General features: G+C 36.4%; 5 protein-coding genes across 6 annotated transcripts in view; 3 read left to right on the top strand and 2 right to left on the bottom strand.

The window, feature by feature from the left end:
* The first annotated feature begins 4,209 nt into the window (after positions 1 to 4,209).
* On the top strand, positions 4,210 to 10,772 carry LOC107819486 (MADS-box protein J2-like). The gene is made up of 8 exons (XM_075231248.1): positions 4,210 to 4,516; positions 6,413 to 6,494; positions 7,743 to 7,804; positions 8,417 to 8,516; positions 9,264 to 9,305; positions 9,404 to 9,445; positions 9,677 to 9,816; positions 10,438 to 10,772. Exons 1-8 carry the CDS (start codon positions 4,332 to 4,334, stop codon positions 10,520 to 10,522), a joined length of 738 nt encoding a protein of 245 aa, XP_075087349.1. The 5' UTR covers positions 4,210 to 4,331; the 3' UTR covers positions 10,523 to 10,772.
* A 4,722-nt stretch (positions 10,773 to 15,494) lies between these two features.
* LOC107819485 (hexosyltransferase GAUT11-like) lies at positions 15,495 to 21,264 on the top strand. 2 transcript variants are annotated; one of them, XM_016645587.2, is made up of 2 exons: positions 15,495 to 16,282; positions 19,374 to 21,264. In XM_016645587.2, exons 1-2 carry the CDS (start codon positions 16,127 to 16,129, stop codon positions 20,826 to 20,828), a joined length of 1,611 nt encoding a protein of 536 aa, XP_016501073.1. In that variant the 5' UTR covers positions 15,495 to 16,126; the 3' UTR covers positions 20,829 to 21,264. The 2 variants fall into 2 exon arrangements, with proteins under 2 accessions (XP_016501073.1, XP_016501074.1); XM_016645588.2 differs by having other exon boundaries at positions 16,142 to 16,282; positions 19,379 to 21,264.
* Positions 21,265 to 23,893: 2,629 nt separating this feature from the next.
* On the bottom strand, positions 23,894 to 30,340 carry LOC107819487 (protein MICROTUBULE BINDING PROTEIN 2C-like). Its single transcript, XM_075231246.1, has 5 exons — positions 30,039 to 30,340; positions 29,534 to 29,617; positions 25,539 to 25,886; positions 24,558 to 24,779; positions 23,894 to 24,273 (listed from the first exon to the last, which is right to left on the bottom strand). The coding sequence occupies exons 1-5, from the start codon at positions 30,249 to 30,251 to the stop codon at positions 24,118 to 24,120; spliced, it is 1,023 nt and encodes a 340-aa protein (XP_075087347.1). The 5' UTR covers positions 30,252 to 30,340; the 3' UTR covers positions 23,894 to 24,117.
* A 5,960-nt stretch (positions 30,341 to 36,300) lies between these two features.
* On the bottom strand, positions 36,301 to 38,886 carry LOC107819488 (elongation factor 1-delta 1). Its single transcript, XM_016645592.2, has 8 exons — positions 38,759 to 38,886; positions 38,156 to 38,265; positions 37,943 to 38,059; positions 37,702 to 37,795; positions 37,351 to 37,477; positions 37,030 to 37,143; positions 36,627 to 36,788; positions 36,301 to 36,513 (listed from the first exon to the last, which is right to left on the bottom strand). Coding segments are annotated over exons 2-8 (702 nt in total). The 5' UTR covers positions 38,242 to 38,265; positions 38,759 to 38,886; the 3' UTR covers positions 36,301 to 36,511.
* A 31,974-nt stretch (positions 38,887 to 70,860) lies between these two features.
* LOC107806758 (dof zinc finger protein DOF5.4-like) overlaps positions 70,861 to 72,089 on the top strand; it is a 1,254-nt gene continuing 25 nt past the window's right edge. The window contains exon 1 of the mRNA XM_016630989.2: positions 70,861 to 72,089. This exon is cut by the window's right edge and continues 25 nt beyond it. Coding sequence (XP_016486475.1) covers positions 70,975 to 71,865 — 891 coding nt within the window. The 5' untranslated portion in view covers positions 70,861 to 70,974 and the 3' untranslated portion in view covers positions 71,866 to 72,089.

Here is a 72,089-nt window from a genome sequence, read left to right as displayed (position 1 = left end):
CCGGGCCAAAAACCATTTCAAAAACAGGGATTTAAGAAGACAAAACGAACAATAAGTGCCACATCCACATAATCATCGGTGGGACGAACATCCCCCAAGGGCTAGTGCTAAAACGCACTAAGATGTCGATTGAAAGAGAGAAGCGATCTCGGTCTTAGGATTACACCCCTAAAGGAACCTTGTCCTTTAGTGATGACGACGCAGAAGGAATCATGCAACCCCATAACGATGCACTGGTAATATCTGTACTTATGAATAAAACTCAAGTTAAGCATGTGTTTTGGTCGTTCCATTATATTTAGGAATTTTAGGCATGCAAAACTTTTTGGGGATCGGTTTCGGAGCTGCGCTCGGGGGGAAAGGCTTTTGTACGAATTTTTTGGAATCCAAGACTTTTAATATCGGTGGTGCCCCCGGGATCTGATCAACCCTGGAGTTATACGTTTTCACTTTTTTGTCGTTTGCTTCAATCCTCCTTTCTCCTGACTCTATTCATTTTGTCAGTTCCTCGAGCATCTTAACAATTTCGGGATTAGTCCCCGATTCTTGCTCATTTGACCTCACTACAGCTGGCCCCGTTTTGTGGGTAACTTCTTGGGGTGGACTGGGCTCGAGCCTGGTTGGTGCCTGGGTTTGGCTCTGCAACTGGGCTATTGTTACTTGTTGAGCTTACAATATTTCAAAAATCATACGCAAGCTGATTCTGTTTTCCTTAGCGTTTTGGGTATTTCGAGCTGCAGATCGAGTTCCACCATGGATGCTATTTTCAGGGTCGGAACGTTGGTTTGTCTGGATGGCCACATGTGAATTAACGTCTATTGGCTCTTCGACCCGAGATCCAACGGGATCGACAAGTGGCCTTTCACCCCCTGGCGTTAAGTTGTTGTTCTCATCTTGAAGTCCAGCTTCGTTATCGATAGGTAGGGCCATTAATTGAGAATTCGTCGTTTTCAGCCTGAAATCAAAGACACTTCCAAGAGCAAGTGTAAAATAGTGTGTTTCACAGAGATTCGTACCAAATAATCACTATTATCCTTAGCCCCACAGTGGACGCCAAACTGTTTACCCAAAAAACGGATAGAGTTGAATTTATATGTAATTCTAAGGATGCGTGATATAACTCGGTACAAATCGAAAAAGTAAGTTGAAATATGTATCAGATATTAACTGTAAAAAGGGAATGAAAATACAAACCAAATTGAGTAGAGAATGATTTGTAAACAAGCAAGATGAATCAATGTTAAAGATCAAAAAAGGATAATCCCTGATGTATATCAGTGTAATAATCTTTGTGATTGTATCAATGTTTTCTTCTCTAGCTCTGAAATCTGCCCTTACAAAAATGATACCCACTCTTAATATAGTGGAAGAATCCTATTTTGGATATAATAAAAGATACATAGTGGGGATCCCATGATAGATTAGTTGATTATCTTTTCCCTAATTTCCGTCGAGATTCTCTCCCTGGTGCGGCTACAACGGCTCTTTGTCTCTTAGATCGATCTTGGTCGGTCTCGGTATCGGTCGATCTCTGGATCTTGAGCTCGGTATTGGTTGGTGTCTGACTCTTGAGTTCGATAACACTACGTCATGTCATAGCTCGATATTGACTCGAGCTCGATATTGACTCGAGCTCGATATTGAATCGAGCTCGGTATCTTGAGCCCGATAACCGGGCTTTACTTCTGATCTCGACGTTACAATGATGACTCTCGGTTCATCACATTCCAATCTCGACTAATTATACGAAGGGCAAACCTGGATTTGACCATATACAGCTATAACATATAAAGATAATTTGATAGTGAAAATTCTTTATATTTGTGGTTCATACAAGTTAAAGTCTGTATAATACAGCTTTAACAGCCTTCAAATAACACAAAAGGATTTTCCAACTGACTATATTTCCGGTTGCACATGATGGAGATTGTGAATATTTCATATCAGAATGACAACGATTATTCTATGCGCTGCTTTAGCATGTACTCCCTCCGTTCCAGTTTTTGTGAACTTATTTCCTTTTTGGTCCGTTCCAAAAAAAATGACCTCTTTCTAAATTTGTACTCTAATACCAATGTTAATTAATAACACACCTCAATATGATTTCAGAGCAGACAGATCGAGTGATTCGAGTTTTACTGTCACTCATTATCAAAAAAAATTTCACTTATTTAGCTCATGAACAAAGAATTAGGCTGCACTGGAGACAATTGAGCAAATAAAAGAGTGCTGATCTCTAATAATCAATGGCTACACACTTTAAGATTCCGATCTCTCTCTTCCTTTTTTAACTGCAAGCTATGCATATACAAGTGAAGTTAAAAACCCTCATGCTTTTCGTGCCCTGTATAACAATAGTATATGCAGAGGAAAATCCAGAAGAAGCCAAAGAAATTGTCCAACAACGGATTGAGAAAATTAGGGACCTGCTCAATTTGGATTGACCGGTAAATGTTCCGGTATCTCTTAAGATTTAATTGACTTATTAGATGAAAACACCCAAAGGGGGGGGGGGGGACTTCTAATTGTACACTTGAACAATTTTATGCGCCTTAATCTAGCTATTTAGGTTAAGCATTAGTCCACGGTAAAAAAGGTGCAGTTTTAAAATATTTAAAAGTGATTGGTATTTGGTGATTAGGGTTGATGCAGAAGTCAATAAGTTAATATTTCAACCAAAATATTTCCCGTTAAATTTAGAGGTTATTTATCAAGCAGTGACATTTCATTTCCCATTTTGTAGAGAAATGAAATACACCGGGTATATTGTTATAGTTATCGAAAAACATATGAAAAGCAAAAGGCCAAGAACATGAATAGAAATCTACTCAATTTACGTCTAGTGATATTGGCGAGAATTTTTGTTGAAGATAATTAAGTATATAATTAACACTATCATCTTAATTTCTGATATTTTAAACTTCTAGATAAGATTAAGATGATCCCACAACCTGGTAACAAAATAGGCAAAAGTCGTAAGTTCGAAATCTCATCACGGCCTATTATTGAAAATAATATATAATATATAATTTTCAAATAATTTAAACTTTTAAATAAAATAATCAAATATTTTAACAACTTATAGGTGTAGGTTCAATTCTCCATGCCACTCTAATGTAAGTAATTAAAAACTACTACCGTAAAAAGAACAAAATACCTCGTAGGGGAGGCATCGACACGTTACTAATACTGAAGATGAGAATGTTAACTTTTAAGGTTGTACTTTTACGTTGTTATTCATGTCCAATAGGTAATAAGATGTATCGATGTGAAACATTACTTTACCCAAAACCACAAAAGCAACGACATCAGAAAAGTAATATACAGGCCTCTTCCCTTAGGTAAACCTGTAGCCTACTTATATAGGGTCACTCCATGTGCCCTTTTGCTTCAAGTTATTCACATGGACATATTTCGTACATACATAGAGTTACATATATAGATACACTTTTTAGGGTATAGAAAATCATATTTTAAAAACAGTAAAAATTTAGGGTTCAGTTCTCAAGTGAAAATCTGTAGTATGACTATTAATAGGTTTCTGAGAATTTTTCACCAAGTTGATTGGTTTTTTTTAGAAGGTTAGAGGTTTGATAAAAGGAGTAGTTCTCATCCTGTGTTACACATGAATGCTAAGACATGTAATTTTTTTATACATATTTATCACCTGTAATTTTTTTACACATATTTATCACTTAACTATAGCATATGATATGTATTTTCACTTCAATTTATACTCCCTACTACCTCATAATTTATATTTGATTATTCAAGGGAGTTAAGAAAGAACAAAAGGCTTTTAAAACGTGTAACCTGAAAACTATCATAAATCTTTTATGGCTATAAAATCATATCGTTTGGTGTTAAATGAAAAGTTTAATTTAAATTATTTTCAATATAAAAATATATGATTTTATTAGACTAACTAAAAAGAAAAATATATCATATAAAGTAGGATTAAAATATTTAATTTAATATATAATCTGATGCGAATAAATTTTTACAACTAGCTGGTTATAGCAAAGTGACCAAAGATAGAGCAGAGACCAGGGCTTCCATATTATTGGGTTATATCACTTTTAGCCCGCGCTAGAAACTATTTATATTCGGTAGCCGAAAATAAGTCTAAAATTTGTATATTTTTGTATATAACATATACTAGAATATATATATATATATATAAATTATTTTGAGAGCGGTCATTTTTCTATTAATTTCTATTTCTCTCTCTTTCATGTCACGGTGAAGAAAGAAAGTAAAGACACTGTACTGAGTGGGTTTTTCTTTCCTTCTTCTGTATCTGTGAGAGAAAGAGAAAGAGAAAGAAAATAATGGGAAGGGGAAGAGTTGAACTTAAGAGGATAGAGAACAAAATAAACAGGCAAGTTACTTTTGCAAAGAGAAGAAATGGACTTCTCAAAAAAGCTTATGAACTTTCAGTTTTATGTGATGCTGAAGTTGCTCTTATCATCTTCTCTAGCCGTGGCAAACTCTATGAATTCTGCAGCACTTCTAGGTATAAATATCTATATGTATGTATACATACTTGTGTAAATAAATGTTTTTTTGTGTATATTTTCTTTATACTATTTTTGTGCGTCTATAAATGTGTTTTTACTAAACCCTTATCTGTGAAAGTCTGTATCTTGGAGTTGCAAATTTATGGTATTTAACATCTTCATTTATTTTTACTGTTTTAATATACTAACTCCAGAATAAGAATTACTACTACTTCTTTCTCTTACCTCAATTTATGCAAGATCTGATTGTTCTAAATTTAGGTCAAGTACTATAACGTATTTTGTTAGATAAATCCTCTTATCTTTATTTCTAAGATTTTTTGTATGGGATGTCAAATATTATGACTGAGTTTCCAGCTTCATATATACTTTTGAAGATCTGCCTTTTTTGTTTTCCCTTTTTTTCTCATATATGAGAAAATCGATCTGATTTATTTTAAGTTGAAAAAAGAATCTGATTTATCTTTTATTTTTTCTACATTTTTTAGTAAATATTACTAGTTCCTGTTCTTGAATCCATCAATTCGAGATTTGGACTGCAGATAATATGTGGATATTTCTTTCTTTTTAAAAAAAAAGGAAAAAAAAGAAAATTTTGACGGTGGTGGTTTAAGGCCTTGTTAGATAACCAACTAAAAGGCTGTAAACCTAATAAGAATTTTCCATGGTACAATTTCACTACTGTTATGATTTGATTTGCAGATATATTTGTCGTGTTTTATAGTGCAAAACTGCAAGTACTTCTGTTTGATTTCGTAGAAATTAAAAGGAGTAAAGGCTGCTTATGCAGGTGTTACAGATAATTAGCTTTATTAATCTTTTCCTGAAGATAACAGAATATTAACTTATATTTCCAAGGTATATATCCAGCAGATAATTGTCTGTGACTCCGCGTATATTTGTAAGTATCATGAAATGAGAAATATATAGTTAATTTATTATCTGCAATAATTTAAGCAAATTAAAATAAATAACATGACCTAATCTTGATCAGGTAAATGTGTATGAAACTTGTGATACTGGACACGATCAAAGATAATTTGTCTTTAGAAAAAAAAACATAGTTCCAAAATGTCATGATTTCCCAAGATCTGATATCCCTTTTTTCAGCAAGATTATAATTCAAACAAGAGATAATTGTTGTATTTCTATGGTACTAATACAATGAACTTTTTGGTTGAGGAGCATGCTTCATATTTTAACAAAGCAAAAAATACAATGAGTTTTGCTAAATCGGCAAGGTTTATATTATTATTCAAGTTTTTGAAAAAAATATTTTCGTTATATTGGATAAAAAAAACATTTAAAATGGTATGTCAAATGAGTTGTGTAGGAACTCCGTACAACATGAATGTGTAGTAAACCTAGAAATACCCTAGGCCTACTTCTTCATAAACATACCAATAGTTCAGAAATGATTAAGAAAAAAATATAGTCATCTTCATTTATGATATTGGAAGTAACATAATTGTTAGAATAAGAAATAAGGACTAATGGATGTTTTTCTTAGTTACTTATAATTACTCGTGTTCACAATTCTACTTTCTGGCCATTTAGAAGACTTCATTTCTGGTAAATTAGATTTTTTGTTGTTCTCTTCGTGTGACCTATAGGTCACAGATTCCCGTGGAATCAGTTAATTAGAGTGGCTGTCTACATCATATTCTTTGGGTACGGTCTTCCCCGGACCCTATGTGAATACGGAATACCTTGTACACTAGGTTGCCTGCCCTAGATCTTTTACTATATGTTTTAAAGCGTCTTTTGGATTTTCTTTTTCATTTACAATTATAGAGTTTTCAATTTTTCCTTCTTATAATAGGTTCGAGGAAAATGACTATTGCTTTTCCTTTTTTTATATTTTTTTTTATGTTTTGGTATAATTGTTGAAGCATGATGCAAACACTTGAAAAGTATCAACAGTGCAGCTACGCCTCTTTGGACCCGATGCAATCAGCTAGTAATCATACTCAGGTAGTATTTGCCTACTTTATCTCGTATATATATATATGGTATGATGTGTATAATTTGATCGTAGGCTATATATCAAGAATATTACTATTATTACTTGTTTGTTTATATATATGCATTATAAGTTTCTAGGTAAACATTTCCTATTTTACATGGGGGGTTTTAAAAATCATGGTATTCGGACCAGTATGTGCGAACCGACTAATTTCACGAATACCTACTACCTTCCATCAGCACAAATATCAAATAACTATGTCCACTAAAATTTGGACAAATGAAAAAAATATCACCTAAAGCTTTCATCTCCTCTAAAATTTCAATTCTACATTCCTTTCTAGCATATCGAAATGATAGTGATTTGGACAATACCATGAGAAAGAATGCCATGAAGTCTTGGATATTAAATATTTTACACTTGGTTTTACCTTACAGAGTGATCTCTGATTATGTTCGGTAAATACTATGTTTGCGACTGGTGGCATATAGTGGAACTAATTAAAAGCACAATTTTCCCTTCTATCAACACATTTCAGAAATCATTTGTCCATTCATTTCCTAGTAATAATAGTGTATTTGGATCCAATTCAGACGCATCTCAACTATTTTATTAGGTGTAGCTACCTTCTAGTTAATCTAGGTATCGTTAATTCTGCTCATTAGACCTTATGCTAATGATAACAGATCACTTGGTACGTTTTGGCTCCATTGAGATTTGAATTTCAGTCTCTCGTGATGATTAACTATTTTATTAAAACAGCTAAATCATATAATTAATTGAATAAATATACGTTCTGTCTAATTATTTAAACTTTTAAATGAAATTATGGTACAATTCAACAAACCAATTTAAATTCATAGTCATCACACTCATCAATATAAATGGCGGCTAACACCTCGCTATAATGGGAATCATCAATTGCTTACAAAATTTTCATGTTTCAGAGCGCAATACTATCTGCATTTTATATTTATAATTGTGTTCCGAGCAAATTAGGATGGTGTCTCTCGGAATTTCTGTTGCTCGAATTTTTCAAAAACGACGTTGCTTTCATGTCGAATTCTTCAAAAATGCATTATTATTTTTTAAGGATACGACAAGGGTACAGTAATATTTTTGAAGGATTGAATCAACATAGCTAAATAGCTTTTGCTTTAGATATACTATATGCATTTCTTCAAAAAAAATTTAAGATGCAGTTCTTCATTCATCTTTACATTGTGACAAATTTAAATGGCATTATTTTTCGACAGAGCAACTACCATGAGTATCTGAGGCTAAAAGCTAGAGTTGAGCTCCTTCAACGATCTCAGAGGTAAGTTATTAGCTAAACATCCTTTGACGCCCATATAAAAAGGATTATAATTTCAAAAATAAGAATAACTTTTAATCCAAAGCTCAGATTAAAGTTACCGATGACTCGATCACTTGAGAAAAATTCCAGAAATGAACAAAAAGTAAATGCTTAAACAAGTGGAAAGAAATTTAGCGAAACTCGATCATTTCGAATAATGATATTGTACAATAGGACACAAATAAAATTTTTCATAATATATATGATGTTGAATCCCTTCGACCTTAATAGAAGATTCTAATGTTTTGACAAAAGTTTTCAAAATTTTCTTTAATTTAGGTCACAAGTTTAGATCCCAAGGTGACACTTTAGTATTTTGTTTTTCCAATCACCTTATATAAATTTTTGACTCGGCCACTTTCTTCAACACAATAGATATATGTTCAATTATCACTACCATCCCTTTAACCACCTTTTTTTCTACTTCTTTTTCAGATGTATTATTATAATTTGACATACATGTTACTATCGCTTCAGTGAATTAATTCTAGCTTTTACATAAGTTTTCTCCTGGATTAGTTCCCTGTGAAAAATATTGTACTTTTGATATTCCTCTATATATCAATTTAATAGAAATCTTCTTGGGGAGGATTTGGGCACACTAAATTCGAAGGAACTTGATCATCTTGAGCACCAATTGGAGTCATCCTTGAAGCAAATCAGGTCAAGGAAGGTAACTAAATTTACATTTAACTTTAATTCCAATAGTATTATTTAATTTCAATATGGGATATGATTTGATGTTACTTCCAAGTGAAAATTTTAGTTTCATACAATATAATTCTCATAAGTTTTGGTGATGACCATCGGGGGTAGCATTAAAGCTATGGGTTTAATTGAAACCTTAACTTTCGTTGCGGAGCATAAATTTATATGTAAAATCTATTACTGTTGCAACAAAATAGTATACATATGAACTCGTAACTTTAAAAATATAATATTTTTATTGTTAAGAATCTTAAAAGGTTAAATTCATATAATTTAAATTTTTGATCCACCTCTGATAACCATGACGATTTTGTTGTTTTTCTTAAATATTTACTACTTTGATTTATCGTAATGTTCCCTCGTGGTTGGGGCAATGAGTATTATTTCCCTATATGATCTTGAGCAACTTTTTTTTTATTATTGTGTAGTGGTACGAAATTGTTTAGTAGACCATTCAAATTGCTAAGTTTAGGCTAGATACCTCACATAAGACTTAAATGATGTAAGGATTTAACTTATACGAGCCTAAAGATACTGTTTGCACTAACAATGTAATTTAATTTGTTATAGCTAGTATGTATGCTTTATTTTTTAGGTAACTTTTTCTACTAATTATCGATAACTACCTATAGTTATCTTTTAGGTGACGTGATTGTGAAAAAATTCATTTACACTAATGCATTTTCCAACAACCAATTTTATGTATTTGCAGACTCAAAACATGCTGGATCAGCTCGCAGACCTTCAGCAAAAGGTACACCTTAGCATTACAAAATCCATTCGTCTTATCAAAAGGAAATCCAAGATCTAATATATAAAAGTTTCTAATTAATATGGCTGTAACTTCGTTAGGAGCAAATGATGGCTGAAGCAAATAAACAACTCAAAAGGAAGGTATGAAAATCATCTAATAGAACAATTTTTTTGTTTTAAGTTTTATTGTTTGTCAACTTTATGTTTGACAAGAGGGGTTGTTCATATGGTCGAACACCCCCACCTACAACCCTAGAGTTATGGGTTCGAGTTATCAAATAAGTAATAGCTCCAACAAAGGGGATCAAAAGGGAGTGAAATAAATTTTTAAAAAAATATATTCTAGTCATCATTTTTTGTCATGTTTTTCAGTTGGAAGAAAGTGCAGCTCGAATTCCAATTCGATTGTCATGGGATAATGGAGGACAAACAATGCAACATAATCGTCAGCTCCCTCCACAAACTGAGGGATTCTTTCAACCTCTAGGATTGAATTCATCTCCTCAATTTGGGTAATTCTTTTAAACATTTTGCATAGTCGGATCCCCTTCACTAGGTCAGGAATAAGGTCTGCGTACACACTACTCACTTCAGACATCACTTGTGAGATTATACTAAGTTTGTTGTTGTTGCATTTTACGGAGTCGGATCCATGATTTAGTGCATTGAGTGCACCTAGTTGTTGTTGTTGTCTTACTTTTTTCATTTTACACATACATATATATAGTCCAAGTCAGTTTGGGAGGTAAGATTTCCGCTAGGGGTTCAAAAAAGAAAAAGTTAAAAAATTAAAAAAGACTATGGCCAGTGAGAATTGAGCCAGCAACCTTACAAAGATTTGAACTTCCTTGACTACTAAGCTATGTTTTTGGACTGTGTTAAGAAGATTCAAAATATAATATATAGAGGCACAAGTATTTTGACTTATAAGTACAGTGTTATTTTCGGCAAAGGGAGTTAGGGCGAACCCTCTTCCGCCCCCTGGTTCCCGGTCCGGACAGTAAATGCACGTGCATCCACTGTTCATATGCTAGAGCGATCTCTTTCTAGTAATAATTAGCATTGTTCTGAATTTTCTACTTATTATAATACGCTTAATTTTTATTTTTTTGGGGAAATTTAATCCCATGCAGATATAGTCCCATGGGTGGAAACGAGGTTAATGCAGCAGCAACTGCTAACAATATGAATGGATTTATTCCGGGATGGATGTTGTAATAATATAATCAGTTATCCATTTTTCTACTTGTATGAACTAATACGACGATGATGTTAATTTCTGTATTCTCGTTTTGCTGTGGCAAATCTGTATTTAGCAACTTGTAATTATTGTTGAAGCAGAGAGGACAATAATGTAAGTCATAAGTTGTTACAAAAGTAACAACTTCTGATGATCCCATCTGTACTATGCAAAAACATCTGTATCCTTTGTAATTTAACGGAATTATGGTACTTTGGTATCTGGGAATTGATGATTTGCCAAGTATTTAAGTGGAGGACAGCAGAGGGATAACTCCGTTGGCCACCGAATTCTAAAATGTGGCCCGTCGATCATCACGGATTTCTCGAGAGGGGGTGGGGGTTCATGTGGGGAGGAAAGACGATATATGTGATTTTTTCAAGGCTTCACATGAGTTTTTTGTGTGTAAACTCGCGAGTGTCACTTTGTCAAAAGTGATATCTTAGACACACTTTTGAAACTTTGGATGTGTAAAAGATTCCATGAGCGAGAGGTGTGTAACAGAAATTTCGCTGCAAGGTTGATGAGTAAACTATTTATTGTGCCTATTAAAAACTATGCATTGCTAATGCCATTGTTTGCTACGTATAAGAATAATATTGGATAAAGTGTATAACTAATAGTAGTAGTTATAGGTTGAAAAACACTACTACTAAACAAGAGAATAATAATACCAAAGCTAATACATATATAATTTTTCCCGTATATCCTACCAAACGACCCTCTTAGTGTAGTTTTTTTTTAAGGAAGAGAAGAAAAGACTAATTAAATCTGAAATTTTGGATAGTTGAATTTGATCTCCTATTAGTATTTGAACAACCGACAAAAGATCAGAACTTCCTAAGAATATATACTTATCGTTGTGAGATCTAGTTGGTTTGGATCTACTTCATGAAAAAAGAAAGATTCTTAAAGTGATGTTTTGTCTGAGCCTTGTGCTTTGTTTCTCAATTGTTGCATAGAAGCCCTTGAATTATGAACTATTTTCTCATTACTGCTCACAATAGAAGATCAAAAGATGAATCAGTACCATGTTTTAACTCACCTGTATTTGGATCAAAGTAACTACCAAAACAGTTAGCAAAAGAAGCTAACTAGTATAAAATTGACAAGGGCAAAAGTATAAACTTATTCTTGGTAAGCATCACGCTTCATCTTCTTTCTTTTCTTTTTTTCTTACAAAGGAGGTGTGTATTCAGCTTGAATGTACCTCGACTATTGCACTATCTATTTGCACATTTCTACTAGTAGGTAGTAGGTATTGCAAATAAGAAAAAATTAGGCAACTTACACATTTTGCCGATCGGCCACATCTGCTAGCTAAATATACAAAAAATATGTATAAATATGTATATTATACATATATACAATAATATATGTATATTTTACCGACTATTATTTTTTGGAGCGGTTATACTGTATAGTTTTTCCGAGAAAAATTATCTAGTATTGTCTTTGTTTTTGCTAGAATTTGAACTCAACTCTCCCAAAAGTTGTATACATTTTTCAAAAGTGGGAGTACCTAATTTTTCTTTGTGTGTCTCATGACTAAACTCTCTTTTTTTTTGTTGGTAAACTCGATATACTTAATATATTAAAGGCGTTCGTCACAAAATTACATCATTAGTAAGGGAATGTGAGTTCTCTTGAGTAGTAGCATTAACAGAAAATGTATCAATATTACAAATATTTATCTTCCTTTTGAAAACAGTTCCTAAGATGTATGCCCACGCTGCTTCGTTAGCAAATATCGAAGGAACTGCCAAAAATTGTGTTCTTTCGAACCTTCCCTTCTTAGCTCCTTCCTTAGCGAGGAGATCCGCCACTTGGTTTTGTTCCCTGTAGTTATGCCCTATGGCTGGATTCCCCAGCTGCTCCATTATTGACCTGCAATCATAGATTGTGGGATTGTGAGTCAAGTTACCATTTCTTATCATATTTATTATCTCTGTGGAGTCTGTATCTATCACTAGAGGGGTAAGCATTTGATCAATAGAAATTCTTAAGTCCTGCCATAGAGCTTGAAGCTCAACTTTAATGCTACTTGTGTGGGGTATCCCTTTCATGTAGCCCATAACCATGCCACCTCTATTATTCCTAAAGACACCATATATTCCCCCTTGCCCTCACAAGCAGCTCCATCAATGTTAAGCTGGAAAGTCCCAGCCTCGGGTGGTTGCCACTTGAGGTGGAGGATTACTTTTTCATGATTTGGTTTTTGACTAGCAGCTACATGACAGCACTCAACTGTCAGTAATTATTTGATGGATAGAGGTGTGGGTATTTCTCTTCTCGAACACGTTGGTGTTTTTAGTTTTTCAGATGATCCAAAAACATAATGGGAGTAGCATCTTTTAATTAATACAAGCATCGAAGGGCACATGTTGGAGCCTATGCCAAGTATCCTCCCAGTTTTGCATAGTGAAGGCAATATGTGAAATGGATTGACTGTTAGTGCTAGTCATTACCAAGTTGAGCAAAATACCTTGGCATTAGGACACTCAAAGAAGATGTAGTTGATGTCTTCCTCGTGTACTCCACAGTAGGAGCAATTTGGGTTAATATTCAGCCCAATGTGATGGAGGTAACTTCCAGTGGGAAGTCTATCCACAGTAGGAGCAATTTGGGTTAATATCCAGCCCAATGTGATGGAGGTAACTTCCAATGAGAAGTATGCATTAGCCATGTGAAGAACTTGATCTTATTTGGAACCTTCAGTTTCCATATCCAGTCATAGAGGTCTTCTTGACCAGGATTGCTGGTGAAGTTAGAGGCAATGAAATTATAGGCTGACCTAGAGGAGAACATTCCGGTGGGTGTGAGGTTCCAGATTATATTATCATTGGCCCTTGTATTAAGAAGGATGAAAGTTCTTTGGATAATGGTAGAGATATCATGGGGAATGGGGTAGCTGATTGAGTTGAGGTCCCAGATCCCATTACAGTGCACAGTATTGACTTTTATGTTCAAGTCAGTCAGTTGCCAAGGCCCTCTTAGGATAGAATTAAGAGGTTGCAAATTGGGTAACCAACTATTCGCCGGAAAGTTTATCATGTCCCATTTGTGGACAATCCACCTGGAAGCTTTAATGCACACTTTCCAACCCTCTTGAATGCATTATCAGAATCTAGTCTTGGGCTTTTCCCTGTTACCAGTCCCACTACAGTGCATACCCATGAGCATTCTAGCCCAAATGGAATTGGTGTTATTGTACATTCCTCATGCTAGGCTAGTATGGCAAGTTTTATTCTTCATATGGACTTGTTGCAAACCCAGGGCCCCCCATGTTCTTTGGTTCTGTGATAGTGTCACAATTTACCATGTGAAGTTTCCTTTTTCAGCATTAGTGCCCCAACTAAAATCCCTTCGCACTTTATCAATCTGGTTAGTTATTTTAGAGGGCAACTTAATATATTACATTACTTGGCTGGGGATGCTACTCAGACTAGATTTAGCTAGAGTAGTATGGCCAGCCATGTTGAGAAACTTTATTTTTCAACATGTCAGCGTGGTGTTAAGGTTGTCCAAGATGAATTAGAAGGCACTACCTATGGGCCTTTTGTGAAAAATGAGAAAGCTAAGGTAATTGCTAAAGGCTGAGCCAGTTTTGATGCCCAGAGTTGAGCTGTACTGACTAGCCCAATCCTCTTTACAGTTGGCAGAGAAAATCACCTTAGACTTAAGGAAGTTGACCTTTTGACCAGAGGAATTGTTGAATTTTCCTAGTGCACTTAAAATAGTATGGAAGTTCTTATTGTTTGCCCTAGCAAAAAGAGTGAGATCATCAGCAAAAAACAGTGAGAGATCTTAGGTCCACTCCTGCTGATGCTGCTTGGGAACCAGGAGTTGTTCCTAATAGCCTTTTCTATATTCCTATAGAGCATTTTCATGCAAATGATGAAGAGGTGGGGGAGATAGGATCACCTGCCTAATACCCCTAGTTGGGTTGAAAAAATTAGTCTGGTCTCCATTTACTATGACATATATGGAACTGGTAGTGATGCAAGACATAATGAGGGTGACTAGTCTACTTGAAAAATTAAAGAATAGTAGGGAGTCTCTGATGAAAGACCATTCCAGTGTATCAAATGCTTTCTCTAGGTCTACTTTTAAGATAATGTTAGCATTTTTCCCCTTCATTTTCTGAAAGTGATTTATGTACTCCTGAACCATTATGGCATTATTAGCAGCTCTTCTGTTGGATAGGAAATTGGGTTGAGTTGGGCTAATGATATTGTTAGGGACGGGCTTGATTCTGTTGACAATGATCTTAGTGACTAGCTTGTACATGGTGTTGCACAATATCTCTTAAATTCTCAAAGAACATATAGCAAAGTACATTTCATAACTTTCGGAAAATAACACTTTATAGTTTCGACCATAATAATAACACAAATTTGATATCCCGTCCTGCGAACTAAACATGCGTATACATATATATATATACATATATACACACATATATATACACACACACACACCCAATCATTTAATTTTCATCATACCAAATACGGATTCTTTATCATAATATACTATAATACATAATTATAACTATATGTGAAAATATTTTTTTAAAATCGAGGTGAAATAAGAAATTATTAAACTTAAACTTCCTAAATAAGACTTAACTAAGTAAAATGAGTTGTCAAACTAGAGGCTACCGGGTTAAGAGACAGTTATTAGTACAAGGTTTAATTTTTCTTGAATTATAGGTGTGTTAAACTTACCTATTAAAGCGTATAATTTAATGGTCAATAAGTTCGCTAACATTAATATAATACATGATTAAATAAATATATTTGCACCATGTGGGCATTCATACACTGTCATGTGATGAAAAAAGTATTTTCCATTTACCTTTCATTATATTTCGAATGAAATGAGAAAACAATTGAGTTTTTTGATTGTTTATATTGCAAGTTTCTCTTTTACTTTTTGTGATTGGAAAACAAAGTAAAGGGATTAAAGCCAATCTACCATCTATAACTTGCCAGAGGGAGAAATCACAGAGTCACATCACCAACCTCCCCCCCACCCCCACCCCCACCCCTCCCGCAAAAAAAAAAACAGCAACAAGCTGAGTTCACATTCTAGCTCGGCTTCTATCACTCTTTCCTTCACTATAAATTCAAATATACAGAGTTGTAACAGAAGGTGATTTTTCTGCATACGATAAGACCATATTGAGATTTAAAATTGCTCAAGTTTATCCTGCATTTGGTTGGGTTTCCTGATCCAATCTGACAAATGTGGTTTTGCTGAAAAATTGTTGATTTCAATTCTTTAGCTTGAATTGAGTGAAGGGTCATAATTGGATTCTTGATTTGGGGTTCAAAGATTTGAACTTTTTATCAATCCCTCAGCTGCTTTTGAATTCATGAATTGAGTGGCGGGTGATCTTGAATTCTTGATTTGGGGGGTTCAAAGATTTGAATTGGGTGACAGGACATCTTGAATTCTTGATTTGGGGGGTTCAAAAATTTGAACTTTATTAATTGGTTAGCTGCTTTGGATCAATCTGATAGATTTGTTATTTTCAAATTACTGTTTTGGAGGTGAATTGTGGAAGAGAGTGGTAAAAGATGCGACGGCGGGCGGCCGAATATCGGCGCCCGGTTCGAAGGAAGCTCTCTTGTTGGATCTGTTCACTTCTTGGGATATTCTTAATTGCAGGTTTTGTATTGTTTGTAGTTCATCATCACCATGACCGCGAGGATCACGTAGAACAGCCTATTTTGGTAAGCCTACAATCATACTCAGATCATAATTTGGTTCTTGAAATATCTTTATATTATAAAAGCTCAATGTACTTTCAGTTCAATAATGTATGTTCTCTTATACACAAAAGTTCAGCCCGGTGCACTAAGCTCAGCCCGGTGCACTAAGCTCCCGCTATGCGCAGGGTCCGGAGAAGGGCCGAACCATAAGGGTCTATCATACGCAGCCTTACCCTGCATTTCTGCAAGAGGCTGTTTCCACGGCTCGAACCCGTTACCTTCTGGTCACATGGCAACAACTTTACAAGTTACACCAAGGCTCCCCTTCATGTTCTCTTATACACAGCATATTATTATTGTTGCATTGTTTAATTTGAAGTCATAGCCGACCTCTTGAATTGAGGTTTAGTTGATTGATTGTTCAATCTGAACTCATGGATAAGACAATCTTTATCTGCTTTAAGATATGAAGGACAATTGATTTACTAGCTAGTTCTAGAATGGTGCTAAGGCAGTTCTTTTTCAATGCATTGACATCAATCTGTTTATATTTTGATTCTTCCAATTGATACTTGTTAACTTTAGATTTGACACTGATGGCTTTTGATCCTAGTTGTTTATGACTTCACCGCTAGTCTGAAGTTGCTAGGAGCATTTTACCTTGGAGTTTTGTCTCTTGTTAGCTTAGCCAAAATTTGAAACAAGTAGCTGTGCAATGGGTTAGATTTATCTGTTTGTTTGATAGCTTTCTGCCAGAGAGTTTCATTTAGTTTGTTCAGAGAGATATAGTCTATCTTGATTAAAAAATTTAGTTGCATATGCAGAGGATAGAAAAACATGACCTGGGAGGCGTTCAACCTGTGTTTGTTAAATTTGTACTTGGTCCCGTATGTTCATTGTATACCGAAATCAAAGTCTTTTGGATTGATTAGTTTTTTTTTTTTTTGAGTGTCTATGTGTGTGTATTTTTTAATTGATCTACGTTAAGAGATGTAAAAATATACTTCATCAGGAAAAGAGATGTAAAATTGTATCAGTCGTGTATCTATAATTGCTATCTGTTGGAGGGGGAGAGAGGAAGAGTGAGGTTATACATCTTATTTCTCTGTTTGTATTCTATCAAATAGATGAAAGAAATGAAAAACGAGAGATTCCACACTCCTACACACTACAGGGTGAAGAAAAATGATGTGTCAGAGTTTTCAGAATTCCAATGGGTTGACGGATTATACGTTTTTTGTCAGACTGATACAATGTTATTGGACTCAAAAATCTGTTTCAGTAGTTGAGATCTCTAATACAAGTTTGTAGTGACAGACTGAAAAATCTCCCTAAAAACTTGAGAACCTTGTCACTTTTGAAGTCAATAAATGTTTGTAGTGTCGTGGGGAGAGACGAAGTTGAGGTTCTTATGTCTTCTTATTTTTTTGGTTGGAGATGTTGTGCTTCATGTTTACTTCAAACAAAAATAAGGGCAGCTTCAGCAACATAAATTGTCATTGAACCCTTGGGGGGGGGGGGGGGGGTTGAGGTGGTTCAAAACTAGGTTATGTAACTGGTCCCTCTTATTTTAACTTATCGATCCAGACAAATTACATCTAAGCCGAGGGTCTACCGGAAACAGCCTCTTTGCCTTCTTAAAGGTAGGGGTAAGGTCAGCGTACACACTACCCTCCCCAGACCCCACTTGTGGGATTACACGGGGTTTGTTGTTGTTGATCCAAATAAATTACATGAACATACAGAAACGGAGTTACACCCTCATTAATCAGTAACCTCAAGGGAAAGATGGTTAAACAGAAATTGGCTTCAGTAAGGTGAAGTGTACCTCTCCTGGAGGCGTGTTTCAACTTAGATCAGCCCTATCTTCCTAGAGGTGGTTTGGTTACACCTCACCTTGAGACGCACCTGAGCTTTACCTTTTAGAAGATTGGTGATAAGGTAGTTTTCGGTGGATGCATTATAATTTTATTCTGAAGTGTTCGTATTATTTATATTTTATCTTCTATTCTCTATTCATATTCTAATTTTACACAAAGGGATAAAATGATCTTCTATTTAATAACTTTTCCTTTAACATGCTCTCAATAAGAGTTCGCTATTTCTTTAATAGTACCATGTAAAACTAGCGAGCCTCCGCTAAGGTAGAGTGCGCCCTGGGGTGACCTATACAGTAATGCAAGGGAAGACCAAGAACTGCATATAGTATACGCCCGCTCTCCTCCTACTCCATCAGCCAGTATAAGCATTTTTAGTGCCCTAATCCCGAACTACTAGTACTTTTCATCGTTACCAAGTATATCGTCATATCTACTACAACCAAGTTTTGCTTCCTATTTGCTCTCCTCGGTCTTGCCACCGGAAAATTAGCTATTCGCCTCCACCTCTCTTGTCACCATTTCTGCCACCTATCAGTCCTTGGTTCCAAAGTATCCAGTTAGCAACCAGCCCAAGCCTTGCCGAAATTTCTTAGTGTCGTTGATTCCCCTTTTTTTCACTGCGTTCAATTTCAATGTGTACCTTGGCAAGCAGTCCGTACATTTGTGGCTATCTTGCATAGGCAATCTGCTCACCCGTTATTCGCTATCTAACAGGACCAGCACAAAAAATATCAATGGCAGATGTCTCATAAGTTTTCTAAGTTAATTCCAAGCATCACTTAATACTGACAGGATTCTAGGTGCTGTAAGTTAGAATCCTTTTCAAGCATAGGATTATCCATCTGATTTATTATCTGCTATAGAAACGGCAGATTTACGTAGAAATAATCATATAAAAGTAACTCAAACTTATCACGGTCGATTAAAAGTTTCACCCTCTTTCTGAGAATATGATTGTAAATGCTAGATAAATAGTGTAGATGATCTTTGGTTGAATTGCAACTTTCTTTTAGCAAACAGCAATGTGCCTTAAGGTTTATTAAGATGTGTCTACTAACTAACAACTTATCAGGAAAAAGAAAAGATGTGCTTATGCACTGACAGTCGTTATCCTATTAACCTATAATTGAATCATGTTATACCTAAACATTGAGGACTCCCTGTAAATAGTTTGTTTTACCATTTAAGAACTTGAATAACCAAGTCGCTTACTATTCTCTGTCTCTGTAAAGGAAAGAGAGTCCAGGAATGAAGAGGTTGTGCATGAGCATCTAAATCTTACACAAGAAACTTCAAGTGCTAATTCATATGCCAGACAGTTAGCAGAGCAGATGACATTAGCCAAAGCTTATATTGTTATTGCAAAAGAGCACAACAACCTTCATCTTGCTTGGGAGCTAAGTTCAAAGATAAGAAGTTGTCAACTTTTACTATCAAAGGCTGCAATGAAGGAAGAGCCTATTTCTCTGGATGAAGCAGAACCAATAATAAAAAGTCTATCTTCTCTTATCTCTAAGCCACAAGATGCGCACTATGATATTGCAACCACTATGATGACAATGAAATCACACATTCAAGCTCTAGAGGAGCGTGCTAATGCCGCGTCTGTCCAAAGTATGATGTTTGGACAGTTAACAGCTGAGTCCCTGCCCAAGAACCTACACTGCCTAGAAATCAAACTCATGTCCGATTGGCTTACAAGAAAGTCGCTGCAGGATTTTGCTGATGAGAGGAGAAACTCCCCTAGATTAGTGGACAATAATTTGTATCACTTCTGCATATTTTCAGATAATCTGTTGGCAGTTTCAGCAGTTGTTAACTCAACGATGTCCAATGCTGATCACCCTAAGCAGCTTGTGTTCCATATTGTAACAGATGTGATACACTACGGAATGATGCAGGCTTGGTTCTTAAATAATGACTTCAAAGGTTCTACAGTAGAAGTGCAGAATATTGAAGACTTGACTTGGTTGAATTCATCTTATTCTCCAGCTTTAAAGCAGCTTAGAGAAGCAGACTCCAGGAAGTATTACTTTGATGGGTCTGAGGACGCAAGTATTGAGCCAAAGTTCCGGAATCCAAAGTATATATCTGTGTTGAATCACCTTCGGTTTTACATACCTGAGATCTATCCCCAGTTAGAGAAGATAGTCTTTCTTGACGATGATGTGGTAGTGCAGAAAGATCTGACACCTCTCTTTTCGTTGGATTTGCACGGGAACGTGAATGGAGCAGTGGAAACTTGTCTTGAAGCTTTTCATCGGTATTACAAGTATCTCAATTTCTCAAATCCACTCATCAGCTCAAGGTTTGATCCTCAAGCATGTGGGTGGGCATTTGGTATGAATGTTTTTGATTTGATGGCGTGGAGGAAAGCAAATGTTACGGCGCGATATCATTACTGGCTAGAACAAAATGCCGATAGGACGCTTTGGAAGCTGGGTACCCTTCCACCAGGATTATTAGCTTTTTATGGATTGACGGAGCCGCTTGATAGGAGATGGCATGTCTTAGGATTAGGTTATGACCTTAACGTTGACAGTCGCCTCATAGAGAGTGCAGCAGTAGTTCATTTCAATGGGAACATGAAGCCATGGCTTAAGTTGGGCATTAGCAAGTATAGACCTTTGTGGGAACGGTATGTAAATCAGACACACCCATACCTTCGGGATTGCGCCACACATTGAATTGCTATATTTTTCAACAATGGTAAACATACTCGGTCACTATTCTTTAAGTCTTACAATTGTATTTTTACATCATTGTAGAGTGAAAGTACAAAATTTTGGCCTTAAAAGAGTCTTCTTTCAGTTTTATTAGCATGAAAGAGGAAATTGACTACTACCATGTAATAGAAGCTTAGCATGCATCAAGCTACGGGTTTAGAGAAATCATCTTTTGGTTGAGTCATTTTCTCTGTCTCTACAAATGATGGAACAAATGTTCCTAGCAATTTTCGTCGTGATCTTTCAGCTCCTCTGGTCAACTAGCACTAGCATGTCTAGTTGCCCGTTATTATTTCTTTTCTTCAATACATGAATCCGATAGCATTAGTTACTGTAATATAAATTCTGCAACATGTTTTAAGGGATATTTATAGCTAAATATGATGCATTCAGATGACTATATTGGTTTTTTCATGACCTTCGCTTTCTACTTTTACAGTGAGTTTCTATGATCTTTTATGTTCATTTACCTCCCTGTTTCTTACCAGGAATTATCTATTGATGCTTCGATATTCATATTTTTCAGCAGTTGTTTGCTATCTATAGTTCTGTAATAGTTAGCTATATGAAAACATTCAAATTTGTGTGCACGAAACACAATTTGTGAAGCTGAAATAGAAGCCCAACTTATTCTTATTGGAAATATGAGACAGAATACCTGCAGAGTAGAATTTATGAGTATTCTTTTTAGGGGCCAACCTGTTTGGAAAATATAAGAAATGAAGATTGTACATGCTCCTATCCTTTGGAATTCAACGGTGTTATAATAGCCTTTTAACCTATTTCTTGCAACATGAATGTCATGTCTATGATTTACGGCTACTCTGTCATCACTTAATACTGTTATCACAGGGTGCTGATTCTGCTGAACTAGTACAAAATTGCATTTATTAGCATTTCTCTGTGTTACTTGCACTCTTCAATCCTCGACTCGAGGGACTATCAGAAACAACCTCTTTACTTCACAAGGTAGGGCCGTAGGGGTAAGGTCTGCTTACACACTTCCCTCCCAGACTCTACTTTGTGGAATTACACTGGGTTTTTTGTTGTTGTTGTACTTGCACTCTTCAAGAATTGTGTTGGCTTTACTTTTCAGCCTTCTGGAAAATGGAATGAAGGGTTGTTTGTTCTCATTTAGAGCTTTTAGTTCTGATCTTTCTTCTCATTCCATTTCTATTTTTACTATTTGCAGCCATATGTAGCAATTTGGCTTCATTTTTCGGGTATCCTAGGTTAACCATATAGATCTATTAGGTGACAGTAGTTGTTCAATAGAGGTATCAGGTATGTATGATTGTATCTGCTATTTCTTGATGGCAATAGGTGCACACCTAGTTTAGGTATATATTTCATAACTCGTTCAACTCACTCCCCGCTCCCCCTCCCCCTCCCCCAACCCCATTACCGGACGGAGGAGCACCTGACATTCATTTGGGTGGGGGGTGGGGGGAGGCAACTGATGACGAGCAGTTGGAAAAAATTGTTTTCCATGGCTTTTTCTACCAAGGTCGGGACTAGAGGAACATTTGTGGATCAAAGAAAAATGCTCATTTATGTCAACTTTGGATACTGGACAGGGTGAAGCTCAATAAGCACCGAGCCTCTACTCATGAATCAGCAAGGATCGGAGGCGGACCTAGGATTTGGCGGTCGTAAGGCACCATAACATTCAATGTAAATTTATGACTTCTCATAAAGATTGGTACAGGGCCCTATGCTAATATCTGACTATTTCTTGAAGATATTTGCAAGTATATATGGAGTTTTTGCCGAATTTTTCAGATGTCTGTGACCCCTTAACCTATAGTTTGTACAAAATGAAGGAGTAAAGTTGTTTGAACAAGCACCTACATCATAAAGAGTAAAATCAGCAACAATAAAAATAGCACTAACTTAAGACTCAATGAGAATATCAATCTTGTAAAAATTGCGGTTCAACCTTTGTAGCATTTGGAATGGACCATCTCCACAAATTTCAAGCTTTCCCTTTCTTTTAGTAGGGAAGTTTTTCTTCCTCAAATGCACCCAAAGCCACTCCCTCCCTCTTTCATGTATCATCCCTTCTCCTTTTTCAAATTTAAGTACCCAATTCCAACTTGTTTACATTTCTCTTCATGCTTTTGCTTGAAGAAATGACCAAGAATGAGCAGCCCATGTATGGTGACTAAAGGTGGCAAAATAGTTTAAAGAATACAGTTATCTACCCATATTATCCATTAAAAAATGGGTTGGATAATAAACTTTTTAAAAACGGGTCGAATATGGATAAGAACCATATTATCCACTAAGAAAATGGTTAATCAAATGGATAACTAATGTGTTTAACTTTTACATTTGTAAAACCTCAAATTGGGGGTTCCTCAAGTTTGGAAGACTGAGAATTCTCCCAAAAGTGATCATATTCAAGAAGCCATGAATAATATGGATATCCATAGTATCCGCCGGATAACCCGTTTTGTATCCGTCTCGAATACGGGCCGGGTCGGATAATTTATCCGTTTTTGAATTACCCGCTTCCGACCCGCCCGTTTGCCGCCCCTAAATTGGTGACAGAACTGTATGGTTACAGAGCTGGTAAGACATGAGTAACATATTGGGTTATAATACAAAAACCTCCAGCTGGGGCAAAGTGCACCGGTAGCCACTTTTAAGTCTGCTATTTGAAATGTATCCACGATTCACACTATATTTAAAGATTAGCCAATTCACTGGCTAATCTTTCAATAAATTTGTAAATTATTGATTGATATTTTTTAAACAACATGCTTAAAAGTGAATGTCTGGTGTCATTTCCACCTCCAGCTGGCCCAAAAGTCCGTTAAGATTTTAAAGACATGACAATGTAAAAAGTAATACGTCCAGGTTTTTAGTTTTATTACTATTAAACATAGTGGATAGGGGAAGGGTTACAAGGTGAGGAATCAAACCCTCGCCTTGTCATCAAGATTTTTAGTTTGTATCAAGGTATTTCCAGCAACAAGACCGAAAAAAGCACAGAGAAGTATCAGATTTAGCAACAGGGAAGGTCCAAGAACAATGACTTCAGATAATATATCCCAGTTCATCACTCTTTAATTATATAACCAAAACAATAGTTAGTCCTAACTGGCCATTTTGTAGAACACCAATCGATATTGGGGGATGCTTTTCTTGTACAACAATCTGAATGTTACTCTAAATCATTTAAACAAACACCCCATTGTGAAGTAGTACAAACTATATTAGTCAGTTTCCTACGTCGAATCCATGTTTATGTTCTCAGAACAAGTGATTGCAGGTATGATCTTGCTGTGGAAGCTGCAGAAAGAGAGGCTTCATCGGGATTCTCTTTAGCAGCAACAACTGCTGCAATATAAGCTTCTCTTGCCTCCTCCATTTTCTGCAAGTCTCTTTCATTCAACTGATCCTGTACAAAATGAAATTGAGAAATTGAGAATAAAATCCACAACAAAGCTCAAAGTATAATTGCACTTGTCAAAAAGTTGAGACCTCGTATTTTTAACTAAATCTATCGAGTAGAGTTGACTGTCTGACCTCCATCTAGTGATCTTTTTTCGAAGGCAAAAGCACCCCATTGCAGAGATAGGGCGAGGGGGAAAAGACAGTAGACATAACAATCTTATATTTTTTTGTAACTAAGAATGCGTTTCTGTCTTAGAGATTGATAGCATTTCAAAAATGTTAACTTACTATTTCAACATTTTGATCCCATGAATGAGGGATGACATCGCACTCTTCAGCCGAATCCCTGGTGGAATCATTCCCTGTCAACGCATGTACAAACTGCATGAATGATGAAATTTCTCCCTGCAACGAGTCTAGATCTTCTTGGAGTCTCTCCACTTTCTTGCTGGAAGTCATTGCTTCCCATTCTAGCTTCTCTACCGCTGCTTTCTTGTCAGCTAACTTAACCTGTAGAAAGAGAAGGAAAACTTTTAAAGAGGGCTTCAGGTTAGTGGAGTTACCCTCCCGATTGCTGAGTTCGTAAACCACACTGAAATTTGAGCAGAAGCTATTGCGAGCTTGTTTAATAGGTCAAATGGAAGAACCTTGAGGGAGATCTAGTAGTAAGAGTTACTCCTCAAAGTGCAGTAATGCGAAGGAGTAACATCTATTAGATAGGCACCAAGACATTAGTTTTTGACAGGAGTAACAAAAGGTCAATCATTCATTCAAACAGCAACAAACAATTACTACTATTGTATAACTACTCCCTATTTAACTCCATCATCTACTCTCTCTAACACTGGTCTCAAGCAGACTAGCTGAGTCATTTAGCTCCTGATTGGCCATAGAATTCAGGAGATTTTTTCAAATTTTATTTTCAAATATTTGTTTGTTAATAGATTTTAACCATTTTTTGGCAGAAAACCCAAAAACAACTCTTAATTAGTTTTTGAAGTTTTCTACTCACAAAACTTCAAATTCTTTTAAAGCAAAATAATTTGCATGTCGAAACACAATTTCAACTTTCAAAAACCATTTTTCATCTCATCTTTAAAAACTCATTTTTTTCAAGTTTCAACCAAATCTATGTCCAAACGCTAGCTTAGTTAAGAGAGTACTGACAGACTGTGAAATCTAAAATTTGTAGAAAAAATTGCATATTTTCCTTTTTCTTTCCCTTCTATGTGGTTGGAGGGATATTACTCTAGCATTAATCATTTTTACCTGTGCCTCAGAGAGTTGCACTTGAGTCGTTTTGACTAAAAAGTCCTTCTCTGAAATATCCTTTTTCATTTCGTCAAGTTCAGCATTAGTAGCCGTTATTTCATTCTTCAAGATTTCTGCTTCCTTCAAGAGTTCATCTTTCTCCAATAATTTCTTTTGCAGATCCTCCACTTTCTCCCTCAAAGTCATCAATTCCTCTCTATCCTTTTCTGTTAGTGATGATCTTGAGGAAGGCGTTGAAAAGTTCTCTGCACATCCATCGTGGCTACTGCTAACATTCTTATTTTGGTCCCTATGCTTCTTTGTTGCAGTTGATTGACCTGCATTTCTTCCTTTTGCTTCAGAAGTCTGCAACAACCAACAGTGTTGACATCTATTTTGAGCTAAACCAAACCATAACTCATTTACATACAGCAAATAAGTAAGGAAAACAAACTTGCTTTGTATGAAAAATCTTAAAAGGTAGAATGTCCCAAGGATCAAAAACTGCACAATAAACAGCTAATTCAAGAGCAACATCTCTGCATATTTCATGCCTGATGTTTTCAGGCAATCATCATGCTTATCGAAGTTCATTTCAGTCTGCTCCAACTCACTGAGTAATGCCACTTGCAATGGCTGGAAGTACTCAAACTGTCAAACATTTCTCTAGTCTGCTGCCTCAAACTGAAACAACTTATAGTTGAATAACAGAACCAAGTATAGAACAGCGCAATGAGGGTGAAATATTTCACGTCTTCACTGTCTTAAGTGGGAGAGTGGGGAACCAAGTTTAGATGTGTAGAAATAATACTAGAGCAGGCATTAAGTTATCAAGAGCCTAAAACTAGTAGCCAGGCCAAAAGTCAGAAAAACGAATGTATACACAAGCAAAAACTGGGTAGGTTTCATGTTAGATTAAGCAGCTTATTGGGGTTAAACCAAATAGCACCCAAGCCAAAAGTTTGAAGCTAATCCTAAAAGATGTCTGATAACGCAAGACACTTATACAAACATACCGGGGAAAGAATTTGCAGCACTCATCCTATAATATATTATACATTCTTTTCTTTTTTGATAACAGTGTTGTGAAGAGCGTGAAGCGAGGAAAAGCGACAACCTCCTTTTCGCTTAAAGCGAGAAGTGAGAAGCGAAGCGCTCGCTTTTTTGAAGTGAAGCGGAATTTTAAAAAAATAATAATAATAAATACCGAAAGGAAGGGCAATAAGAACTAAGAGTAAAGGATATAAAAATAAGAGGAAGGGCAGTATACCATTCCAGTAAAAAATGGGCAGTATTTCAAACGAAAAAACAGTGCAAGAAAATGAAGAAGAAGAAGAGAAGAAGAATGAGAAAGAAGAACTGAAGGGGAAAAAAAATCGTCAGCATTTCGCTGCTATTTGGACGAAGAAGAAGAAGACTTGGAACCCTAGTCACATCTTTCTTTCTCTGTTGCTGCTGGAGTGCTGGTCGATATGTTTTAATAAAAGAACAGCTATTTTAATTAGGCAACCCTTTAAAACAGAGAAGCACTCGCTTCAGTCGCCTCGCTTCGCATCGTCGCTTCTTGCTTTTTAGTGGGAAGCGACCGCTTTATCATATCTGCTACGCTTCAGATAGCAGAAGCGGTGAGTGGGTCGCCTCGCTTCGCTTCTCGCTTTAAGCGAGGAAGTGACCGCTTTTCACAACTCTGTTTGATAATGGTATTGCTGAGTCTTATCAAAGGCGAAAAGCTCTAAAAAGCGGTGTAGGTCCATTAGGGTTTTAAGCGCAAAGTGCACTTAAAGTGTGGGCTTTTGTAAGAAAAGGTGCAACTACGGGAAAGATAAAATATATGTAATTCAAGAATAAAGTAATAAACTCATTTATAATATTTTCCTTTACAGCTAGTACATTTATTTTCTGATCATATTTATTGTTTGGTGCCCCTTGATTTCCCATAAAACTCATGGGAAATAAGGCACAAGTCTTAGTGCCTTGCCTTACACTGAAGCGCAACTCAAGCGAGGCGAAGCGCCCTCCCTGAACTTTTCTGAGTTTAAGGGCTTAAGCACGCCTTAAATGAGCCTTTGACAACACTGGACTATTACTATATATGAATCCTGAAATACGATCCATGCTTCCAAGAATTAAATACGGGAAAATACATAAGTTGCTCCCTCAACTTGTGCCGAAAAGTGAGTTTCCATCCCAACCTTTACGGGTGTCGTTTTTCCATCCTATACTTGTTCATACAGAATTTAATTCCACCCTAAAAGCTGATGTGGCAAAAAATCAGAGAGTAGTGTTTTACATGCTCTGCCACGTCAGCAGCCACATCAGAACTATGTCAGAATCAAATGCTTTTTAATTTTTTTAGTTATTTTTCTTTTTTAATATATCCCCCCTTTTATTTACTTTTTTTTACACAAAATTTTCTCACTCACCCCTCCCCATACGACGCATATAGTCGCGGTTGCTGCCATCTCCATTTTTTCCGGCAAGCGAAGAAGAAAAACCTATAAAACGATCAAATAGTGTTGTTATTTGAATTTGAATTGAAGTATAGTTACGTAAATTGTTGGGACCACATTGCAGGCCCCAAAACTCCTTTCCACCAACAAAACACAGCTTCCAGCATAGGTAGATCCAGCAAAAGGACCCAACAAAACAATACTCGTTTTTATTCCTTTTTTCTCCCTGTTTTGGTTAATATTCAGTACCAGTATGAACTAAGAAAATATTTTCTATAGAGTTGATTAGCTTTTGATTTTATGGAAAAGACAGTAAAGAGGGTCACTTGGTGATAGAAGAAGAAATGACGGAGAGAGTGAATGGAGAAATTTGGAGAAGAAGTAAAGTAAAAGAAGAGTACTAAAAAGTTGCTAAAAGAGAGGATGGAGCCAAGAAAGTGTGACAAGTTGGACAATTATGCTACTTTTAAGGCTTTTTTTGACATTTTACGTTCTTTGAAGAGAGTAACTTCACTTTTTGTACCACATCATCATTTAAGGAGGAATTAAATTCAGTATGAACAAGTATAGGATGTAAAAACGATACCCATAAAGGTTGAGATGGAAACTCACTTTTCGGCACAAGTTCAAGGAGCAACTTATGCATTATCCCAATTAAATACTATGTTTTGGTTCGGTAATGCCATAAATATTGAGGAAGTGGCAATAAGTACAGATTCTTATGACAAATCCATATCCTAAGAGTTTAAGCAGACTTCCGCTTATAAATTTCAGGTTTCCAATTACAGTCAAGAGTGAACCAAAAAATAGTTAACCTGAACAAATAAACAGATAACAGCATAAAACATTTCTTCCCTCAGCTCAACAACAAAGATAACAGTTTGAGCAGCAACAAAAACAACAATAACAACAGCTATTACAACAACAACTACTACCCCTCAATGCCAAAATGTGTGCACAATTGAAAAAAAAGGCAGTCTCATATGCTTAGTCAGAAGGAATAATCCAATGGATTTCATGGATTTACCTAGGTCAGTTTATGGGCTAATCAATAAAGGATTTTTATCTTCGAAACCCATTGGAAAGGGCAGTGCAAGAGAAATCATACAAAAATGATCGAATCTTCGCGCTTTAACCATTCAGCCATGGATGCTTAGCGGGGTTCCTTGTACATGGTGAATAACCAAATTTCAATTGAAATGAAATCTTTAGGATAAATCAATGCAATTTAGGAGCAATCAATGAGAGGACATCAATTCAAATTCTGGCATTAAGCTCCCGTTATGCGCGGGGTCCGGGGAAGGGCTGGACCACAAGAGTATATTGTACACAGCCTTACCCTACATTTCTGCAAGAGGTTGTTTCCATTGCTCGAACCCGTGACCTCTTATTCACATGGCAATAACTTTACCAGTTACGCCAATGCTCCCCATCATATGCACAATTGAAAATTAAACACAAAACTTAGTCATTCTAGCTAATAAGATTAAACACGTATACCCCCCAAAAACATTATCATTTCCATATCCCACACTAAAGAAGAGGCATAGTGAGGAAACAAACCTTCTTGTAAAGTGATTCTCTTGAAGGCATTTTGGTATAGGTCATTGATCCTCTTCTAGTAAATGAAGATTTTTCCTTCCGATCCTATAATATTCAAAGGAGAAATTTTCAAATTTTACAACGCGCCCACCGAATAAAAAGCTCAAATCTCCTAAGAAAACAAGAATTAAAACAAGAATTCACTCATTTAATGAACTACTCCATTTCCCAACACTAAACTAAATTGGGGTCCGTCCAATATCAAATTTAAGAAAATCACCCTAGAGTACCGAAAGGGAAAAAGGGGGTAAATTTTAGAGACAAAATTACCAGAAAATCACCCCAAATACCATACTGCAGAAAAAAAATATTTAAGTAAATTTTGGAATTAAAATTCAAAAAAATAACAACAAAAACAACAACAGCAGCAGCAACCCCCCCCCCCCAAAAAAAAAAAACCTCCACCACCCACCACCCCCAAAAAAAAAAATCAAAGTAACCAAACTGAAAAAAATTATTTACTTACAATGAGAGACTGAACAAGAGGGACGATCTGGACGAGGTCATTGAAGAGCAAAGGATCAACATTGGAGGAGGAGAGAGAAGAATCAGTGCGTGAGATTTCATTTTCATGGGAAAGCCAACAACTTGGATCTGTTCCTCCATTGTCAAATGCAGCGCCATTGTTGTCCTGCAAATCGAACAACTGCTGCTGTTGCTGCTGCTGGGGCTTGTACATTGTTGGAGATGAGTTACAAAAGTTGACAGCAGCTCTTACTGTAGTAAGGGATATGACAATTTTGGGAAAGTAGAATTCAAATGCCGTTGATTTTGCTGAGACTTTAAAGTAATGACTTCCTTATTAAAATTATTGTGCACGCGTGTGTATCTTTTCTCGATAAGTATACTTATAAAAAAAAATTACGTAAATATTATATTAAAAGCTTTGTTTAAACTATAAAACAAAAATAAAAATTCTGAAGATGATGAGTATTAATCCATACAACTAACTCACAGAAAAAAAAAGAGCAAAATAGAACTTCTCAAGCATCAGTTATTATCCAACTTAATTTTTTTTAATTTTATAATTTCATCACTTTAATTTCACCAATTAAAGTATCATAATTTCTTTTTACTTATCAAGTTCATGCACTCATCACTACCAATAATATATTTTTAAATTCTACAAACTTTATTATGGAGATATCTGTTCAATTAATAATTATGTATGTTGTATAAGATAGTACTCGTAGGCATTATAGAAATAATATTCAAAATTATGATGTCAAGCAAAATATTTAAATAAGTAAAATCTTACTCAATTTTAAATTTTTAAATATTAAATATTTTTGCATAATTCAAATGGCGAGAGAGATTAATAGCTAAAATTTCGATTAATGTCAAGATCTAAAATTTTGAAAAAATAATTAAATAACAATTTTAACCAATAGTACATTCTAAAAATATTATTAGATCTTTTGTGAAATAAGACTTGTTCCACAAATAATTTTGTGGAAACGTATGATTATGATCTTTGTGATCCTTTTCTCATGTTAGTCATTAAGCTAATGATAAATTATAGAGAGAAATTCATTTATAGCCCATCGGGCCAAACATATATCATCCGGTAGCCATAAATTGACCCATACAAGTCATAGCCTAAAAACAATAATAACTGCTAGCCGGAAACCTCACTAACCGAATTCCTTTCGTTTAGATACCTCGCCGGAAAATCCTAAAATCGGCCAGATCTAAGAAGATCTGGACTTTTACCGGTTAAAACAACATCAAAACAAAAGAAATAGAGATGAAGGAGGAGAGGGATGGCGTATCAATAACATGGAACAGTCACCGTCGATGGGGGTAATACCGTCGCCAGCCAGTGGTCAATTCCGGCGGTGACTAGTAAAAATCAGTAGCAGCAACCTATAGGGAAGAAGAGGAAAGCGAGAGGAGCAGTCATGGTCATCGTTGACCGACCGGATTTCGGCAGAGGTGTAGTATAAGGCAACGAGAGAGACAACCTTGTCTTCTTTTTCTAATTTTCTTTTATAGTTTCTATGAATATGAAGTTAATATTTTGAAGATCTTTTCCTGAAAATTTAAAACTCCGGCGATCTTGTTATCATTTTCGGCAACTGTGAGGCCATAGACGCCGGTGGCTGGTCCCTCAATGAGAGGAAGATGAGAGGAGATAACTATGCATAAAGTTGAAATATATACAAAATAGACTGTCACTATACAAAAATTATACAAAATAGACTGTCACTATACAATTTATATACAATAGAGTGTCACTATACAAAATATATACAAAAATAGAATGTCATTATATAAAAAATATACTAAATAGACTGTTACTATACAAAATATATATAAAATAGACTGTCACTATATAAAAATATATTAAATAGACTGTCACTATACAATTTATATACAATAGACTGTCACTATACAAAATATATACAAAATAGACTGTCACTATATAAAATAGACTGTTACTATACAAAAAATATACAAAATAGACTGTCACTATACAAAATATATACAAAATAGACTGTTAATATATAAAAAATATACAAAATAGACATTTCGGGCTACTAGATACTATATGTTTGGGCCAAAGTGTCATTTCGTGTCAATGAAAAAAAATATGGGATATTAAAATTTTGAAAGGCTATAGAGGATAGAATTCTCTAAATTATACTTCCAGTCATCTCATAAGAATCTCAAAATTTATACCCAATAGTCGCACACTCAAAAATTATGCATAATTGTCTGGCTCCCACCAAGTTGATGCCCAAATGGCTAAATTTTATATCTATCAAAACTTTTAAATGCAATATAATGACAATACTATTGCAAACTTCAAAACAAATTAAAACATAGAAACTAAAAGCTCGAAGAATCCTATATCGCAAGTACATTGATTAGGAAAGCATCTCTTTGTGAGTTTAATTAGGAAGAATAATGGTTGCGCTTCATTAATTGGAATTATATTTTCAATTTGACCATTTTGAATTATGGATAACCTTCATATGTAATTCATACCACATAATACATGGCACTTTATTTATACAGTTCAAGTATTAGACTATTTACAAGCCATCAAAATTCACAACATGTTCTAACTTTAAATAAATTGTGAATTTTTGTTACTCAAATAATCATGCAAGAAGTAGATATACAATAATAATAAATAAAATAAAAAAGATCACTTTTTGAATGAAAATTTACAATATTTGACACTAATTATACCTACAATGCACCTACAATGAGACTACATAAACAATACATTCAAATTTGAACGTTTCAGAAAAATAAAAATCAAACAAAAAATAAATAGAAAAAGTGCATCAGCATGAGATTTTGTATTGAGTTTAACATATCATGCAACACAACCTATATATATATATATATATATATATATATATATATATATATATATATATATATATATATCAAGAAGTAATATATAGCATACCTTTAAAAAGTTAAATCACAAAAGAAAAGTAGGAATCACACCTCGAAAAGTTGCTTGATATATGTGGCTGGAGCTTGGAGGGGAGCTTCTTTATATAGAGTAATAAATAATGGTGCTTAAATAAAATTCAAAATTGATGAATCATTTTTTAACCTAAAGTCTTAAGTGGTATAATCTTTTCTTCCTAAAAAACGAATTGTATGGCAATACGAAAAATAAAAATAAATAATGTGTTACCTAATTTATATAACAAAAGAATAATTTTTTCACAATTAACACAATGCAAACGTATGTGGAATACATTACAAAAGAGAATAATATATATACTGCCCTTAAGATTAGGGCTTCAGAGTGAATTTAGTCTACCGTTGCCTCAAACTTTTTTTTTCTATAGCAATAATACATTAATTAATTATAGAAGGACGATTTTTATAAGGTAAATCTTAATTGATGTTAAATTTCTAACTTTCTACATATCTCAAATAAGGAAAGACCCGAGAAGTAAATTTTTAGTTGGTTTTAAAATCCTAAATATTTTAGTTAATTTTAAAATTCTAAATATTAGGAACTAATTAAATGACTATTTTATCTAGTGTAAACTCTATTTTAAATGGGTAAAAAAGACGAACGACATTTCGCCGTCTCAAATTATTACTTCCTCCGTCTCAAAATTTTTGTCGTAGTTTCTAAAAATAGTTGTCTCAAGTTATTTGTCATTTTAAAAGTTCAAGAGTAAATTTAAAAAAAAATCATATTCTACTCTTAATATTAACTAGTCCTTGGGCATGCGCGTTGCACGTCTATCCCGTATAATTAGTAAAAAATTATATCTTTTTGTACATGGATGGTAAAACGCTTTGAATCATGATTGTATTTATAATAAAAATATTGCACTTAGAAATCATAACAATGTGAATATTTAAGCTAAGAAAAATAAAAGGAGAAAATAAAATATAAGAACGGTAAATGTTAGCTCAAAAATATTATTATGCGCTGGAATTAAAGAGCTTAACTTTGTAAAGTGAAGAATTAAAATACATGTACCTTACGAAATTCGTTGATAATACCCAAGTCAAATTTAATGTTACAAAACTAACTTTTGTTAATAATATTGAAGGTATTATTAAAATAACTTTTAAGGGCATAAAGTCCAATAATAGTATAGGGTTATTTTGGTCTTTCACATTCAACTTTTGATTTTCATGCTTATAATATAGTATGATTGAGTAGTATGCATTGGGTGCGTTGAACTTGTGCTGTCGATACATTATGAGTAAGTATTAAATAAAAAGAGATTATATCTTAAGACATAAATAAGGGTAAAATAGTAAAAAATATTTCTTATTAATATTTTTTTAAAGGGCGTGTAAAAGAGAAACATGACAAATAATTTGAGAAGGAGGAGTAATATTTTATTTTTTTGTTAATGACAATATTTTATTTTGGTGAATGTCCATCATAGTTAAGTAAATACAAGAACTATTTATATACTGGTTTATAATAATATATATACCTATTGTTCATAAGTTGAAGGATTGTTTGGTTCGAAAATAAGTTATGCAAGAATTAGCAAGGCAGATTTGTTATGCGGTGACTAGGGGTGTATATAGGTCGGGTTGGTTCGAATTTTTCAATTACCAAACCAAACCAATGGTGTCGGGATTTTAAATGTATAAACCAAACCAAACCAATAAAGTCGGGTTTTTCAATCTCGTTTTTTCTCGAGTTTTTCGATTTTTCGGGTTTTTTTTCCGGTAAAGTCTTAATAGCACAAAATATGTAACTTATGCTCCAAATATTTATTTTAGTCCTAGTAGGATACAACTATATAATGTATTTTTCAATAAAATAAAATAATAATAATATGAGATGAATCATAACATTGTACTAAAATATTTAATAACAAAGATAATAAAATTGCACAAAAAAATATTACTAATTAATACACCATAATAAAAATTAACATAATCTAAAAATACTATACATGTCATGCTAAAATAAGTGCAACTAATAAGTACTAGTATTAGTTACACAACTAAGCACCAAAGAAAAAGATAAACTAGGTTACACATTTTCATTATAAATCAATGCAAAACTAAAAAATAGATATCCAACACTATTGTCATTCGTAGTGTTGAATTGAATTTCATTTATTAGTATTAGTATTGATTTGAACTTTATTTGACTTACTACCTTTATGAGCTATAAAATTTATTGGACCATTCAAGAATGTTAAGTCCAAACTTTAAATAATACGTTTAAAGATAAAACTGTGAACAAGTTTAAGAAATATTTATAAATTAAATTACAATAAATATTTATATGTATAAAATATTTTTAAAAATTGTATAAATATAATATCGGGTTGGTTTGATTTCGGTTTGACTTTTTAAAGTTAAAATCAAACCAAACCAATCATGGTAGAGGTTTGTTTTTCAACGCCAAGCCAAATCAAACCAAATTACAATCAAGTTTTTATCCGGTTTGACTCGGATCATCGAGTTGATGCGATTTATCAGTTTTCTTTTTACACCCCTAGCGGTGACCACTAATGCGGTAATTGTTATTTGGTGATTAAGAATAAAATTGTTATGTTGTTATTAGTAACATAAGAATTGTTATAGGGTAATTAATAATAAAAGAATTATGTTATGCAAGAATTACTTACTTTAAAGGTATTTTATTTTTAAATAATCTAATCCTTACATTACTAATACATGCATTACTATTCTGCATTCTATCGCGCATAAAATAAGTCATCAATTTCTGCATAACTTATGTGAATATTATACACTCTTTGTTTTAATTAATTTGAACCTACAACTATTTAGGGAGTTAAATAAGATTTGCTTTGACCATATATTTTTTATAATATTTTGAATTAGTAATTATTGTGACTTCTGATACTTTTATGTAATTTATACATATGTAAATTTTATTTACGAATTCACATAAAAATTTAATCTGTTTGAGTCTTATATAGAAAGATACAAAGTTGCAACCAAACGGACTTTCAGTTAGTAAGGAGATTAATTTCCTTATTCAAGCAACCAAACAAAAAATTGATTATGCTGAATTTAATGAGATTAATTCTCCAATTCAGGCAACCAAACGGATACTGGGTGTTTTGTAGAGATGGGCAATTTTTAATGGTATTTCTACCAAATGCTTTCATTCATCTATTTTTAATCGCATTGAATAAAACATAGATCCTGGTATAAGTTATGCAAGTATTAAGCTTAGTACCATCAAAATTAGTACTGCACTAATAATGCACATTATGAGTCAAATTTGCATTAAATAGTATTCCAAAACCGATACTCAGATTAAAATGAGAACAAAAGTTTTAAATATTAATCCAAACAAGGAGCAAAACAGATGCCCTTATCAGGTACACCCTTTTGACAATTAAACATAGTAACAACAGAAAAGAGAAGCAGCATAGAACTACTGATAGCCTTTCTTCAGTAAGAATAGCCACCCATTTCCATCAAAACTTCAGAGATTAACAGAATTCCTGTCACAAACAGCAGGCAGATGATCAACAGAAGAGCCAAAGATAACATGATACGTGTGCTAAGAAATTTAATTCTCCAAAGCTAAAAAATGAACAGATCATAATTTACTTACATATTTTGTTGAAAGCAACAATATCACAGCTCTGAACATACTCATTGATAGGTTCAACTGTAAAATAATTCTCAATGAGATCATCCACAGAGACCAAGTCATCCACAATGGTAAGCATGATTTGCAGCTTCTTAATACCATATCCAACAGGAACAAGTTTAGCTGCAAATAATGTGGAACAAATTAACAGCTTTTCAAGACAACCTCCTAAATAATATTCAGGTTAGAAGACAACCTCGTAGATAATATTCAGGTTAGATAAAGGGGACTGATGGACTAGGACACAAGAGCGTCCGAGAAAGAAAGGCAAAAAGATACCTGAATGATGAAAAAGCAATTGTCTCACTTCCAGTAAAAATAAAATTCAACTCGATAGAACAAAGATGAACGAACAGAAGCTTACATGCTCCATAAGTCAATCCTTCCATCTGAACACTTCGAACAGCTTCTTCAAGCTTTTTCATATCGGTCTCATCATCCCATGGCTTGACATCCAAGAGAACTGATGACTTACCGGCTGAAATAAATTGAGACCAAAAGGTTAGTAAATGCTCTATATAAACTTCAAAATTCCAGCACGTTTTTCCTCGTTATGTTTTGACTTGGTTAGCAATGGGAAAGGTAATCCAAAAGCAAGAAACAGCACACTTTTACATGTCTGTCAAACTAAAACAGATTATCTTATATTGAAAATATTACACAGGATATTACAGTAATAACTTACATTCTTTCTTCTTCCCTGAAGCCTTCACTGCTGCAGCACGTTCTTCAGCAGCCTTCTTTTCCTCTTCAGTTTCCTCACCAAATAGGTCGACGTCATCATCATCTTCTTCTTCTTCAGCAGCTGAAGCCTAGAAGCCAATTAATCCATGAGAGAAACAAAGGAAAGAAGATTATTTACACTTTTGATAATCAAATTACAGCTTCACATGACATCCCTACACTAGAAGATATAAAGGGAATGATAACGACAAAAAAGAACATGCACAGGGCAATGCAATTCAAACAGTAAGAAAAAAGAAATTGCAACATAAACTAAATATGAATCCAGAACAGATAGGAAGAATTTGCACACCTTAGTGTCAGCTGCAGGAGGAGTTGCCACTGCCTCCTCGGTGATTGGTGCAGATCCCTCTACAGTGACACCGGCACCTTCGCCAGATACACCACTGCAAAATATTATATTATGTCACACTGTGTCCAACATGAACGGAGAATTAAATAATTTGCATCCTAATAACAAAAACAAAAATAAATCCAAACATATATTCAACAGATTACATGAAAACACAAATTCATTAAGCTCTTCAACTTACGAGATTCTCAAAAGTGCATTGATGTGCTTATACCACCTAGATGCATTCACATATTCAGCTGAAGGGGCTTTTGCTAAATATGAATACACTGTGATATCATCCTTAGAGGCTTGGTACCTAAGACATGGATTAATCAAAAAAAAACATTAGCATTCGATATAAAACACCATCAAAAAGGACATCTCAGCAGTGAAAATCACACGAGTAACTCACCCAGAGATGTAACTACGGGTCAGGAGGTACTCATCAAGCTTCTTAAGACCAGAATCAGAGTTAAGGTTGTGGAATGCAACAGCCATTGCTTGATAATAATATAAGTCTTTCTGCAATTGTACAAGAACACAACATCAATACTTCTTCAATAAATTGATACTCCCTCCGTTTCAATTTATGTGGGCACGGAGTTTAAGAAAAAAAGAAAAACTTTTGAACTTGTGGTGTAAAATGAGAAACATATATTTTGTGTGCTATAAATCATTACATAAAGGTAAATTATTTCTAAACAAGGAAAGAGTCATTTCTTTTTGACACGGGCTAAAAAGTAAATAGGTTCACATAAATTAAAACGCAGAGAGTATGTTTTTTAGAATATCGGACAACATAAATGGATTTAAGTTTTCACTAACTAATGAATTGCTTGATCCCAGTTCTATTGAATAGCTTGAGCAATTTTATATCTGGATTATTCAAAAATCAGGTAGAGGATACACTATTATTACCAACGCAATTTTTCATCTTAATAACTAAATCAACATAATATCGGCATTTAGAAATTAAAAGGCCACCACATAAAAGGGAAAGCGAGAGAAAACTCACCACGATCTGGCGATGACTGAAGAGAGAAACAAAGAAGCTGAAGCCGCTACACTGTGAGAGAAAGGGGCGTGTAGATTAGGGTTCTCAAGATTTTATAATGGGGTTTGGTTTGGAGGACGAACAGTTGTAGGCTATTTATTTCGGCCCGTTAATATAAGAACTTGGGCTATAATGTAGCCCGTACGTTTCAAGCTTCATAGCCCAATAGATAAGCCCACACTTTGCGATAGGGTTATTACACAAATAGCCAGTCAGATTCAATATTTACTTTTTCTAGCCGATATACATAGATTATATATTAATTGTATACAATTATACACATATTCAGTGGCGAATGCAGCATACAGTTACTGGGTTCAACTGAACCAGTGCTTTCGACGCGAAGCATAAATTTATATGTGAATATCACTAAAACTATAATAAATAGTAAATATGAACCTATAACTTTAAAATATAATAGGTTCAATGCTAAAAATTTTAAATGTTGCTATTATTTTTGGTGGAGGCAACCCATACATAGATCATAGATCATACATTAATCCCATACAATGTAGATTTTCCGCCTAATTAGATGCATAATATATATATAACTGTGTAGAATCAGTATAAAATCTATATATATCGGCTAAAATAAAAACAAACAGTGAATTCGGTTGGCTATTTGTATAAAAATCCCGTAGATTCTTGCCTCGAGATTCATACAATATTGTGAATGTGTTATGTATACAAGTTCAAATCTCACGTTCAAAATTTAATAAATATTAAAATGGTAGTAGTTTGTTTAATGTGAGTTGAAACATTTATGGGTTTGAATGAAATTGCTCTTTGTTAGACATCAGCTCCACTAATCTATATCATATTTTATTTTTATACATTAAAAAATAAATAAATTACTCCATTTCATTCGAAGTAGCTTTTTAGGTTATCCTATCTTTTGTATGCTTGTGACCTTCACTTGCTAAAAAGTCCATACAGTTGTTCGCCTCCCTACCGTCATTAGCTCTCAAGCAATGTACTTTAGTTGTAAAATCAGGTCTTCTAATTACAAAGAGATTTAAGCAAATAAACAAAAAATATCACATTTAAGATTTAAATCTGGAAGCAATTATTGAACTATTTTTACAAATACACAAAAATCCATGAGAATGGAACAACTATGCATAAGGGTGTGAGGAAAACATCTAAATCTCTTCAACAGAAGTCTGTTCAAGCAATAGCAATTAGGAATGTTCGTCGGTAGGTATGGTACGGTATTTAGATATTTTGATTCGTATTTTCGTTGTTCAGTTTTTTACAATGTTATACCAATACTATACCTAATTAAATTCGATATGGTCGGTTTTTCTCCTTTCAGTTTCGATATATTCGGTCTCGTAATTCGATTTGTTAGGCTCGAATATTAAATAGTGCATAAAGTCATAGAGTACTGTAATATTCTTAAGTAAGGTAATACGAAAATAAAAATATTATAATATAGTAAAAAAATATGGAAACCAAAAATGTTACACCTAGATGGGAGAAAGGTTAAAACATAATTAGGCAACCAAAGAAAAGGGGGAATGTCAAATATAATGGGAAACAAAGGTGATAAATATTAAAGAAAATTATTTAAAAGAAATGACAGAAAATAAAATTTAGAACTTTAATATTTATGTTATAATCAATAATATGTGTACTGTGTAACTTATTATATATTTCGGCACGGTATCCGTATTTCGATATTTTATCTTTAAATACCAAAATATCAAATATCAAATATCAAATTTTTTGATTTCGATATTTTTCAAATTATGCACATCCCTAATAGCAGTTGTGTACGGTCAGAACCGATTGAGTTAGTCGTACGGACTGATCGAGACGACAATACTTCGATCAAAAAGTATCTATGTAAGGTCAGGTCGAGGTCCGAAGAAAGGGGCTTCAGGATTCGAGCTCCAAGTCTGATCAAGGATCAGTTCGGTATCATTATCGGGCCCATGACCAAATCAAACCACGAGGCAAAAGGTTGTCGGAGATGCACAGACCGACCAACACCCACCCAGAATATCAAGACTCCGAGTCAGGATCGAGCTCGAGTCAAGGCTAATGGCTCGACCCGATATCGAGTTCGAGTCAGTATCGAAGCTCACAGACAAGGTCGTTACAGCCGCACTAAGGGAGAGAATCCTGACGGAAAGTAGGGAAAAGACAATACATCATGGGCTCTCCACTACATATTTTTTTATTGTATATAAAGTAAGATCCCTCTACTATAAGATGGGGATGGATTGTAAGCAGAGACACATTGTAACAAAAGATTTCTTCTCATATTGAAAGATATCCCCTTGTGTTTATTTCCCTTTATCTTATTCGTTCTTCTTCTCACTATTCTCATTCTCATAGTCAAGAATACACGTATTTCTATTTCTCTATACGATTTGTATCAAATTATATCACATATCCTTAGAACCATACACAAATTTAACTCTATCCAATTTTTCGGGTAAACAGTTCGGCGCCCACCGTGGGGCTAAGGGTAACAGTGGTTGTTTGATACAAATCTGCAATACACACCCGTTTACAACTTCAAATCAACAATGGCAAATCCTCGATTGATGGCTTTACCTATCGACCACGAAGCCGGCCTTCAAGATGAAACCAACAACTTGACACCCAGGGCTGGAAGGCGAATTAACGATGTCACCGAAGCTCGAGTCAAAGTACCGCTAGATGTCAATTCACAAGTGGCTCTTGAGGCGAACCAACGTTTCGAACCAAAAAAAAGCATTCAGGGTGGTACTCGATCCGTAGCTCGAGACACCCATAATGTGGAGGAGATCGGAGTAATCTTACGGATGATCTTCGAGATGTTACAAGCCCAGCAAATAGCGATAGCTCGGTTGCAGAGCCAAACTCAGGTACAAAGCAAGTCGGAGCCCAATCCGCTCCGAGAAATCACCCACATAACGGAGCCAGCCATAGTGAAGTCAAATGAGCAAGAATCGGGGACTACTCCCGTAATTACTAAATTGCTCGAGAAACTCACAAAGCGAGTCGAAGCCAACGATAAAAAAGTAGAAACATATAATTCCAGGGTCGATTAGATCCCGGGAGCTCCACCAATGATAAAATGGATAGATTCGAAAAAATTCATTCAAAAGCCTTTTCCCTCGAGTGCAGCCCCAAAACCAATCCCCAAAAAATTTCGTATGCCCGAAATACCCAAATATAACTGAACGACTTACCCCAACGAGCACGTCACTTCTTACATGCGTGCCATCAAGGGCAATGATTTGGAAGATGATGAGATCGAATCTGTATTATTGAAAAAATTCGGTGAAACCCTGTCAAAGGGGGTAATGGTGTATGGTATCATAATTTACCATCTAACTCTATTGATTCTTTTGCTATACTTGCAGATTGCTTCGTAAAAGCACATGCCAGAGCCATAAAGGTCGAAACCAGATAGTCGGACTTGTTCAAGGTAATACAAAAGGATAACGAGATTCTAAGGGAGTTCGTATCTCGTTTTCAAATGGAACGAATGGATCTGCCACCAGTCATAGACGATTGGGCTGTTCAAGCTTTCACTCAAGGTCTAAACGAGCGGAGCTCGATGGCTTCACAACGGCTGAAGCAAAATCTGATCGAGTACCCATCTATTACTTGGACCGATGTGCACAATCGATATCAATCCAAAAATAAGAGTCAAAAATGACCAGTTGATTTCTAGGTCCGTTACGAAAAGAACTACCAAGCAAAAGTCGACCAGAGATCGATACCAGCTATATAGCGAAAACGATACTACTGCTGAGTATCCGAGGCCTATTTAAAATCAACCTCGTATACTGGGGGGCTTTATCATTGAACGCATCTGTGATAATTATCAAGTTCGGTGCAAAGGAAGTTACTTCGTTATTTCATGACAAACAGTGTCTCAACAGGAAATGTTGTAAGAGCCAAATGGTCAAAACGAACCATGCTTATATAGTTGGCCCGAGCCCTGACGCAAAACATGAACACATGTACAATGACTTGTAAAGAAAGCCCTCTTTTTTACCGATATTTTATGTTCAAGATTTATTATGCAAACAGGATCGAGTTCGAGCAAGTGCTCACTCTACCATTACGCCTACAGGCTATATTATTTTGAGTTCGAATCATTCACTTGACTATGAAGCCTACGGGCTACTTTTATTTCGAGTTCGAGCAAGCACTTACTCGACTATTATGACTACGGGCTACATTGCATCGAGTTTGAATCATTCACTCGACTGCTAAGCCTACGGGCTACTTTTATTTCGAGTTCGAGCAATCGCTCACTCGACCATTAAGCCTACAGGCTACTTTGACCATTACGCCTACGGGCTACATTATTTCGAGTTCGAATCATTCACTCGACTACTAAGCCTACAGGCTACTTTGACTATTACGCCTACAGGCTATATTGCATCGAGTTCGCATCATTCACTCGACTGCTAAGCCTACATGCTACTTTTTTGAGTTCGAGCAAGCACTCACTCGACCATTAAGCCTACGGGCTACTTTGACCATTGCGCCTACGGGCTACATTATTTCGAGTTCGAATTATTCACACGACTACTAAGCCTACATGCTACTTTGACTATTACGCATACGGGCTACATTGTATCAAGTTCGAATCATTCACTCGACTGCTAAGCCTACAAGCTACTTTTATTTCGAGTTCGAGCAAGCACTCACTCGACCATTAAGCCTACATGCTACTTTGACTATTACGCCTACGGGCTACATTATTTCGAGTTCGAATCATTCACTCGACTACTAAGCCTGCGGGCTACTTTTATTTCGAGCTCGAGTAAGTGCTCACTCGACTATTACGCCTACGGGCTATATTACATCGAGTTCGAATCATTCACTCGACTACTAAGCTTACGGGCTACTTTTACTTCGAGTTCAAGAAAGCACTCACACGACCATTATGCCTGCGGGCTACATTATTTCGAGCAAAACTACTTATTTCTTCGAATTCAAATGAACACTTGACTATTTAAGCTGAAGGATGTTCGAGCCCGATAAAGCAAAGGGGACTACCCACAAGGCCCAAAGGCAACTGAGATTAAAATTCAAACTATCTATTTAGTTTGAAAGGCTATTTTACTTCAAAAGGAAGAAAGATTTATATTTACAATTTTTTTGTACAGAGGCGGCTATTCTGCCAAAAGGAAGTTCTTTATACAAAAACCGAAAGTAATATCAAAAGAATGCAGCAAATGACCGAAGGCCCTAAATGACTCAATCTTCATCGGAGGCCGCATTCTCGGCATCGTCCTCATCTTCAGACTTCCCCAAGTCATCGGAATCCTCCTCAGGAAAGGCCAACCTCCGAGCTTTGTTCTCCTCCGCCCTGGCGACTTCAATCTCGGCCCCAATATCGAAGCCCTGAGCTCTGACCTCCTCGAGAGCCTCTCTCCGAGCTTGCCATTTTGCATGTTCGACCATGCTCTCAGCTTTGGCTTGGTTAACCTCGACATCGATCATGAACTGAGCCGCTTTGGCATCGGATCTTTTATTGGCCTCGATCACCTCAGATTTGGCCGCTTCAAGTTCTTTGGCCAAATCTGCTTTATCTGAAGTGGCCAAATCCAACCGATGCTGAAGCTCTTTCATATTTTCGATCATTCCCAAAGCATTTTCTTTTGCAGATCGAAGTTGGGCATCAGACAGCTCCAACTGAGCTTCGACGACTTCCTTTTTTGAGGCAAGGATATCCATACACTTTTTAAATTCTTCTGCCTCGGCAAGTAGCGCATCTACCTATGAGTTAAGCTGTCCAATCTGCTCGATCCTATGCCAAACCTGTAGAATTAGATCATTAGTGGTTATCTCTTTTTCATCATCACTATCACGGAACATTCGAAATGCCTGCTCAGCCATCTCCTCGTGCTCTTCCCGAGCCGCTATCAAATCTGCTCGAAGTTTTTCACTAAGGAGATTGTACGAGTCACTCTTCTCGGTGAGGCTTCGAACCTCGGCATCATGCTCCTCCCATATTCGAAGAAAGGCCTCGTGATGCAACACCGAAGCCTGCAAACAAAAGAAGAAACATTAGAATTACCTACAACTCTATGTGTAAAAGAAGCAACGAAAACGTCATCAGAGTTACCCGAATCAAAGCATGTTGGGCCTCGTTGAAGAGACAGGTGAGCCCCACCGCATTCATCACTGATTGATCTTCTTCGGTCACCAAGGACTGTAGGTAGCTGGAAATCCCCACAGGGGAAGAAAAAATTCGGGTATCCGTAGGTACGGAGAGCACTATCTTCCGCCTTCGGTCGGGATCGATGCTCGGGGACCAAAATCGGTTCACCAGTTTATGAATCGATGAAGGCTCGGTAGAACCCGACCACGATGCTTTTTTAGGTACCGACATTCCACCAAAACCGGTAACCTCCTTCGAGGCACCTGACTCGAGCCCCTCCAGAAAACCATGGATATCGACCGACTCCTGAATACCCTCATAGGACCGATCCTCCAACATGACGACCTCTCGAATCATGGCATCCGAAATCTGAGGGGATCCGCCAATGTCAACTATCCCAAACTCATCCCTTGAAATATCTTCTACTGCCCGAGAAGATCCACCCCCGGTGTCCCTTTCAATCATCTTAGTTCGAGAAGGGATAATCTCGGCTTCTTCTTGTTCTAGGATTATGTCCAAGGTTCCCTGATTTGCTTCCACCAAATTGGAAGACTGTTGAATCACAACATTAGCCCGTACGCAGGCTAAATTCTCCTCTCCTTCTTCGGGCTCGTCCCTTAAATGGCGGGCCACTTCCGAAGTCATAACATCAGAGCCCCCCTTCGGCTTTCGAGATCTCTTAGCCGTTTCTTCTTTTTCGAGCTCGGGGAGCCCAATACGTCTTTTCTCTTCCTTTCTTTTACCTGCTTCAGGACAGGAGCTTCTTCGCCACCAGATGGGGGCCTCATGACTACATCTTTCCCGAGTCCTACAAAAGGAAAGAGGGAGATTTACCATACAAATCGATGAAGAGACAAATCGACAAAAATATTTACCATGACTGCAGGCCTCTCATCAACCCTTTGATAATTCGACCCAAGCACGCTCGGAGTACGGTCTCTGCAACACCAGACTTTCGACCCATTGTCTAAGATCCGGGATCGGTTCCGGCTTTCGAGCTACGGATGTGGGGTTTAACTGTATCCGAAATCTATTCCTGAGATAGAGCAACTGGTGGTACTACAGGTGCTACTACAACTACTGCACGAGCTATACCTCGACCTCTACCTCGGCCCCGGCCTCTACCATGGCCTCGGCCTCTCGCGACCCTAACTGGTGGCACTGGTGGCACTGGTGGCTGGCCGTCCGATCCGCTAGTACGTATCCTCACCATCTGTGAGAGAATAGGATAACAGAAATATAGTTTTGGGAATCAGCAAATTCGCACGACAGAATACAAGAAAGTGCAATTTTCCTAAGGGTTCTGCAGCCTCTCGCAGATAAGTACATACGTCTCCGTACCGATCCGCAAGACTCTACGAAACCTGCTCATGACTCGTGAGACCAATGTAACCTAGGCTCTGATACCAACTTGTCACGACCCAAAAATCTCACCCGTCGTGATGGCGCATATCTCAATACTAGGCAAGCCGACAATGTCAATAAACTCCCATATCTTTTAAGTTTAAAAATATAATGATTAAATTCAACGGAAGAAAATTCACAAATACATATATACACACTCCCAAAAATCGGTGTCACTGAGTACATGAGCATCTAATATGAATACAAATTTGAAAAATACTGTCCATAATAGTTTGGGACCAAATACAGTAACTAAGAAGATAGGGAAGGAGAGGCAAGGTCTGCGAAACATGGCAGCTACCTCAGAATCTCCGAAAAATCAGCTGTGTGAAAGAATTAACACCCGCTATATCCGGGAACACCTGGATCTGCACACGAAGTGCAGGGTGTAGTATGAGTACAACCAACTCAGTAAGTAACAATAATAAATAATGAACTGAAGATAGTAACGAGCTACAAAGTTACAGTTCATTTTCAGTAATTCCAACAGAGAGTAGACATACTTTCAAATCCAGCAGTTTAAGTCAAATCAATTTTATACAGTTCAAGTTCATGTATTTCGGATATAAAATCTTTCAGAAAATTTCACAACAATGACACATAACAACTAAGTGCAACAACAAATGAAAATCAAGTACAGCCTCTCAAAGCAACAATCACTCAACTTGTCACAACAGCTCAACCACTCGGCTCTCAGCCCTCAGCACTCACACTCAATGGGTACCCGCGCTCACTGGGGGTGTATATACTCCGGAGGGGCTCTTACAGCCCAAGTGCTATAATCCGTACGGACAACTCACGTATTGCACAGATAACTCACGTGCTATAATATCATGCACGGACAACTCACGTGCTATAATATCCATACCTCCCCGATAGGCTTTAGGCCTCTCTCAGTCATCAACCTCTCTAGTCTCTCGGGCTCTCGGAAATCACAAAGGTCAGCAAACAAAGATAACATAGTGTATCAATAAAAATCAAGAAAGACTGAGGTATGATACGCAAGAAAAATCATGATTGGGTACAAGACAGCAATTAGCAAATAATTCAACAAGTATGCGACCTCTGCGGGTCCCAACAGTACTATCACATAGCCTAAGCATGATTTACAGTCAAATTTCTTTAACACATAGAGAGAATATAGCTAACAACAAGTTATTTAACTTTACAGTTTCACGGGACGGACCAAGTCACAATCCCCTCAGTGCATGCCCACACGCTCGTCACCTAGCATGTGCGTCACCTCCAAAATAATCACATGACATAAAAATCAGGGGTTTCGTACCCTCAGGACCAGATTTAAAACAGTTACTTACATCAAACCGTGAAATTCTTATTCCGCTAAGTCTTTGCCTCGTGAATTGGCCTCCAAAAGCCTCGAATCTAGCCACAAATAATTCGATTCATTAACCCTCCGAAACTCACCCGAGGCCCCCGGAAAGTCAACCAAATATATCATCAAGTCTTAAAACACCTTACGAACTTAGTCGAACCCTCAAATTACCTCAAACAACGCTAAAACCACGAATCATACCCCAATTCAAGCCTAATGAACTTTAAAATTTCAAGTTTCCACTAACGACGCCAGAACCTATCAAATTAAGTCCGATTGACCTCAAATTTTGCACACAAGTCATAAATGACATAAGGACCTATTAAAATTTTCAGAATCGGATTACGACCCTGATATCAAAAAGTCAACCTCTTGGTCAAACTTTCCAAAAATTCGACTTTCGCCATTTCAAGCTTAATTCCACTACGGCCCTCCAAATAATTTTCCGGACATGCTCCTAAGTCCAAAATCACCATACGGAGTTATTGGAATCATCAGAATTAAATTCCGAGGTCGTTTACACATAAGTCAATATTTGGTCAACTTTTCCAATCTTAAGTTTTCAATTATAAGGCTAAGTGTCTCATTTCACTCTGAAATCCTTCCGGACCCGAACCAACTAGCATGGTAAGTCATAAAACAACTGTAAAGCATAACTTGAGCAGTAAATGGGGAAATGGGATTATAATACTCAAAACGACCGGTCGGGTCGTTACACGGGCATGTGGGCGTGCACCTTAGGAATTGTGACTTGGTCAAATTCCATGAAACTGTGTGATTGAATAATCTGTTGTTATCTGTATATTCTCCACGTAGTAGAGAAATTGAACCACGAATCATGTTCAGATTATGTGTTAGCACTGTAGGGACCCATAGGTTGTGTAGTGTCATGACCCAAAATCCCACCACAGGCGTCGTGATGGCACTTAGTCTCTAAGACTAGGTAAGCCAACTATAACAACAATTCAAGCCTTTTTTTAAACACATAATTTAATACAAGTGTCAAAACCAACAACGAAAATATTCAAACAAACTCCCAAGACTGGTAATAATGAGTCACAAACTCTAACTGGATATATGAAATGATCTCAAGGATGGAATATACAATATTGTTCGAATAATAATTAACTAACAAAAAAATGAAAAGACTCCAAGGGACTGCGATGGCCAAGCAGCTCTACCTTGAATCTTTGCGATCAACCCACTAACTCTGCCCAAGTCTGATATCTCCAATATCTAGCTCTGCGCAAAAATGTGCAGAAGTATAGTATGAGTACACCACGGTCGGTACCCAGTAAGTATCAAGTCTAACCTCAGTGGAGTAGTGACGAGGTACAGTCAAGACACTCACTAGTCAAATAACCTGTGCAATATAGCAGTATACAATGGTACGAGAAAAACAACTAGCAATAATAGCAACAAAATCAACCAAGGATATAAACAACAAGGCAACAAGAACACCATAATTATTACTCAAACGAATAAGGAACACAAGTACAACCAATTAAACATGTCCTTCAAATATAAATCTTTCACATATAATTCTTTCGAATAAATACCTTCAAATATATTTCTTTCAAAAAATATCTTTCGAATATACTTCTTTCAAATAAATATCTTTCGAATATACTTCTTTCAAATAAATGTCTTTCGGATATACTTCTTTCAAATAAAAGTCACTCTGTAACACCGCATTTCATAATCATAAAATACGGGTCTCATCCCACTTTCATATTTTCGTAACACGAGTCTCGACTCACATTTTCACGGCACCTCGTGCACATATTTCTATCATAACTGCATGGACAACTCACGTGCCAATAATATAATTATTATTTACTCATGCACCTCGTGCCCATATCTCATATCACAACTGCACGGAAAGTTCACGTGCCAATATCATAATCATCATATTTCTGCGGCACCTCGTGCCCACATTTCATATCACATCTGCACGGATAAATCACGTTCCAATAACATAATCCGCTTGAAAATAGCCGCAGGCTCACAATTTCAACATGGATTAGACTATAATCAAGTTACCGAAATAACAGGACAAGTTGCACAAGTTATAATAATAAACACAAGGAGAATCACAACATTACACAAAAATCACCAACACCATAATCCCACATCATCATATAAAAATCATCAACATAATAACCCCATATCATCACATATCATCCCTGACAAGAGCCACCATTATCTCTCCTATAGCCACCCTTATCACTCCTATAATAGCCTCCCTTATCCCTCCGCCCTGACAATATCAATAGCCACCCTTATCGCTCATATAGCCACCCTTATCTCTCCTATAGTAACCTCCCTTATCGCTCTATTTAATAGCATCCCTTATCACTCCGCCCAGATAATTTCCCAACACACATAACAACAGTGAAATGCCACCCTCAAACATAATATTAACAATGGAATGCCACCCTTATACATTGCTTAACAGTTACCCAAATCACACAACAATTCACACATAATATTATCATAACAGCACAACATCATCAACTCGTATTTACAAATTTTCCGTAGGCCACAACCATTACAAAGGTACAATAAAGTCAATTAATTTCACAAAAGATAGTCCACGGCTCAACACAATGTATTTAATCTAAATTTTAGATAAATATATAAATGCCTCAATTTAAACTTATTTAATTAATTATTTTCAGATGAAAAATCCATAATGTGATTATTTTAAAGAAATATCAAATCAACAAACACACGGAATTCATATAAAAATTCAAGTGGCAATCACGCCAAATTATCATATAAAATACAAACTCGACAAACAAGGAATGAGGCATGACAAATTAAGGATTTACTAAGTTCCAATGATTTTCCAATTTAATACATAAGGGCGTTTACGAATTTCAACCGATATAATTTGCACATCTAACCAAGTACGTACTCGTCACCTTGCGTACATGGTTTTCAATTACACAATTTCCACATAAGACTCAATGCCTAAGGGGTAATTCCCCCACTCAAAGTTAGGCAAGATACTTACCTTTTTGAAGTTAGGATGATATTCCAAAATAGCTTTCTCACGTGAATTGACCTCGGGACGGCTCCAATCTTTCTTGAGCCTTCCTTACATTACTAGGAGGTTCCGAAGATCCTAGTAACTTCAATCTATTTAGAAACATAACAAAAGTGAACCATAATTAGGAAGATATTCATCGTTTCAGCTCATTTGAGTATTTTATCAAACACTAGGTGTGCAAATTTGGTTAAGATCACGAAACCCGGTTTTTAGGATAAATTTCACAGGGACTTACATCCTCCCCCACTTAAGATCATTCATCCTCGAATGAGGGTCAAGTTTCACTATTAACATCTTATGCAACTCAGTTTTCATACCACACACCAGCAGCCCCAAATTTGACTAACTCCCTAAATTTTCAAAAATTTCGCCAGAGTTTCCCTTGTAACTAGGCCTATCCACCAATCAGAGAGCCCCAGAAACACATCCTTAAAACATATACATAAACCAATGACGTAACATAACTCATAACAATGCCAATTGTGGCCTCACAAGCAATATATTACCAGGAAAGGAACATCCTTAAACATCAACTGTACAAATGATACATAGTTCATGGAAAGTAACTCTTAGAATTTTAATAAATTACAACTTTATAAATACATGGCTATTCAAACAAATAAGGATACTTTTTCTTTATTTCTTCCTCGGCTTCCCAAGTAGCCTCTTCAACCTGCTGGTTTCGCCATAGCACTTTCATGGATGCAATCTCTTTATTTCTCAACTTTCGAACTTGCCGATCAATAATAAAAACTGGAATTTCTTCATATGACAGTTCTTCATTAACTTCAATGGTCTCAACCCTCACAATAGCTGACAGATCTCCAATTACATTCTTCAATATAGACACATGGAATACTGGGTGTACTAATGACATCTCGAGTGGTAGCTCAAGCTTGTACGCTACCTGACCAATCCTCTGAATGATTTTCTACTGCTCGACATACCTCGGACTCAATTTACCTTTCCTTCCAAACCGTATTACACCCTTCATGGGGGAAACCTTCAAGAATACCCAATCATCTTCTTTGAACTCTAAGTCTCTGCGACGAACATCTAAATAGGATTTTTGATGACTTTGAGCAGTTTTCAACCACTCCTTGATTTTAACCTTTTCCATAGCCTGATGCACAAGGTCTAGTCCTATCAGCTCAACCTCCCCAATCTCAAACCACCCAATGAAAGATCTACATATCCTACCATATAATGCCTCAAATGGTGCCATCTGAATACTAGCATGGAAGTTGTTGTTGTAAGCAAATCCTATGAGTGGAAAATGATCATCCCAGCTACCCTTGAAGTCAAGAACACAAGCACGTAACATATCCTCAAGCGTTTGAATAGTCCGCTCTGCCTGCCCGTCGGTCTGTGGATGGAAGGTTGTACTAAGATTCACCTGAGTACCCAAACCTTGATGAAATTTCTTCAAAAAATTGACCCTGAACTGAGCTCCTCGATCGGAAATGATAGAAACTGGATTGCCATGCAGCATGACTATTTCCTTAATATACAACTGAGCATATTGTTCCGCTGTGTAAGTAGATTTAACTAGCAAGAAGTGTGTTGATTTCGTGAGTCGATCCACAATCACTCAAATTGAGTCAAACTTGCGCGGAGTTCGCGGTAATCCTACCACAAAATTCATATTAATCATTTCCCACTTTCACATTAGAATTTCTATGTTCTGTGCCAACCCACCATGTCATTGGTGTTCGGCCTTTACTTGCTGATAATTCGGACATCTTGCCACAAAGTCCACCATATTCCTTTTCATGTCATTCCACCAATATACTTTCTTGAGATCATGATACATATTTGTAGAACCTGGGTGCACGGAATACCTAGAAGTGTGAGCCTCGGTCATGATTCTTTCCCGGAGACCATCTACATTTGGAACACACAACCGTCCTTGGTACCTTAGTGTATCATCATCCATGCCAAGAGTAAAATCCATAGTTTTATGTTTATGAATCCCCTCCTTCAGTTGTACCAACAATGGATCGTCGTATTGCTTCTCTTTGACTTCCACGACAAGCAATGATTCAGTCCTATTTTACACAATTACCCCTCCTTTACTAGAGTTCGCAAGACAAACTCCCAAACTAGCTAATTGGTGAACCTCCCTGGCCAACGGCCTCTGACATGCCTCCAAGTGAGCCAAACTACCCATAGATTTCCAGCTAAGAGCATTCGCCACCACATTGGCTTTCCCCGGGTGATATAGGATATCGATGTCATAATCCTTGAGTAACTCAAGCCATCTTCTCTGCCTCAGATTTAGCTCCTTCTGTTTGAAAAATATATTGAAGGATATTGTGGTCCGTGAATACATCCACGTGGACCCTATACAAATAATGACGCCAAATCTTCAATGCAAAAACCATCACCACAAGTTCTAAGTCATGTGTTGGATAGTTCTTTTCATGATTCTTAAGTTACCTAGAAGCATAAGTTATAACCTTGCCGTGTTGCATTAAAACACACCCAAGCCCGATCCTTGAAGCATCGCAATATACCACAAACCCATATGTACCCTCTAGCAGGGTCAACGCTGGTGTCATAGTCAATCTCAATTTCAACTATTGGAAGCTCCTTTCACAAGCATCTAACCATTGAAACTTAATTACTTTCTGAGTCAATTTAGTCAACGGAGAGGCAAGAGTAGAGAACCCCTCCACGTACTTCCTGTAATACCCTGCTAAGCCCAAAAAACTGCGAATCTCGGTTGGCATCGTAGGGACAACGCCTTCTTTAATCCAAATTTTAGATAAATATATATATATATACGCCTCAATTTAAACTTATTTAATTAATTATTTGCAGATGAAAAATCTATAATGTGATTATTTCCAAGAAATATCAAATCAACAAACACACAGAATTCACATAAAAATCCAAGTGGCAATCAAACTAAATTATCATATAAAATACAAACTCGACAAACAAGGAATGCGACATGACAAATCAAGGATTTACTAAGTTTCAACAATTTTCCAATTTAATATATGAGGGCGTCTACGAATTTCAACCGATATAATTTGCACATAACCAAGTACGTACTCGTCACCTCGCATACATGATTTTCAATTATACAATTTTCACATAAGACTCAATGCCTAAGGGGTAATTACCTCACTCAAGGTTAGGTAAGATACTTACCTTTTTTAAGTTAGGCCGATATTCCAAAATAGTTTTCTCGCGTGAATTGACCTCCGGACGGCTCCAATCTTTCTTGAGCCTTCCTTACATTACTACGAGGTTTCGAAAATCCTAGCAACTTCAATCTACTTAAAAAACATAACAAAAGTGAATCATAATCAGGAAGATATTCATGGTTTCAGCTCATTTGAGCATTTTATCAAACACTAGGTGTGCAAATTTGGTTACAAGGTTCTTCTACAAGATTTTCTTTACTCCACAACCCAACCCTTACTTATTTGAGCTCAACAATCTTCCCACAAATCTTATTGGTACAATCATATATGCATAATACTCTTACACCCAAGAATCATACTCCCAATCACCCATCTTTTACCCCAACCTCGAAATTAAAGACTAGGGGTTTGAATCTTACCTCTTAGATGAAGATCTTGTGATTGGATTCCTTGATTCTTAAAGATTGGTGCAAGATTAGATGATTAGAATGTTAGGTTCCCTCATTATCTCTCTAAAATGCTCTTACCTCTCTAAAACCCTCAGAAAATACCCCAAAATAAGCTCCAAAGGCTATTTATCAAAATGGGGTCGGGTTATGAAAATAGAAAAATTAACCCTCTGAACTCAGGTATGCGGTCGCATAATAGACCACACAATTGGTATGTGGGTCGCACAATGCACCACAAAACTGATGCCCAGAAATAGGCTTCACTGGACAGGTCTGCGACCAGCTTTGCGGTCGCATAACCACTTCTGCGATCGCATAATGGTTTTGTAGTCGCAGAATTAGCCGCAGAATCGCATTCTGCCAGCCTTTGGTAATTTAGTCATAACTTCTTGTGGAAGTGTCCAAATGACGAACAGTTTGAAACGTTAGAAATTATACTCGAAGATATTTCATTTGATAGGTATATCATCACATAAGTCCGTATATGTTTGGTCTTGTGCGTACCCATTTGAAACTTTAGTCTATCATGAAATTTTCAACTTGACTTGGATTTAGGGCTCTCCTTAGACCCCACATCACTTATAATATACCCCGTACACTTATTATCATATCCAATTGATATCTATCATATTAATAATCTTCGTCTGCACATAAAATAATATAGTTAGCGCACATCAACTTTCTTAATGCACTTAAGTACTTCGAAATTTTTCGGGGTGTTATATGTACATGTTGAATTATCTGCTAAATTATTGTTTTGTACTGAGTCACAATTTACTTGTTTATTTTATCTCAGTCTATATTATTTCTTGTTGATACATTATATCATTTCTGTTGGGGATGATTTTCATTATTACTAAGAGCCCGAGAGACTGGAGAGATTTATGACTGAGTGAGGCCAAGGGCCTGATTGTGAGATATTATACTATAGCACATTAGTTGTCCGTGCATCACGTGAGTTGTCCGTGCAGCACGTGAGTTATCCGTGCAGCACGTGAGTTGTCTGTGCGGATCCAGATATTATACTATATCACGTGAGTTGTCCGTGCGGATCCAGATACTATACTATAGCACGTGAGTTATCCGTGCGGATTATAGCGCTTGGGCTGAAGGAGCCCCTCCGGAGTCTGTACACCCCCAGTGAGTGCAGGTACCTACTAAGTGTGAGTGATGAGCGAGTTGAAGGACTGAGTGACTGTTGCTCTAAGAGGATGCATTGATTTCATTATCGTTGTACTACAATTGTCATATATATCCCTATTTTAGAAAAATTCTGAGAGATATTATCTTCTGTTTCAGTTAAACTTGATATGAAATTACTGTTTGGGCCTTAATTGTTAAACTTGCAAGCATGCCTACTTTCTTATGTTGGAAATTACTATAATTAAACTTAGCTTAGAAGCTCGTCACTACTTTCAGTTCTTTATTTAGTATTGTTACTTGCTGGGTTGGTTGTACTTATACTACACCATGCACCTCGTGTGCAGATCCAGGTGCTTCCAGATACGACGACTGTTAGATCTTAGAGTGTTACTAGTTGGAGACTATCAAGGTAGCTGCTTGGCGTCCGCTGACCTTGATTCTCTTCCTTTCAGTTATTGTATTGTTTTATATTTTCAGACAGTATTTTATCAGTCAGACTTTGTTATAATTTAGATGCTCATGTACTCAGTGATACCGGGTTTTGGGAATGTATTTTTTGTCAGTAATTTGTAAGATTTTTTATGAAAATTCAAATATTATGTTTTCAAACTTAAAAAAAATTGTGATTTATTGAGATTGTCGGCTAGCCTAGTATTGAGATAGGCGTCATCACGACATGATTGGATTTTGAATCGTGATAAGTAAATATTTTGAATAAGTGATTTTACTTGAGTAACGTACGTCTACTTTATTTTAGAAATAAAAAACTTGAAGATATACAGTACGATTAGCAAGGAAAAATAAAAAAGAAATTCAAGATCTCACTACAAGAAAGTTAAGCTACAAAAAGTAGAAAAGTAGTCGCCAAGTCTTTTTGTGACGACATGAGGATTGCTGATTAAATTAATCCCTTCATTTAAACTTATTGCTCCATTGCATAGAAATAATCCTCAAATACAAAGTAAGTAGTATAACATGATCACCAAAAGGAAGAAACGCCATCAAACAGTTAGATTTAAAACCAATTAATTACTTGTTCAGTTACCTGTCTTGATCAAGCGGATCTAGGGGTTGTTGAGGGTGATTGTCGTATAGACTATAGTACTTAGTATGCAATTGACCCAAAAACAAATACTAGTATGCAATTGACCAAATATCTAATATCTAAAAATTTGAGTTTCTCACACGTGTGAAGTAGATAAATATACAGCGAGGGGCAAAATCTTTTAAAGGACTACCGAAATCTGTAGTCTGATTCTTTGGATCATTGTCATTTGTACATGAAAACCTACCATTCCACCAATAATCCATCAGCAAAGCCAGAGGCGAATCCAGGATTTAAATTCTATGGGTTCAATTTTAAGATTTTTAATATTGAACCCATTATATTTTTAAAGTTATGGGTTCATATCTACATATAAATTTTTACTCCGCGTCGAAAGTTATGAGTTCAGTTGAACCCGTAGCTAGTACACTACATCCGCTTATGAGCAAAACAGATTAGTAACAACACAAAGAGAACCCAAAGACGTGGCGAGTTGTGAGCCAATTCTTGCTGATTGCATGATGGCACCAATGCACATATACAATGTTAGACATACTTTTCTTATTAATTTATCTAATAAAAATAATAATTTAATTTTAAATATTTACTTTTAACTAGAAGCTTTTATATATATCTATATTATATTAAAAGTACGAATGCCCTTAGCGAAATGTCATTCGCCTTTTTTACCCTTTAGAAAAAGATTTCACATTACACAAAGTTATAATTTTATTAACTTTCCTAATATATAACACTTTAAAATTAACTAAAATTTTAGGTTATTAAATATTTTCTTATTAAACTAGGTAAAAAGTCCTAATAATTAGGACTTTAAAATCAATAAATTCTTTTCCTTATATATATTTTTTTCTTATTTTAAATTGTTAATATCTTACTTCTTCTTTTTTCTATAAATAAAACTATAATAATAACATGCATATGCCCCAATATTCTCCAACCACAAATAAAAAAGAGTATACGGACAGAGATATTAACACATATCTTACGTCTTATTTTTGCTTTTGGGGGAATTATTTTTGCACCTCTTAAATTTCATATTGATAATATTAAAGTCCCATATTTTATATTATATATTTTTCATCAACTCCTTTTAAAATTATGACGTTGAACATGAAAGTTCTTTCATAATATATTTAAATTCTAGAAAAATCTGTCTATAACTCTTTTTTTTTGTTTGGTTGTGCATAAACAATTTATACACCTATGGTCCTATACTGAGTTACTTGAATAAAAAGTCTCTATATCCTTTTCTATTCCATTTACTATTTAGCTAAAACTAATATAAAGAATGTAGTGTTATTCTATTGTATTTCTTTATTTTTGTTGTTCATTATACGAACATGAATATATACAATAAATTTTATTATCTTCTACTTTCATGAGTCGATCTATATATTTTTATATTCATTTTGGTTTAATGTGTAAAAAGCTATAAGCAATTATTAGAAGATACATTGAAAATTATTTTTCATATTATGCTATCTAGCATGAAGGACAAATGCACGGCTATAGACAATAGGGTAGCCTCCTTTCGCCTTACCAACCCTAAGGAAACTCCGAATACATGCCTAGATCGTTCATACAGATAATGTTTTTGAGTTTTAAGGTCCAAATTTGAGAGAAAAATAACCCAAATCGTACGTTAAGGTCCCTAAGCAATCACTTAGTAGAAAAAAAAGTGATCGAGCGATGGCAATCAGGAGCAGATAAAAGACAACATTTGCTTGTCCATAAAACTCGATAAATACAAAAGATAACATTTGATATATTTAGATGTAGAATCTAGATGCATGGTTATGGATGGAGAAAGAAAGCTCTCTAGAAAGAAAAAAAGAGTAGATTATGGATGCTATTTTGCGATATTGAGTTTTTTTAATCTGTTGGAATAAAATCTACAATATTTTTTATCGATTAAGAAAAATAAAATTGAATAGACCTCTTATGTCAGTTAATTTATGTCTTTTTGAACGAGCTTGAGAATATATAACTTTCTAATTATTTTTAATTAACTTTTAAATCTCCAATAAGGTTATATGTTCTTGTTGAAATTAAAAAGAAAACATGATAATTTGTGAAATTGAAGTAATAAAATTATAAAACTGGGAGAAATATTAAGTTGAACAGAGTAATTGAGATGCTGGATTGAGAACTTCTATGGGGCAGAATTTCTTCATTCTTGGGTAATTGACTAAATAGGATCAACAATTATTATTTTCAAGAATTCTATTTTTTGTAAACTTTTATTTTTGTAACTTAAATATATTTTTTACTATAAAAAGCATATAATTCATTGAGACAGGTTACACGCGCAAAGCGCATACTCTAAGGCTAGTAATCATAAAAGTGAAGGCCTCACGAAAAGTTTTTACCCTTTTAAGGTCATAAATGTCAAAAAAAATCTTTTTTTTTTAAAAACCACTCAGTGCAAAATTAAACTCTTCACGTAAATTGAAACGGGTGGAATACTACTAACATTCGCTGATATTCGATCACCCTAGCTCATCTATCGCCCCAATTGTATGGTCATATCTTTACTCCCTAGTCCCTATAAACGAATATCTAGAATATTTTACATTATCAAATTATTTAAAAGTAATATGAGCGGTAAATAGTCCAATAAGTCTAATTTGATTGCCATATTTTTTTGTTGGTAAAAGGTGAAACTCGGAGCTGTCACACCCCTTTTCTACCCCCAAAAGATAATGTGTGTTATGGATGGTGGGTTAAAGAGTTTCTCCAATTAAAGTGACAAACTTGAATAGGGATTATTTTATTTACAGAGTCGCCACTTGGCATTGGTTTTTTTGGGTGTTCCAAGTCACCTTTTATTTGAATCTCTATTCAAAGGATGATTGACTCTATTCATGTTGGTCTGCGAAAACATAGTCCGGGTAAGGAATTCTGTTGACTGGGGAGAAGGTGTAAGGCATTTCCCGAATCCCGTGGTTCTAGCACAGTCACTTTTATTGACTAAAATTGGCTTGAATTAATTTTGGACAAATTGTAATTTATTGGTTTCCATGTATGTCCGCTTTTATTATTAAAATATAAAATTATCTTTGAAACGAATCGCGTGTGTGAATCCGTTTTGTTTATTGTGCCAAAATCATGTCACGAGTACGTGTACACAACTAATAGTACTTTATTATTGTTAAGATTATTTTGTCCAAAGTTGCGCGAACACATACCTTGATTTATTTTTTTGGGATCATAATTATGTCACGCGAACGCATACATAATCACGATGATTCGATTAATTAGAGTGTCTAAAGCATACTAGCGATTTGAGTCACCTAAGCTACTTTGAGATTTATTGTGAGGCTTAAAATTATGGATGTGGAACTGTTGGAGGCCAAGGAATATTTTAGCTATTTAGAGTATTGATAAATTATTCACCTTTAGATATATTTACAATTATTCTATCTTTTGAGTTATTTTGATATCTACTAATTTTAACATGCAGACTAGCTTTATTAAATAAAAATTGGCCCAATTGCCCAATCATTTGAAGTAGAAATATGAAGGCCCATTTGGCTAAATCCCAAATTTATGCTTGTTCAAATTGATCGGCAATCAAAGAGTTTAACAATAGAAAAATGCTAAACAATTTAAAATTAAGCATGAAATCAATGATATCACACAGTACACAATTTACATGAAATTTTACCAACAAGTACCAATCATAGCACGATTAAGTTTTAGATTAAAGGAATCAAACGACTCTATGTTCTTATATCTCAAAGGAATCAAAATAATGCCTTTCTACGTTCAATCAAAAACATAAAAAATAAATGAAATCCAACATAAGTTTCAATAAAACAATCACAATAGAACAGAGGCAAGAAGATGACATTCAAAGCTAATGAAATAACAACAGGCAGAGATCGGACCTTAGCTCGAATTTGAGCTTTGATTTGGTAATTTGAAACTCAAACATAGCGGACAGGATGCACCAACCAGAGAACCTCAATGTTTCAAACAGACCTCATAACAACTTCTTTGGAAGCCAAGAAACTCGTCAAAAACCCGAAATGAAAAGAAAACAAACTAGGCACTTTCCTTATAACTGAAACGCAGTGATTTCGGGACTGTTTCGGGTCGGTTTTGAGACTATTTTTGTCCCTTTTCGAGCTGCGTTTTTGGAGCTTTAGTTGGCTGGTTTCAATGGAGTTTTTAGTGAGTTTCATGGAGGAAACTTGGTGCTATTTGGTTGAGCTTTTTAATGGGGCTTTTGGGTGAAGTTTTGCTAGAGTTTCGTTGGTATTTCAGCAGTGTGTCGGGGTAGTTTTAAGTGGAGGAAAGCAACTAGTTTTAGGAGCTAAAAGGTGGCAGATTTTGCTGCGTTTTGGGAAGGTTTTCGGGATGATTTTGAGGATGTCTTGAAGGCCATTTTTGGTGGAGGAATGGAAGCTATGTTCTACTGATTTTCATGGAGTTTCAAAGCTCTTTCATGGAGTTTCCCGGCAGGTTTCGGTGGTTAATGAAGATGGGAGTTTTCCCCTCTTTTTAATGTTGGAAGCAGACTGTTTTGTTGGTGGTTTTTAGGAAGCTACTGGGGCTGTTGTGGACTAATTTTGGAGCTTTAAGCGGCGTCCATGGTGGTGGTTGCTGCCGGTTTGGTGAGGGAGGCGTTGGAGAAAGGTGGAAACGGCTAGGTTTCAAGAAGAGAGTCGTCCCCCGGTCCCCTTTTTTTGGTGTTTTATGTGTGTGTTTTAATGGCTGAAAATAGGGTATGAAATTTGTGATAGGAGACAAGCATGGGGGACAAAGAGTGGAGAACAATGAAGAGTAGAGTAGGGAGCAAAGTATGGGGGGGACAAACATGGGGTACAAGCATGGAGGACAAAGAAAAGTTGAGTGGGGACACGCCTGGGAAGCGGAAAATATTCAAGCACGGTCAAAATTAGGTGCTCACAGCATGCCCCTCTTTCCTAGGAAACATTAAAAGTTTTCAGGCAAAGATAAAGTGAGCCGTATGACTAAGTTTTGACCATATCGTTATTCAAAAGAGGAAAAAAATAAAAGAAAAAGGTGTAACCGAGTCCTGATTTTAGAGTGCCTACATATCCCGGGTTATAAGGGAATCAGGTCGCGTATAGTTCAAGGAAAGTGATGGAATGATCAGTTGGAGAGTCGAGTGAGGTTCCGTCGAGGCTGTGGTCTTGCTATTACATCAAAATTGAAAGAAACTAAACAAGCCTATCAACTATGAGTTACAAGATTCCTATCTATAAGTCTTTTGAAGCTTGATCTTGAAACTTGACCGGTTGTTCATGCAAACTCTGATCTGAACCTTGATACTTGCTAGCTGTAGGTGCTAGTTCATTCTTCTACGGCTTCTTCTGAGCAAAACGGAAAATGTGAAGCTCGTAACTTCAGTCGTGTCTTGAGCAATCGATATTCCTTTCTATCTGCTTCTGCATTTGGATTCACTTCTTTTCCTTTTCTTTTCTTTATTCTGGATTGAGACTTCTTCTTTTGTTCATCTCGAACCATGTGCCTCGAGGTAAAACCTGCTCAGACATCACAACAAACAAACGAATGAAATTTTGCTACCCCAGTTTTCACTAGGAAAATTTTGTGAGTTATTGTAACAAAATTCTAAACTACTTCTTTATTGAAAGAAATAAAAGAAAAGGAATAGTGTACCCTGAAAAGGTCACGATCCCAGAAGAATGTCTCAACTAAGTATTAGTGTACCTTATGTTGGGAAAATGTGGCAAGGTAATGGGATACCCTATATTGGCAATGATACCAGGGAGTGGTGTATCCTACATTTAAAATCAAATTAACTAGGGAGTGGTGTACCCTATGTTGGAGAACACAACTAGGGATTGGTGTAGCCTATACTGGTAAGGAGATCAGGGATTGGTGTACCCTATACTGAAAAGGAAATGTAACCAGGGGTTGGTGCCTTGTATTACTGAAAAGAAAATGTAACCAGGGGTTGGTGCCCTGTATTACTGATAAGGAAATGTAACCAAGGGTTGACACCTTATATTACTGGGAAAAAGAATGTTGAATCCCCTTGGCGAAAAAGTTCTACCTGGGTTAAACTATGAAAAACAAGACTGGACAAAGAGTACTTCTACCCGGATTAAACCAAATTAAGCAAACCTGGGAGAAGAGTACTTCTACCCGGAACTATAACCTGGATCCCCCTAGGCAAAAAGGTTCTACCTGGGTTAAGCTATGTAAAATATCCTGAGCGAAGAGTACTTCTACCCAGAACTAAGAGTTGGATTCCCCTAGGCGAAAAGGTTCTACCTGGGTTAATCTACAAAAATAAGCCTAGGCGAAGAGTACTTCTACCCCAAAAGTATGAGCTGGATCCCCCTAGGCGAAAATGTTCTACCTGTGTTACGCTACGAAAAACAACCTGGGCGAAGAGTACTTCTACCCGGAAATATGAGCTGGATCCCCCTAGGCGAAAAGGTTCTACCTGGGTTAAGCTACGTAAAACAGCTTGGGCGAAGAGTACTTCTACCCGGAACTATGAGCTGGATCCCCCTAGGCGAAATGGTTCTACCTGAGTTAAGCTACGAAAAGTAACCTGAGCGGAGAGTACTTCTACCCAGAACTATGAGCTAGATCCCCTAGGCGAAATGGTTCTACCTGAGTTAAGCTACGTAAAACATCCTGAGCGAAGAGTACTTCTACCCGGAACTATGAGCTGGATCCCCCTAGGTGAAATGGTTCTACCTGAGTTAAGCTACGTAAAATATCCTGAGCGAAGAGTACTTCTACACGGAACTATTGACTGGATCCCCCGAGGCGAAAAGGTTCTACCTGGGTTAAGCTACGTAAAACAACCTGAGCGAAGTGTACTTCTACCCGGAAACTATGAGCTGGATCCCCTCAGGCAAAAAAGTTCTACCTGGGTTAAACTACGTAAAACATCCGGAGCGAAGAGTACTTCTACCCGGAACTATTGACTGGATCCCCCTAGGCAAAAAGGTTCTACTTGGGTTAAGCTACGAAAAATAGCCTGAGCGAAGAGTACTTCTACCCGGAACTATGAGCTGAATCCCTCTAGGCGAAAAGGTTCTACCTGAGTTAAAAGCTACGAAAAACATCCTGAGCGAAGAGTACTTTTACCCGGAACTATGAGCTGGATCCCCCTAGGCAAAAATGTTCTACCTGGGTTAAGCTACGTAAAACAACCTGAGCGAAGAGTACTTCTACCCGGAATCATGAGCTGGATCCCCCTAGGCGAAAAGGTTCTACCTGGGTTAATCTACGTAAAATATCCTAAGCGAAGAGTACTTCTACCCGGAACCATGAGTTGGATCTCTCTTGGCGAAAAGGCTCTACCTGAGATAAGCTACGTAAAACAACCTGAGCAAAGAGTACTTCTACCCGGAACTATGAGCTGGATCCCCCTAGACGAAAATGTTCTATTTGGGTTAAGCTACGTAAAACAACCTGGGCGAAGAGTACTTCTACCCGGAAATATTAGCTGGATCCCCCTAGGCGAAAATGTTCTACCTGGGTTAAGCAACGAAAAATAGCTTGGGCGAAGAGTAATTCTACCCGGAACTTTGAGCTGGATCCCCTTAGGCGAAAAGGTTCTACATGGGTTAAGCTATGAAAATAAGGTATGGACAGTACTGATGCATGCTGAAGATTTTAAGGAGCTTACATTTGGTGACATTCGTCCTTTGAGAACCGCCATTCTGCACTGCTTTGTTCCTACTTCAAACAAAGAAAATTTGTGAGTTTTTAAAGTGGTGGTCAGTTTGTGGCCTCCATGTCTTTGGCAGCTTGGCTTTGTGCCCATCTTTCTTTTGATGATGATTTCAACCTACCACTAGATGTTTCCTGAATACCACTTGCATTTCTGGCCCCAGAGAGCCTTTGACTTCTCAAACTTTTACATGACGGTTGGTCGGGTGGGACTTAACCTTTTCAACTTTATTTTGCCTTTGTGTCATCTCACTTTCGACTTCTTTCCTCCACAACTTTCAATTTCAGAGCATTGGGGAACCTTTGGCTTTTCAAACTTTGCCAAAACGGTTAACCACTTGGGACTTAACCTATTCAACTTCATTTTGCCTTGTAGGCACTTTCATTTTGAATTTCTCCTTTCGAGAGTTTTTGATTTCAAAGCATCAGCCACCATGGCCAGTCGGGGTTGACTTGATGCCTCTGACAAGGCTGGGTGCCTCTTGAATATTAGTTTGTATCAAACGAAAGCCCTGTAAATCAGTCTTGCTATCCCTTCTTTGCCTTAGTTTTGGAACAAAGTTAGACCGAAATGGATTCAAAGAAAAACAAACAATGGAATGGAAATTGAGTTTAAACAAGAGGTGTCCCTTTCGGGAAAAGGAAAGAAGGACTTATCTGGATTACATGCGGACTTCAATGAACATGACATGCCTTTTGGACTAGATGCCTGATCCGTGTAAACCGTCCGGCTCTTAGAAATTTATCACATCTTTTGCCTCAAAACCGAGAAACCTTGCCCCGAACTGTGTCGATGCAAATGGCTGTAAGGAACCTTTTTCGATCAATGGTGCCATTGTGGGTTCTCAACAGCTGATCTCTCTCATTTCTCTTCTCACCATCGCCTTATAGTGCCCTTTGTGGGTTTTCACTAACAAGACTCTCTCATTTTTATTTGCTCTGCTCGTCATCGCCCTATGATGCCCGTGCGAGTTTTCACCAATAAGACTCTCTCATTTTATTTCTCTCATTTGATTGCATCAAATCCAAGTAACTGTATCCTCCCATTTTGAACATTCTTGGTGATTGATCGGAAGGACTTGAGAAGGATTTGGGTGAAAAGGATTTGGATTGAATTACAACTTTGGAACCTTTCAGGCGAAACCATCGCCGAACCAATTGTAACATCTGCCCCAGTTTCAATTTTTTTTTTGGGAGTGTGGATTTTTATTTTGGTGTGACTGAACCCTAGATAGAGGCTGCCTACGTATCCTTTCGGAATCAAGTCGAACGTAGTTCAAGGTAACATGAACTATTTTTTTTCAATAACTCCTTCAGGTTCCAAAGAGGGTAATCAAAGAAAGGTAACCTGCTCAATGGGTTGGCAAAAAGGGTTAATGGTGTTTGAGTAGGGAGAATGATAGCCTTCGTCATCCCAATCAAAGAGCATTAAAGGTGCGTAAAGGGTCAAACATAGTACCTTTTTGACTACATCAATTTCCTTTAGCTTCTTTATGATGCGGGAGGATACATCTCACAACGAGTTGCCGCACTTCAAATTTCCTAGGCCGTATTTTCTTGTTGTAGGCACTAGCCATTCTTTGTTAGTACAACTGCCTGTGACAAACTGCAGCCAATCTCTTTTCATCAATCAGTGTCAATTGTTCCAATCGATTCTTGACCCAATTTTTATCCTCAATCTCGGCTTCAACAATGATCCGAAGAGAGGGAATTTCAACTTCTTCTGATTTCATTTAGACTTGGCCTAGGCCTATTATTCCAATTCTTTGTTTATTTTCTCACAAGCCTTATCTTCAAATACATTCTGCTTCTTGATTCATTATTTTGAGATCTGACAGCATTTTTAGGATCTAAGCATGAAGTCCGCAAGCATGTCATGTCATTAAAATCTGCATTGACAGAACTGAAAAGAGAATAAGAAAGGTGACAAGATTAAGAAAAGAAACATTCAACGAAATATTAATTTCATTTGATTTGATTAAAAAAAAAATTAAAGATAGAAGGGTTTACATCAGAAAGTAAGACAATAAAGTAAAATATCCGGATCACACCCTGAGATAAATCCGAACACAGAAAGGATATCAAGATTGGCTACCGAGACTCCCGTCTGGTGGGGGACTTTCAGGCTTGGCGACTATTTTTTTAGGTTTCTCTGCTGTCTCGGCAATGGCTGCAATGGCCTTCAGTGCCAGATCAAATTCCTCATCTTCACAGATCATTCCGATTACTGGCCCATTGGTGTGAGTAGGCAGAGAATTGTTCATCATATTAGGGGCCTCTTCATCCCTAAGCACTATTTCCTTGACCTTGATGAGGTCTTCCACTGCTCTCTTAAGAGTCTAACAGTCTTCTGTATCATGTCTCACTGCTCCAGAGTGGTATTCACATCTAGCATTAGCCTGGTGCGAATGGGACTCAAGGTTTGGCCGGTTCGGGGCTACTGGCCACAGTAGACCTAGCCTGACTAGCTTTTGGAACAAGATCGAGTATGATTCACCAACAGGGGTAATCCATCTCGGGAGGCTCTCTCTCTTCTTCTTCTTCTTTTTTTCCTTTTTTTTTCTTTTTTTTTTTGATTTTTTTTTCATATCTTGATTTTTTTCTCTTTTTGTTGTTTTTCGCTCTTTGTTTTTCTCTGTTATTTTTTGTCACTCTTTTCTTTCTTTTTCACTCAATTTTTTTTTGATTTTTTTTACTCAATTTGTTTATGGCTATGATCGAATCCGATGGGGATTGCCTACGTATCATGATGCCGCATGAATCAGATCATTACGTAGTTCACGAAGATAAGGAATAAAGTAAATAAACTAACTTTTTTTTTCATATACAAAACAGATTACAAAAGCTCTTAACAAGGAAAATATTTTGGATTTTTCTTTATTTTGAATTTTTTTTATTTTGCTTTTTTTTTTTGGAATCTTCGAAAGAAAGATTTTTTTAAAAAAAATAAAGAAAATATTTTGAATTTTCATTTTTTTTTTTGTAAATTTAAAAAGTCAGCAAATAGTTTATTTGGATTTTTTTTTTTTTGGGTAGAAAGACTTTTTTTTAAAGAAGAAAATATTTTTGGATTTTTGGATTTGACATCAAATAAAGACTTCTAAAGAAGGAATTAAAGAAAAAATAATTATTTTGAATTTTTGAAAATAGGGGGCCAGAACCGATGAGGTTTGCCTACGTATCTCACATCCGGTGAGAATCAGACCCGCGTAGTTCGGTCAAAATTGACTATGTTCTTCTTCTTTTTTTATATGAAAATTAATCTTTAAAAACCATATGCACTAAACCATATCATTTTTTCTCTTTTTGTTCAACCGATATATGCTAAAGTCGGTCGACATGCAAACCTCCCAAATAATGCAACAAGTAGCACATAACATGACATAATGGTCTCAACAAGGTACCTGTCCTAAAACAGAACTCGGCCCATGAGTCGAACGCTGCTAAGTCAAATGCACATGATGCAAATAAAGCGTAACCTACTAGGGATATTCATTACTTATGGCTTGTTCTTCTAAGTTTGTAAATCCTAAAGGAGATGGTATCTAGACATGGTTTACCCGGGCGGACAACCCGAGCCGAGGAGCGTCAAGCATTATCAGTAGTAGAACAACACTGGCTAGCTAACGGCTCTCCCGCCTAAACATGTGTGACTAAATCCTTCACCAGAAGCTGGTAGGCTAACTGGCTTTATCTCAAGACAGAAGTTTTGTGATGCTGGTAGGCAAACACAACATAACTAATTATCAGAAGACTTAGTGGGATGCGAGAGAGGATACAGTTTATATGTACAGTTCAACAATATCAAGATAGTAAAAAGTGGACAAGTAGCACATTAATCCCAAATAAATCACAATATATACAAAAATTAATAAAGCCAAATAAAGTCAATGTACAAGCTCGAATTCTTGAAGTCCCCAGCAGAGTCGCCATAGCTGTCACACCCCTTTTCTACCCCCAAAAGATAATGTGTGTTATGGATGGTGGGTTAAAGAGTTTCTCCAATTAAAGTGACAAACTTGAATAGGGATTATTTTATTTACAGAGTCGCCACTTGGCATTGGTTTTTTTGGGTGTTCCAAGTCACCTTTTATTTGAATCTCTATTCAAAGGATGATTGACTCTATTCATGTTGGTCTGCGAAAACATAGTCCGGGTAAGGAATTCTGTTGACTGGGGAGAAGGTGTAAGGCATTCCCCGAGTCCCGTGGTTCTAGCACGGTCGCTTTTATTGACTAAAATTGGCGTGAATTAATTTTGGACAAACTGTGATTTATTGATTTCCATGTATGTCCGCTTTTATTATTAAAATATAAAATTATCTTTGAAACGAATCGCGTGTGTGAATCCGTTTTGTTTATTGTGCCAAAATCATGTCACGAGTACGTGTACACAACTAATAACACTTTATTATTATTAAGATTGTTTTGTCCAAAGTTGCGCGAACACATACCTTGATTTATTTTTTTGGGATCATAATTATGTCACGCGAACGCATACATAATCACGATGATTCGATTAATTAGAGTGTCTAAAGCATACTAGCGATTTCAGTCACCTAAGCTACTTTGAGATTTATTGTGAGGCTTAAAATTATGGATGTGGAACTGTTGGAGGCCAAGGAATATTTTAGCTATTTAGAGTATTGATAAATTATTCACCTTTAGATATATTTACAATTATTCTATCTTTTGAGTTATTTTGATATCTACTAATTTTAACATGCAGACTAGCTTTATTAAATAAAAATTGGCCCAATTGCCCAATCATTTGAAGTAGAAATATGAAGGCCCATTTGGCTAAATCCCAAATTTATGCTTGTTCAAATTGATCGGCAATCAAAGAGTTTAACAATAGAAAAAATGCTAAACAATTTAAAATTAAGCATGAAATCAATGATATCACACAGTACACAATTTACATGAAATTTTACCAACAAGTACCAATCATAGCACGATTAAGTTTTAGATTAAAGGAATCAAACGACTCTATGTTCTTATATCTCAAAGGAATCAAAATAATGCCTTTCTACGTTCAATCAAAAACATAAAAAATAAATGAAATCCAACATAAGTTTCAATAAAACAATCACAATAGAACAGAGGCAAGAAGATGACATTCAAAGCTAATGAAATAACAACAGGCAGAGATCGGACCTTAGCTCGAATTTGAGCTTTGATTTGGTAATTTGAAACTCAAACATAGCGGACAGGATGCACCAACCAGAGAACCTCAATGTTTCAAACAGACCTCATAACAACTTCTTTGGAAGCCAAGAAACTCGTCAAAAACCCGAAATGAAAAGAAAACAAACTAGGCACTTTCCTTATAACTGAAACGCAGTGATTTCGGGACTGTTTCGGGTCGGTTTTGAGACTATTTTTGTCCCTTTTCGAGCTGCGTTTTTGGAGCTTTAGTTGGCTGGTTTCAATGGAGTTTTTAGTGAGTTTCATGGAGGAAACTTGGTGCTATTTGGTTGAGCTTTTTAATGGGGCTTTTGGGTGAAGTTTTGCTAGAGTTTCGTTGGTATTTCAGCAGTGTGTCGGGGTAGTTTTAAGTGGAGGAAAGCAACTAGTTTTAGGAGCTAAAAGGTGGCAGATTTTGCTGCGTTTTGGGAAGGTTTTCGGGATGATTTTGAGGATGTCTTGAAGGCCATTTTTGGTGGAGGAATGGAAGCTATGTTCTACTGATTTTCATGGAGTTTCAAAGCTCTTTCATGGAGTTTCCCGGCAGGTTTCGGTGGTTAATGAAGATGGGAGTTTTCCCCTCTTTTTAATGTTGGAAGCAGACTGTTTTGTTGGTGGTTTTTAGGAAGCTACTGGGGCTGTTGTGGACTAATTTTGGAGCTTTAAGCGGCGTCCATGGTGGTGGTTGCTGCCGGTTTGGTGAGGGAGGCATTGGAGAAAGGTGGAAACGGCTAGGTTTCAAGAAGAGAGTCGTCCCCCGGTCCCCTTTTTTTGGTGTTTTATGTGTGTGTTTTAATGGCTGAAAATAGGGTATGAAATTTGTGATAGGAGACAAGCATGGGGGACAAAGAGTGGAGAACAATGAAGAGTAGAGTAGGGAGCAAAGTGTGTGTGTGCACACGCATGGGGGACAAGCATGGGGGACAAAGAAAAGTTGAGTGGGGACACGCCTGGGAAGCGGGAAATATTCAAGCACGGTCAAAAATTAGGTGCTCACAGCAGCCGCTATAATCTGTGCCACAACCTCTATCCTTCGGGAGAGTACTCTGTGGTGAGCACTTTGTGCGCACTGGGTAAACCTCTCCCTGTGTAATAGTCTGCAAACCACACAAGGGATGTAAACCGCACTAGGCAAACCTTATGCGACAGGTTCAACCTAGAAAATATTGAGGGGTGGTTCGATCGCAGGTCATCTATATGGATGAATTTGATTGCCATGTTAATAATTCAGAAAGAGGGGGAAACTTCTTTTACCTTGTCATGGTATATATAAATTAAGAATATAATAAAGATATTTTGTCTGTTACCAGAAATAGACTACACATACCTTGTAGAGTCGTCCCCACAACGTAGCAGTAACGTGGCTTCCACAGTCATTTTGACTTCTAAATGGGGCTATTTCTGTCTTTTTTCAACTCACCTGTTTAAAATTCAAGTTTTTTTAATGGGATATTTTATCAGACAGTTTGTGTTCAGAAGAAGCTGCTATACGTACCATCTGAACTTCCAAAGTCGGCGAATGTAGAATCTCGCCGGAAAAATCCCAATTCAAATTTGCACATTCAATTTTGAATAAGCTATGCAAGATATACATTCAATTATTGGAGGTGGCGGAGGGCGGTTTTACGGCGGTGGTGGAGGTGACAGAAGACTAAGGCTTAACCAACCCCAAGCCGTAAAGTGCCCTCGTTGTGATTCTCTCAACACAAAATTCTGCTACTATAACAATTATAATCTCTCTCAGCCGCGTCACTTCTGTAAGAGTTGCCGGAGGTACTGGACTAAAGGCGGTATCCTCCGTAACATCCCCGTTGGCGGTGGTTGCCGGAAAAGCAAACGGTCCAAGTCCAACCCGTCGGCTGTTTCTACTGCTGATGAAACTTCTCAGGAAAATATGTCCAAATCCAACTCCAATTCCGGCAGTGAAAGTTCTAGTCTTACTGCTATTACGTCGTCCGCAGCTGCTGCAGCGAACACATCTGTTGCTATGACTCCAGAAGTTGGTTCAGGCAATTCATTTAATTCGAATTTGCCCGATTTTCCGGAGTCAAGCTTTTTAGTAACTGAAACTACGAAGGGAGATTGTATTGATCAGCAATTGGTAGTTGGACATACAACAGAAGAGCAAATATTTCAGAATATTGGGACATACTCATTTAATGTGAACAACATTTCAATGTACCAAAACTCAAATGATCAGCAGTGGAATCAGCAGCCCAAGATTGTAGGTACTGGACCGGCGGATGGTATGAAGATGCATGAGATGAGTGCTGCGTGTTTCTTTGATCGGACGGTTCACGTTGAGTTATCAGGGAGAAGGGCAAACGACGGTGGACTGGCTCCGATGGATTGGCAGACCGGAGGCGGCGACGGTGGGCTGTTTGGTATGATGGATAACAGTGATCATCAGTCTTACTGGTGTCAAAGACAATGGGGTGAAAATGATCACTCCTTTAATTACCTCCCTTGATCTCTGCTCTTGTTTAACTCTTGAAATTATTGCCGAGGTACAATACTTAAAAGAAGTAAAAGGTGAAAAAGTGCAACAAAAAAAAAAGGAAAACTGTTTTATTATGTATATTAGTGTCACTTAAGTTTAATATGCACCTGACCTCCATGCTTGTTTTTTTTTTTTTTTAACTTTCCCGCTTATGTATATTAGGTTTTCGTGACTTGGTGTAAAGATTTATGTGC

Source organism: Nicotiana tabacum, chromosome 15 (genome assembly GCF_000715075.1).
Source record: "Nicotiana tabacum cultivar K326 chromosome 15, ASM71507v2, whole genome shotgun sequence".
NCBI lineage: Eukaryota > Viridiplantae > Streptophyta > Magnoliopsida > Solanales > Solanaceae > Nicotiana > Nicotiana tabacum.
The sequence above is the reverse complement of the archived record's forward strand: the minus strand, read 5'-3'. Positions and strand labels throughout refer to the sequence as shown.

What these genes read in the sequence shown, in the direction of transcription:
- LOC107819486 (XM_075231248.1), top strand. Translation starts at nt 4,332, where the DNA reads ATGGGAAGGGGAAGAGTTGAACTTAAGAGGATAGAGAACAAAATAAAC. An exon ending in ATAAACAACTCAAAAGGAAG is followed by an intron (nt 9,446 to 9,676) that starts GTATGAAAATCA and finishes CATGTTTTTCAG; the next exon opens with TTGGAAGAAAGTGCAGCTCG. An exon ending in AATTCATCTCCTCAATTTGG is followed by an intron (nt 9,817 to 10,437) that starts GTAATTCTTTTA and finishes AATCCCATGCAG; the next exon opens with ATATAGTCCCATGGGTGGAA.
- LOC107819485 (XM_016645587.2), top strand. Translation starts at nt 16,127, where the DNA reads ATGCGACGGCGGGCGGCCGAATATCGGCGCCCGGTTCGAAGGAAGCTC. An exon ending in ACGTAGAACAGCCTATTTTG is followed by an intron (nt 16,283 to 19,373) that starts GTAAGCCTACAA and finishes GTCTCTGTAAAG; the next exon opens with GAAAGAGAGTCCAGGAATGA.
- LOC107819487 (XM_075231246.1), bottom strand. Translation starts at nt 30,251, where the DNA reads ATGTACAAGCCCCAGCAGCAGCAACAGCAGCAGTTGTTCGATTTGCAG. An exon ending in GAGAATCACTTTACAAGAAG is followed by an intron (nt 25,887 to 29,533) that starts GTTTGTTTCCTC and finishes TGGTTGTTGCAG; the next exon opens with ACTTCTGAAGCAAAAGGAAG. An exon ending in TGCAACTCTCTGAGGCACAG is followed by an intron (nt 24,780 to 25,538) that starts GTAAAAATGATT and finishes CTCTTTCTACAG; the next exon opens with GTTAAGTTAGCTGACAAGAA.
- LOC107819488 (XM_016645592.2), bottom strand. Translation starts at nt 38,241, where the DNA reads ATGGCTGTTGCATTCCACAACCTTAACTCTGATTCTGGTCTTAAGAAG. An exon ending in TTCAGGGAAGAAGAAAGAAT is followed by an intron (nt 37,144 to 37,350) that starts GTAAGTTATTAC and finishes AATTTATTTCAG; the next exon opens with CCGGTAAGTCATCAGTTCTC. An exon ending in AGGATTGACTTATGGAGCAT is followed by an intron (nt 36,789 to 37,029) that starts GTAAGCTTCTGT and finishes CATTATTTGCAG; the next exon opens with CTAAACTTGTTCCTGTTGGA.